Genomic DNA, 70,343 nt, shown 5'->3' with positions numbered 1-70,343 from the left:
CACAGTAATCTCGTGTGTGGGAAATTGATGTCTCCTACCCCAACCCTGCAGGAGACGGGACCTCCATTTATTGTCCCTATCCGAGAAGACTAGAAAGTCTAACCATTTGCAGATATTATTACAAAGGCAGCACTTTCTTCTCAGTTAATTATGTGGTAAATCATGACACAAATCCACAAAGTCTGAGTATGTGGATACCACCAAGAGATAAAACATATGCCTTGGGAGAAAAGGACATTTTGACACTGCCAAAGTAGGTTCACACTTAAGACCTGACATTACCAGGCACGCAGGCTTTCTGATGTAATTTGAGCATCATCCAACTTTCAGAAGAGATTAAGAAAACGAATCACTACTTAAGACTGCTCAGTATCAATAAATTGCTCTTTTCATGTCAAAGGTTTTATTCACAGATGACTTTTTTTTAATTGTAAATAATTACATTTCTATTGAAAACAGTTTTACTTCTGCTATAAATAGCTTCATTGCTATTGTCTGATAAACATTTCATTTCTTTCATATTATTTATTTATCTACTCATCCATTCATCTATTTTTGATTGTGGCAAGCCTGTGAGGTAGCTGGTGCAGTGTTTTAAACTGAACCAAATAGCCGCATAGTTCTACATTAAATAAACTATACGTTTGGTATTGTATTGTATTGGGCTGCATTATTTTGTATTGCTGACTTAGTGTGCTCGCCCACCATGTTTTTTCCATTATGCATTAGTAAGAGATTACTTAATAAAACCAGCTGCAGCTTGAAAGGTCAACCTTGTCTATATAAAAATTATTACAACTACGAGAAAGATCAAGTGCTATGTCCAGAATGTCTTCAAACTGACCCAAATAGTAGAGAGGCATATAAACAATGGAGTCATTTAAAACACACATTTGATAACTCAAGTATTTGCCTATTTTGTGTCTCCTACAATCTTCCTTTCCAATCTTAGTGGGATTTTATTGTTTAATTCTTTCCGAGTCTTTTTAATAACTCATGGCAACAATCAACGACCTAGCGTTCTATAATCTTGCTGAAGTCATTAGCAAAATTAGTGAAGTAAGTTGACCGCTGATTTGCTGACTTCAATAACCACAAAGAGTGAGGTGAACAATGGTTCGCTTCAAGAAATGCGACCAGTAAACTGCACAGACTTTTTCCAAAACTCAGGCTCTCAAATAAGCAACTAAACCATCATCTGAAAGTCTAATGTGATATCATCTGGTGAGTGTAGTCCTGAGAAAGACTGCTGTCAGTGGTGGTGACTGATGTTTCAACAACCTGTGCAGAAGTCATCACCAGAGTCAAGTGAATAGTTGTTCTCAGTAGAATGTTCTTAGCCCAGTTCACATAAAATGATTGGTCACTATGGCCGTGATGTTATTGGCTGTAAGACTCAAGTGGCGTAAGTCAGTCCTGATTGGTCTGTTTCGATCTGTCAGTAAAGTCAGGTCTTTCTGTGCGGTTCATTTGTAATGGTAACGTCGTGAATGAGTCATTTGTATGGAGCCAGTAGTAGTTGACACCTGTTTAGGGGAGTCTGTTCTAAGTTAATAAACCAGCTCTCTAGAGTCGTTGATAGTAGTTAGTGCCATAGGTAAAGCATTGCGCAGAGTCCCAGTCCATATTGTGGCTCGTCACTCAAATATTTTCAGCTATGTGATTGTTCACATCACCTTTCCTTGTCGCCCATCTGTGTTCGGTCCGTCTTGTTCCAAGGTCTCTGCAAGTCTCTCCAATGTAGGAGGCTTGGCAGTTGGAGCAATTGATCTTATAAACCGCACCCTGTCTGTTCCTCGGTTCATCCTTGTCTTTAACATTGGTTAGTAACTGACGTAGTGTGGTGATGGGTTTGTGGGGGATGCCGATATTGAAGGGTTGAAAGATGTGTGAGATGTTCTCAGACATGCCTTTTATGTATTACATAGTTGCTGTAGTCATAGGAGTGTTTGTGTCGTTTGTTTCGGTAGTAGTAGTGGGTTGGTGAGTGTTTTGTCGATTGAAGCGGTCATTGTAGTTGTTCTTTGAAAAAACATGGTAAAGGTATTTGTTCTTGTCAGACAAGCTGTCTGTAGTGTTGCATAGTAGTTGTGTACGTCATGTTAGAGTTCTGATAGTTGTGGCTTTGTGTGATGTAGGGTTGTAGGATGACTTGTCTAGTAATCTGTCGGTGTGTAAACTGTTGTCTGTAGTGAGTTGTCTTCACACCTTACCAGACAGTCTAGAAAAGGAAGTTAGCCGTTTTCTTCAACTTCTCTGGTAAACTGTATGTCAGTGTTTTGTCCGTTAAGGTGGTGGTGGAATGCATCGATTTCGTCGTGTTGTACGGCAGCGAAGGTGTCGTCAATGTAGCGTAAGCAAAGCATTATCGTTTGTGGGCAAGTCGAAAGGGCATGTTCCTCGATGTTCTGCATCACAATTTCTGTTTCAACAACAGAAACTTGAAACCCTATGGCTGTGCTGTGTAACTGTTTGTAGTGTTTACCGTTGTACTGAAGGTAAGTTGTCGCCAGGCAAAGGTTCATTAAGTCCATAATGTTGTCTGTCGGTAGCGGTAGTGGATTAGTAGATCGTCTGATTGCAGTCTCAGTGCATTGTAGCGCCAATTGAAGTGGAATACTTTTAAACAGTGATTCCACATCAAATGACACTAGTTTGTAGTTTCCAGGTATCTGTACAATCTTGGTAATGTTAATGAAGTCCTCAGTGGATTGTAGTTTTTGTCTGGATTTGTTGGTCAGTGGTTGTAGTATTGTCATCAGGTACTTGGATTGTTGGTATGTAGGAGAAACACAGAAAGAAACAATAGGTCACATTGGGAAACCAGGTTTCTGTAGTTTCGGCAAACCTTAGAGTTTTGGTTGTTGTGGTAGTGAGCACCTTAGTCAATAGTATTGTTGGGTGTCAGTGGTGTTCGCCTTCTCAAGTGTTAGTAGTTTGCTGTTGAGTTTGCATTGAAGTGCAGGAGTCAGGTCACGTTTGAGTTCCTTGTAGGCTTGCTTTTTGTTGACTAGTGCGTCCATTTTGTTGTGATAGTCAGTTTTGTCCATGACAACAGTAACTCGTCCTTTGTTGACTGGTAGAATGACTATGTTCTCGTCGTTTCTAAGCCATTACAGTGCATGTCGTTTCTCTTTAGTCAAGTTGCTATCATGTAGTGATGCTGATTGTGCAGTGGAGGCAATTCTGCTTCTGATGCTATCCTTGGTTGGCTCAGATAGCTGTTGTTGCAGAGACAGAGCCGCCTCAACACTAGATACAATACCCTCGGTAAGTACACATTTTAAGGTGTTACTGAGTGTTTTAGTCTGTATGACAGTACTCGAGTTTCAGTCTTGTCTAAGGGACGGGAAGAGATGTTACTTACCCAGTTACCCTCTGGTTTACTTCATTTCTGTTCTTTGTCGTGTAGCAGTCATGTCAGTTTCTGTTGAGGTCCAGTATGGTGGGCATGTTCAGATGTCTTGTTGGCTGGTTTGTCGGCAATTATCATAACAGCGTCAAGTAAGTCAGTTGGTACCAGTTGTTTCAGTTTCTCGTGAAGTTCTCGAAGTTTGTGTCTGAAGCATTTGAGTTTTCTGTGACAATAATTTATCTGCACTTTGCCCAGTTGTCTGTAGGTGGCTTTGACAATCTGGATGGCCTCCTTCCTGTGTGTTCAACAGGGACTCAAAGTGTAAGCCTGGCCGGAACGGCCGGCCTTGTTCTGGCCGGGCTTAAACTTAAGTCCTTGTTGAATACACATTGAACACGTTGCGTGTTCAACAGGGACTTAAGTTTAAGCCTGTCCAGAACAGCCGGCCTTGTTCCGGCCGGTCTTAAACTTAAGTCTCTGTTGAATACACATTGAACGCGTTGTGTATTCAAAGGGGACTTAAGTTTAAGCCTGGCCGGAACGGCCGGCCTTGTTCTGGCCGGGCTTAAACTTAAGTCCCCATTGAACATACAGGAGGCCATCCAGATCGTCACAGCCACCTGCAGACGACTGGTCAAAGCACAAATAAATGATCATCACAGAAGACTCAAATGCTACAGAAACGAACTACAACAACTACATGACAAACTGAAACAACTGATAGCAACTCACTTACTTGACACTGTTAAGACAATTGCCGACAAACGAGCCTACAAGACAATTGAACACGCCCATACTGGACATCAACAGAAACTGACATGACTGCTACACGACAAAGAACAAAAATGAAGTAAATCAGACGACAACTGGGTAAGTAACATATATTCTCGTCCCCTAGACAAGACTGAAACTCACGTACAATCATACGGACTAAAACACTCAGTAACACCTAAATGTATACTGAGAGGGGGTATTGTATCTAGTGTTGAGGCGGCTCTGTCTCTGCAACAACAGCTATCTGAGCCAACCAAGGATAGCATCAGAAGCAGAATTGCCTCCACTGCACAATCAGCATCACTACATGATAGCAACCTGACTAAAGAGAAACGACATGCACTGAAATGGCTTAGAAATGACGAGAACATAGTCATTCTACCAGTCAACAAAGGACGAGTTACTGTTGTCATGGACAAAACTGACTATCACAACAAAATGGACGCACTAGTCAACAAAAAGCAAGCCTACAAGGAACTCAAACGTGACCCGACTCCTGCACTTCAATGTAAACTCAACAGCAAACTACTGACACTCAGAAGACGAACGCCACCGACACCCAACAGTACTATCGACTAAGGTGCTCAGTACCACAACAACCAAAACTCTACGGTTTGCTGAAACTACACAAACCTGGCTTCCCAATGTGACCTATTGTTTCTTTCTGTGGTTCTCCTACATACCAACAATCCAAGTACGTGACGACAATACTACAAGAACGACGTATGGAAGAGAGGCACCTGTGTTGAGAAACTCTCCGACAGGTCCTATGTAGTGAAGACGGAGGCTAACAACCACCTGGTCCGTCGAAACCGTGCTTTCCTAAAACCAGCTGAGAAACCAGCTGCGCCGACTCCCTCATCTAAGATAGTTGATCTCAGCACAAGTCAGCCTTCAAAGCACAGCTCACCGCCAGCGATGGTCCCTGGACCCAAGCCAATATCACCAGCAGTCAAGAGAACAAGGACCAGAATAATAAAACCTCCCGCTAGGCTAAGTGACTACTCAACTTAGGTCTTTGGATCTTAAAGTGCAACTTAGGCTTAGGACTGTACAGAGACATTAGTTTCAGTGAACCTTTTGAATTTTTTTTACTTCGTTTCCTCGTTGTGTCGGGTTAAGTTCGTTTTGCATTTCTATTATTTATTTTTTGAAATTTAGTTTGTGGCCATGTTCAGCTTTGTTTGACAAAGAAAGGGAGATGTTACGATGTTGTGTGACACGCCATGTGCTACTTGCCGTATTTGGGCATTACCTTATTTGGTGATTAAAATAAATACACTTCTACACTCTCAATCGCTTCCTACATGTTGAAACACCATGCCAGTGGGGAAAGATTCAAATCCACAGAAAACAAAAGTTGATGACAGCAAAGAAGATTCGAAATTTTGGTGGAAAGCGTCTAGGTCTCCAACAAATAGTAGAAGCTCCATAAAGATGACAAGATTCAGCTTCCTAAGCAGGAAGTGCAGCAGTTGTAGAAGAACTTTGTATGTTTTCAAACAAAATTTGTTTAACCAAAGAAGAGGGTGGCTCGATCACACCTCAGTACCTCAGAAGAAGACAAAGATTAACAGCAGAATGAACAACTCCTGAACTAACCCTTTACTCTGGATGCTATTGTGAAAGCCTTTCCTGAAGAAGATTGGCTCCACCAGGGTGTTTCTGCTGACAAAGGGATGATTGCTTTCAAAAACAGCTTAGAGTGAAACAGTATTAAAGCCCATTAAAAGATGAATAAAGTGTGGGAATGCCCCAATTCTTGAGATGGTTACATGTGTAATCTACAATTTTAGACAGGAAGACAAGATGGCAGCATAAAATTCATACATTGCAAAACAGTATTATTTCCATTTCAAAGTTACATAGACAATACAGATGTCTAGTAATCTTTGATAAATTGCTGCTTCACTAAATCAGTGAGGTGCAGAATGTTACTATAAGAGAATTGATACGTAAAGATTAGGGGTGTAACGATTAATCGAATTCTCGATTAATCGCGATTATGACCGTTCGGTTCGATTCACGATTATTTGATTCCACGTTTCGATTTTGGTTCGATTTTTTGCATACCTTTCCAAAAGTGCCCTCAGTGAGTCATTATATTGTAAACTTAGAATCCAGATCTCAATAAGATGTTCGTTTTTCATTGACAATCGATCAAAGACGCTAATTTGCAGTTCTTGCGCCATGTTGCTTGGTAAAAATCCCGGGGTAAAAATGTTGCCCCTCTACCACCCCCTGAGAATTTCCAAATAAGGCAAACCATGTGCGTGCTCACAAACATGGCGGACAACACGGCGACGAATGGCCAAGCGATTGTGAATCCGCCTGCTTCTTTTCGATCCGCAGTGTGGAAATATTATGGTTTTCCGACTAAAGACGGAACAACAGACAAGTCTAAAACTATCTGCAAAATTTGCTTCGCAACTTTCAAGTATTGTGCCGGTTCGACTTCAAGCATGAGCGCTCACTTAAAAAGTCAACACAGTATTGATGAAAAGTCAGAAGTGTTGCAGTCAAAGACGGCAAAAACTTCACCGGGTACCAAAAACAATACTGGAACAGGACAGTCAAAAATTCAGGATGTTATGAAGAATAAGTTGCCGCGGTCGGGCAACAGAGCAACGGCAATAACGAAGTCTATTGGAGTTTTCATTGCAAAGGACATGAGGCCCTATTCAGTTGTGGAAAATAAAGGGTTTCAACACATGATCAACGTTCTGGAGCCAAGGTATGACTTACCAAGCAGAGTTCATTTTTCTGAGAAGGTGATACCTAAACTTTACGAAGAAGTCAAAGCAGAAGTCGAATCAGACCTTAAAAGTGCCGAGTTCGTGGCTTTAACAAGTGATGGATGGACATCTAGATCAACCGAAAGCTACATAACAGTTACCGCACATTTCATCCAAGAATGGAACATTAAAAACTATGTTTTGCAAACAAGAAGAATGGATGTGTCACATACATCGGAAAACTTATCAAATATACTGACTTCAGCTATATCTGAGTGGAATTTACAAAGATATGAACAGAATCCATCTCTGACATCTGACAATGCCAGCAATATAGTGAATGCTGCAAAGCAAGCTGAACTTTCACCACATGTTGGATGTGTGGCCCATACAATCAATCTGGCAACCCAAAAAGGACTTAAGGTATCTCAAATGGACAGGCTTCTTGGAAGGATAAGGCGCATAGCAAGCTTTTTCCATAGGAGCACAACAGCTATGGCAGTTTTGAAATCAAAACAAGCTTTATTGGAATTGCCACAACACAAGTTGATAAATGATGTACCAACTAGGTGGAACTCCTCATATGACATGGTGCAGCGGTTTTTAGAGCAACAGGCAGCAATTGAAGCTGTCCTCTTGACAAAGGATGTCAAGAAAAATGCCAAAGATGTTCATTTCCTGTCAGAAAATGATATCTCTGCAGCAGAGAGTGTCATCAATGTACTGGGACCAATCAAGACCATTACTACTATCCTTTGTGATGAGAAGACGCCTACAGTATCCATGATTCACCCTCTGAAGGAGATGCTGATTCAGCAGTTGAAAGTTTCAGATGATGACATTATGCTTGTTAAAGAAGTAAAAACAGCTATAGCAAAGGATTTGGATGCTAGGTTTGGAAACAACTGTTTGTCTAGTATGTCTACAGATTAAATAATAATTATTATATCCAAATTATAAAGAGTCTTCCCAATAAAGGTTTTTGTTAGAGCTTTCTGTCGCAAATAAACATGCTGCAGTGCTATTTGAGTTGCAAAATGTAGTTTACAAATTGTTCTCATATTCTAGATATACAGACCTTGACACATTGCAGTTTCTGAAGGAGAGTTCCTGTTTAGATCCAAGGTTTAGATCCATGCCATATCTTGATGAAACCGAGAAACTAGATGTCTACACTGCACTTACCTTGAAAGCAGTCTCACTGAATGAGCAACAACAAAATTCAGTTCAGGTTCGTAAAAATTGGAAATTTTTAACAGCCAACATTTACTGCTTGTACTGACGGTACTGAGTTGAGTTACAAACATATTAAATGATAATAGAGTGTTTTTCTGTTCATAGGTGAAGACTGAAGCAGACCAGCCTAGTGCGCAGGGACAGCCACAGCTGCCCAATTTGCCAAGTCTACCAACTCTGGAGGGTGAACATTCAAATTCCAGTGGAGACACAACTGTTGTCCTCACAAGTGATCCCCCACCAGAAAAGAAAAGGAAATCTGCCTTGGATGATCTTTTTGGAGATGTTTTTATAACTAAAGTTCATCCTGGGAAGTCAGTGTTTCAGTTAGTTGAGTCAGAGTTGGCTAATTACAAAGTTGAAGAAACCATGCCTTTGAACTCTAATCCATTGTTGTGGTGGGAAGCAAATGAGCTGAAATATCCCATTTTGTCAAAGTTGGCCAAAAAATATCTATGTGTCCCTGCCACATCAGTGGCCAGTGAGAGGGTTTTCTCTTCTGCAGGGGACATTGTGTCTGCTCAGAGGTCATGTTTGCATAGTGATCATGTAGACAAGTTACTTTTTTTACAGAAAAATATGAGAGTGCACTAGATCTAGATTCTAGAAAGAACTCAAAAAAGAACACTGACAAATTGCATGTTTTTTATTTGTTATTGCATCCTTGAAATAGATTAATAATGTTCCTGTTACTATTGTATCCTCACATTGAGAGTTTAGGGTTGTATGTTGTTACATTGTGTATCATCTTGCAAGAATTAAAAATCATTAATATTTTGCATAATCGAATCGAAATAATCGAAACCGAAAGGCAATAATCGAAATCGAATCGAATCGAAAGAAACATGAATCGTTACACCCCTAGTAAAGATGGAAGTGAATTGGCCAAATCACAGGCCATATCTCTTGTGTCAGTTACACATTTTAAACAATTCATCAAATTGTTAAAGTTCAGAAAATAAATACTTATCTAGATTGTATCTTCTGAAGATCCTCTTTGTTATTAATATGGTGAACCGCAGGGTCTTTGTCTTTTCTCATGAAGATTTTTCCATTTAAAGTCCAAATGAACTTGAACTCCATATCCTTCTTTACCTTCAAACAATCTTTGAATAACACTAGATTCCTTTCTGTCAGGCTCTCTGCAAGATAGATCTCGTTTTTCTCGAAATATCCAAGATCTCGCGTTGTTAAATCCTTGAGCTGCTTCCTTGCACGGTAGAAATTATCTCTGACATCACGCCTAGTAAATTTGACGATAATAGCTGGTGGTCCAGGCTTGCCTTTGTGTTTTTGACTTTGAGGCATTTGATGGTTTACTGAAATGTCATTTTGAGTAATATCCATTCCCAGTAGTTTACCAACATCCGTCACAACATTATTAGTTTGCTCTTCTGATGGAGTAGCAGCAACAGGGATTCCTCGGATTTCTGCACACTCTCTACGAGTGTACTGCTCCAGATCATTGTTTGCTCTCGTAATTGATTCCAGTGAACTTTCAATGCTGCGAATTGTTGCCTTCAAGATCTTATTCTCATCTTTCAAAGCCTTTCTTTCCTCCTTTGAGCTCTTCATCATCTCTAGCAATTCGTCATACTTCGCATTCACAAATTTGAGAAAACTCATCACCTCTTTAACTGATTTTTTTAACTCGGAGATTGTCGAGTTAAGTGGATTGAGTTTCTCATCTAAAATTTTGGTAAATTGGTCGCATTTAATAGCCGCCATACTGGTAGATACTCACAATATTAAACAGATACAATATATCACACTCTACAGAGCACTAGACTCAAATTGACTACAATTTCCTCAAGAGCAAAGAAACAAGCAGCCATCTTGTCCGCTAGGAAGGAATATATGATACAAATTGTGGTAAATCACAGCACAAATCCACAAAGTCTGAGTGAGAAGATTATTACCAAGAGAGACAAGACACGCCTTGAGAGGAAAGGAAATTTTAACAATGCCAAAGTAGCTTCAGACCTAAGAGGCTTCCTGATGTCATCTGAGCATCATCCAACTTTCAGAAGAGTTTAACAAATAGTATCAGCGCTTAAGACCACTTAGCATCCATGAATTGCTACTTTTCTGTCGAAGGTTTTATTCACAGATGAATTTATTTATTTTTTAATTGTAAATAGTTACATTTCTATTGTAAAAAGCTTTACTTCTATTATAAATAATTTCATTGCTATTGTCTGATAAAAATTTCATCTCTTTCAGCTTATTTATTTATCTACTTGTCCATTTATCTATTTTTCATTTGGCAAGCCTGTGAAGTAGCTGGTGCAGTCTTTTAAACTAAACAAAATAGCTGCATGGTACCACATTAAATAAACTATAATTATGTTTGGTATTGTATTGTGTTGGGCTGCAAGGTCAACCTTGTCAATATTATTACAACTAAGAGCTAGATAAAGTGTTACCTCCAGAATGTCTTGAAACTGACCCAAATAGTAGAGGGGTATAGAAACAATAGAGTCATTTAAAGCACACATTAATTTTTGATAACTCAAGGTGTTTGACTTCAGTGACTATAAAGAGTGAGGGGAATGATGGTTCCCTCTGAGAAACATGACCAGTAAACTGCAAAGACTTTTTGCAACACTAAGGCTCTCAAATAAGCAACTAAACCATCATCATCATCCACATTCTTCCATCCTCTTTAATACCAAGAGCAAATGCCAACTTTAAGAATTAAGACAAAACCAGTGCTCTACCACATAGCACTTATTCTCGACCCAAACCATAATAAAGCACTAAATAATAATACCCAAGGGTATGTCATTCAGTATTACTTTGGGTTTGCTTTTGAAACTATAACCCCATTCCCTTGGGATAAACCACATCTTCAATGTGGTTGTAAAGGTTATCATCTGAAATGATGAAATCATGTTATTCTGTTTATGTTTTACAATCTCACCTGGCCTATTGTTCGCTACATGTGCACATCTCATCATTATAACTTTTATTGAAGCTTGTGTTGATCTAAAATGCTTAATTTGATTTGTTTTTTGGTAATTTTGGACAGTTTCTCTCAGCCTATTTTAAACCACACTACCTCGCCACCATTGTTAATAAATGTTAATTACAATTGGAATTCTTGTATACAATAACTGTTGTTTACAATGCACACTAACAACTGTCCCATGCCATTGGGGAAAGATTCAAATGCACATGAAACAATCCCTCACAGAAATATGATGCCAAATTTTAAAATGTTGTGTTGTTTAGAAATTTTCCTCATAAAAGCATACCTATGAATAGACTGAATACAAAATCGCTGTCAGTAGGAAACAACTGGTATCTGCCCTAGAAATTTCAATGAGTTCTTGTTGGTTTTTTATCTTTTACCTTTAATATTCTGCATTCAAGCAGAGAACACTTTATGGTTTTCTGGATTTCAAAAGATTATTGTAGTGACAATCAGACATGAGAAACATTATTTAAGTTCCAATAGGCTTAATTTACATTGCTATTGTTGTTGTTAATGCGGGATACTGTTTGTCTTAATTTGCATTGCTATTGTTGACATTTATCCAGACTGGTCAGCAGACTTTTGTCGGGTCGCCATGTTCTAAAGGCACAAGGTTTTTGTAAAAAATGGATAAAGGTCTCAGGCCTGACAGATTCAGTGCCGATCCAAGTGCAGTTGGCGCTTCAAAATCATGGATCCACTGGCAATGAACCTTGTCATCTTGACAAAAGAAGATCTCGATAAATTTGGAGTTCTGACAAATTTCATCTCACCTACAGTATTGGAATATGTGGAAGAAAATGTGCCACCTACGAATCTGCAATCGAAATTCTTCAAAATATTTACATGAAGCCAACGAACAAAATCTACACAAGACACGTGCTCGCTACTAGACAACAACAGGCTGGCGAAACCCTAGACGAATATCTTCAAGCACTCAAAACTCTCAGCAAAGACTACAACTTTCAATCTGTCACTGCTGCCAAAATTAATATTGTGAAGAATATATTCAGGATGCTTTCATTACTGGTCTACACTCTACCCAAATACGTCAAAGGCTCCTAGAGAACAAAACACTAGACCTGAAAACGATGTTTGACCAAGCCAGAGCACTCGACTCCACCATGCGCAGTTCAGAAAGTTAGTCTGTCCCTAACCTGTCAACGCTGCAACCTCTGAACCAGAAAAGACCATTCAGAATTCACCCAAGTCAACTCTGCTCAGTCAGACTCCACACTTGTTGCAACTGATCCAAAGTGTTTCTTCTGTGGGAATTCTAGACACCCTCGTTCGAAGTGTCCAGCCAGAGATGCAATTTGCAATAAAATTAATGTCAGAAAAAGGGATACTTTGTGAAAGTCGGTCATGGCAAAGCCCCTAAACCCAGCGAAGTTTCAGCTGCTCTCTGGCCACCTACTCTTGCTACAGTAGGAACTCCTCAAGCTCTTTAAAGGTCAACTGCTACTGTTGTTGTCAACAAGGATTGGAGAGTATAAGCACTCTTCAACAGTGGAAGTAGTGAAAGCTACATACACCCAAGCCTAGTTGAAGTAGCTGCTATCTCTGTTAATCCTTCAGTCAGCCAGGTCTCGATGGCAATGTCATCGCTAAGCACAAAGACTGAGGGCTCCTGCTCTGTAACTATTAACTACCAAGGACAAACTTATAAGGACTTTCGTCCATCAGTTATGCCAGGGCTGTGCTCTGATCTGATTTTAGGACTCCATTTCCAGTCTCAACATGATAGTGTCACTTTCAAGTATCGCAGAACAAAACCGCCGCTGTCTGTATGCAGTCTCACTACTCTGAACATCAAGCCACCATCACCATTTTCAAACCTCACAGCTGACTGCCATCCTATTGCTACAAAGTCCAGATGCTACAGCAAGCAAGACTTGACCTTCATTGGCAATGAGGTAGAACGGTTACTTAAGGAAGGCATTATTGAGCCAAGCCGGTCCCCTCAAGTGGTTGTCACAAAGGATGAAAACCACAAGAAACGCCTAGCTGTTGCTTACTCTCAGACAATCAATCGATTCACTCAGCTAGATGCATTTCCTCTGCCAAGGATCAGTGATACAATCAACGAAATAGTGCAGTACAAGGTGTTCAGTACCCTCTACCTCCAAAGTGCATATCATCAAAAACCCTCAAAAGAAGATGACCAGCCTTACACTGCATTTGAAGCTAAAGGTGGGCTTTATCAGTTTACCAGGCTCCCGTTCGGTGTAACTAATGGTGTAGCCTGCTTTCAAAGAGAAGTGATGAAATTTGTTGAAGATAATCACCTGTAAGCTGTGTTTCCTTATATCGACAACATAACTGTCTGTGGAAAAGATCAAGCCGACCATGATGCTAACCTCAAATTATTCCAGGAAACTGCTCAAAAGGCAAATCTTAAGCTCAATGACAACAAAAGCGTCTTCTCTGCTCAACGACTCCCATTGCTGGGGTATGTCATTGAAAATGGTTGTATTAGTCCAGCTCCTGAAAGGTTAAGTCCAATAATTTTATTCCTAGTGAGCTTCCCCACGACGAAGGTCTTTATGTTGATAAAACTCCTGAGCCAACTAAAGAACCAGAGCCTATAGAATTGAGAAGATCACAGCAAGAACGTCGCCCTGTTGATAAGCTCGATTTATAGGAAGGGGTGAATGTAGTGACAATCAGACATGAGAAACATTATTTAAGTTCCATTAGGCTTAATTTACATTGCTATTGTTGTCGTTAATCCGAGATACTGTTAGTCTTAATTTGCATTGCTGTTGTTGACATTTATCCTTCACAAGGAAAGACGCAGTAGCTGCAGTTGCAGACCTCGAGTCAGATCTTCTACGAGTTGCTTCCCATTGCTGCACCAATGGGTTAATATCAATTCCAGTAATAACCAGTTCTGTTTCATTGGTTTTGCTAGGAAGCTTTCCAAGACACCAATCCTACTCTTAAGGTCCTTAGAAAAGATTTCACAGCTGAGGTCCAACCCTCAGCCAACACATTGACTCTCTAGCATCTCAGCTAATGAATAAACTTCTCCTGATAACGATAAAGCTTCTTTTTGATAAATCAACCTCATTTACCATAATTAACTCTATAGTCTTCAGAAAATTGTTCTATTGTTCTACAATATGGTCAGAAACAAGTAAACATAACATAGGTAAACAAGTGCAACAACTGCAAAACTTTGTGGGCCATAACTTATGCAGCAAAAGGAAGTTTGATCACATTAAAGGCTGATAGTTTCTAAAGAAACTGTTTGGGGCTGCGTCGGTGGGGGTAACGAAATAATTTGGATCTATCAACAAAGTTGAAATGGTAAATTGGCCACCGTAACGATTACAAAAGCTGACGTTTCGAGCGTTAGCCCTTCGTCGGAGCAACACTCTGAGCAGTAATCAACTTTTTCCTTTAAATAAGTTGTACTATTTTTCGTGTGAAGCCATTCCCTCAGACGTTTATCAAACTCGTTTCTGCTGATCATGATAGTGAAATAATTATCTAATACCTTTGCTTTCGCTTCGGGCTGACGGAGAGTTGATAGTATTCTTCATGTCATGTTAGGCATCCACCGAGCGCAACTTTAATATCCTTCTTTTCGAACGAACTTCGTGACCATTTTCAGGGTTTTGCATCAATAACTGGACTTCTTTGTACAAACGGTTCATAAATCCCAGACGCCTGCATGACTCCTCTTGAGGGAAAGCATCTTTTCGCGACCAACACCTTCGATGTCGAGTACTGTTGGCATGTTCAAATTCGCCGGTCTAAGAAAGACTCTGAGAAAACTGACTAATTTGGCGCGAAGACTTCAAACTGGCGAACTCCGCGCCGAGATTGGAACTATAGTTGTAAAAACCGCTGTACGAAGTCGTAGCAGTTACTAGAAGGTATAATTAATGAGCCTGGGATGGTCCCTGGGGTGTAGCTTTGACTGCTGGCGGCCGGCATGTACTAGAAGAATAAAGGTCTGTGAGTCCAAATTGATATTTTAAGTATTTTTTCCTGTTTTTGAATATTGAATAATTTTCAGATTTATGCAGTCTTTCTCTAACAAAATGAAATGAAGCAAGCGTGGGTAAACCTCTTAGTAAGAAATGATCGGAGGTTTTATAAAAATTGTTTCCAGCAAAGGCCACTGCGTATCAGACTCGATTAATTAATATTTTTTTTAATTCTTTTACTACCGGATGGTACGTCGTGACAAAAGGCTCTAAACTTTCGTGCCTTTATGCATGTATAAGCAAATTATTTTGAATTTTCTTTTTTCGTGTCAAACTTAGCATTATTATTTTAAGTACAGTTTCCGAGAATAATTTTGGTAAAAATAATATTGAAACGCATGGGAGTTATTTACATAAACGTATTTTCGAAATGATTTCTTTAGCCCTCCAAAGTGTCACTAGCTAATCATAACATTTCAAATGTTAAAAACCACTAGGAGGCTTGGTTACTAATTTCAGCTTCCAAGCTCGTCAAGAGAAGAAATTGATCCAAAAAAGTGATCCAAAAAATGTTTAGGCTACCACAGAGCATGATATTATTATTATATTATTAGTCTGATCGGTGTGATTTAATTCTTTGCTCTGGAAGGCACTTTTTAGGTCCATTTTCGGCAAGAGTACCAGATGGAGAAAGATAGAAAGAGGTCTCGTGATTACTTTGAAAAAGAAAAGTCGTCTACCGGGGAAAGGAAGAGATGCACTGTCTGGGAAGATCTTCGCTCCACTTTGGACGATCTTTTCTTCCGCGACTGTGATCTGATCAAACGGTTTGTCTATGTTCATACACTGTAAGATGAATTTGATACAATCCCTTTTCCAGTATATGCATTTTTTTTCTGAATAGTCTATCTTATGTTTATCAGTGGATCTCAAGGCTATAAGGACTTCTGGTTATTTCTGGAACGGTATGAAGCCTTCCACAGTAAGAGACAAAAAGAAAAGCATACGAAAGGTGAGATATTGTTAACTGCGTCGAGTTTCCCATTTTTACCTTCCTTATGCAATTGTGTCTTCTGGTCTAGATTGTTTGCTTTGTTTATTTATTTCTCTGTAGCAGAAGAGCAATTTATGGAAACTATTATATTGATTTAATTAGCGTCGTTATCATCATTATTATTGCTATTAGCGAAAAGTGGTGTTCACTTTGTAACTGGGAGATATACCATCATTTTAAGCTCAGCTTAATGTGATTCACAATTTACTTTCATTAGCACATCATCACTTTGGATACCCTTTTTTGTTTTCTTAATAGAAAAGGACACTAAAGATTGGAGATCTCCCAAACTAGGGCTTCCTTTATTGTACGACAGAAGGTATAAGATAAATGTTGCCCTGTTGTCAAAGGATATTTCTGATGTAACTGGATACAGCATTACTGGGAAAAAGAAAGGTAGTTTTGGCTGCTGATGTTGAATCATCATTGATGCAAATACTTGTTGGCTGATAAACTTTGAATTAAACCAGTTTGATTTTTATGCAATTTTTTTTCTGTTAATGAAGACCAGACAACAAGTAAAATTAAACAGGTCTGAATAGACCGTGTCGTTGACAGACGACAATTAAACTTGGCTGGTTCGTTTTAGACAACAATTTACTTTATTCGCAGGTTTTACACTCACAACAACACTACTTTCACCACTCACATTATTACAAACTCAACTTATCTCATCTCACTCGCACACACACATGGCCCTTAGCAATGACTTGGCCTATCATTCATAACATGGCAATGCGGCTAGAAATGAAAGTAGAAGAAGTGGGAGGGACACAGCAGGAGGAAATTTTCACAACTAATAACACATTTATTCTTTAAATGTATAACAATTACTTAAGATATATTAATTTTTTTTTGGTACATTTTCACAGTTTACACCTCTTTGGACAAGAAAAATAAGCCACAGTCGAGAGAGCTACCAAGAGAAGAGTTTTTGGAATTTAAATCCATCTTGTTGTTTTATATTGATTTTTGTCAGAAGCAAAAGGTAAAAAATAATAATAATAATAATAAGGACAATAATAATAATAGTGGTAATAATAATAATAGTAATGTGAAAGTGTAATAATAGTATAAGGATAGCTTGAGTATGAGCATCCCTCAGCATTATTAAAAGGCATTTAAGGTGAATCCCTAGTATTGAAATGTGCATCCTGTACTGTGGGTAACATCATGTAATCAGGCCCATAACCATCTTTACTTTATATGAAAATATCACATAATTTAAGAATAACTTTATTCACAAGGCTAATACTCAAAGCTCCATAAAAGTTGTAAGTTATCCACTCTTAACAAGCAGAACAAGTCTCATATTCCATTTTAACCAACATCTTTTTTATTTTGTACCTAATAAATTTTGAATATTGGAGATTAATTCCACAATCTAGCTGAACCTATGAGGCCACATTTAATACAACAGCATACACATAATTGCAAAAAATAAAAGGTTTTTTTCCACTGCCTTTTGTAGTTTTCCAAATTAGTGAAGTTAAAGAAAGACCAGGAAAGCCTTCCCATAAGCAATTTTAAAGAGCAGATTGTTAATGCATTGGGATGCAATCAGGTGGTTATTATTGCTGGAGATACGGGCTGTGGAAAGTCTACACAGGTAATAATTTTATAGTAAGAGTACTGTACCATCATGTGATTGGAAATAACCATCTTTGCATACTTCTATCATATTCTATGGCTGGGACATTGGTGAGAACTTGAATTCAGGAATAGAGAGGTGTATGATAAGAAATTTGAAACCAGAATCACAACATCTCTTAGCCTTAAATTGAAAATTGTGCCCAACTGGTGTTACTGGTGAGGATGTTTCAGACACACTTAAGTTGTTAAGACAGTCAGGTTATTTGGACCTCTGAACTACTGGCTAAGGAGTCAACCAGTTAAATATATGGAAGGCTTTCCAATGAGAAATGTAGTAGCAACTGAAATTAATGTAAAGTAATCCAGGAAGATTCCTTCCAATCTGAATGAAAAAAATAGCTAAGGCCATTGAAATGTAGCTGAAGAACTGGGTGTTGTAACCAGAGAATTCTCCTACCTCCTACCTGCACACTGCATTGTAATGCAAAATATATAATTTATTTAATGAAAGATATGACAACCATTTCTTTGTTTGGATTTCTTTTGTTTTTTAAGGTTCCTCAGTATCTTTTGCATGCGGGCTACACACAGATTGCATGCACTCAACCACGACGGATTGCTTGCATTTCATTGGCTAAAAGAGTGGGGTATGAAACTCTGAATGAATATGGATCCCAAGTAGCTTATCAGGTAAAATTCATGCTTCCTTTTGATTCTTGAGAAAAACAAATAATCACTCTAGATCATGCTAGCCACATTAGCATGTCAATTTCAGAAGCTCTGCATTTTGGATGCTTTTCTAAGCCTAGCTACTATTATAGTAGTTTTCCAATCAGGGAACCAATTTACTGCTGAGCTCTGGTGCTCAGCCAGTATGCTTCAAGTTATCATACCCTGTTAATTGCCAAAGTTTTGTCATTTTTAAGAAAATGCCCTTTGTCACAGCCAGTCAGTGTCTAGTAATTTTGCCTTTTATGTTATAAAGTACAGGTATGAAATCTTTGTTTGATTCATGTGTACAGATATGTACTGTATCTATAGACTATTATAATTATATCTCGCAGTTGGTACATGCACTACAATTGGTCAGTTTAGCCAGCCATATTTCATTGTATATCCTGCCAGATTCAAAAGTTTGTTTGAAATATAAAATTTTATTTTTCCAATCTATTTGAACCCAGAGATGTATAAGTATCTTACTAAATCTCGTTTTCTGGGTCTGTACTGTATGCTATGGAATCTTGCTCTTTCCTCACGGGTTCATGACCCACATACTTGGTGCTTAAGCCGTAAATTCAAGTGGAAAAAAACCTTGGTCCATAACTTACAGTAAAGACCTCACACTCTGTTAGTAGGAGGTATTTACACACTAAACATACTATTATACTATTTTTATTGGTACATACTATTGCATTTTAAGGCATACATATCCAATTCATTCATCACTTGTTACTTTGTTGAAAACCTCACTTAAGTTAAATGAATTGATCATAATGTGATAACAATAAATTTTTGAAATGGTTATCACTGCAGATTCGTTTTGAAAGCAGCAAGACTCTAGGCACCAGAATTTTGTTCCTGACTGAAGGTTTGTGAAAAAGTTTCTTTGTCTTTAGTAACCACTTGTATCCTAAATCATAGCTACATTCTAGTTCAGAAAAGGTAGATTTCTTTATGTAGATTGAGAATTATAAACCTTTCAAATTAGATTTGGTGAATTTTTCAAATTATTTTTGTGAACAGTTGATTTAAAACTTTTTTTTTTTGTACTGTGATTGAAATTAATATGCTTTGCATGTTGTGCCTGAAAATTGTGGCCCATTTCCTCTGTGGCTTCACCTTTTTGATCTTTCCATCAATGTTGACATGGGGAAGTGTTTTGTTGGGAGGGGAGGGTAACGCCATAAATGCAGTAATTGTTAAAATTACATTCACTTTGATTTACACCTGTAGGCTTACTGTTACGTCAATTATCTACCGACCCCACCCTCAGTCAGTACAGTGTTATCGTGGTGGATGAGGTACACGAGAGACATATTCACGGAGACTTTTTACTTGGTGTCTTACGTGGATTGCTGCATGCCCGTGCTGATCTTAAACTGGTTCTAATGTCTGCTACCATAAATATCAGGTCAGAGGGAGAGACCCGGGGCTGGATGGGGCAATGTTTAACGTGATGTGTGATGGAAAGGATTTGAAATATTTCTATTTCTCTTCTTCTTTAGCCTGTTCTCTGGCTATTTTACAGGAGCGCCAGTAATTCAGGTTTGTGGCTCTTATTTGACAGCCAGAGCATTCATATTAACCGTGTAAAATGAACGAATGAACCTTTATTTAAATGTCATAAAAATTCTAGTACAGGACAGTACTAACTGGGGACACTAACAAAACAAAGCTAGTTAAAATAAAGTAAAGTTGTCATAATTAACACGTAAGAATGTAAAATGTAAAATTTCTAAAATCATATAAATTTACATATCATATTCGATATTACATAAATAGCAAGAGGCACAACTGCTGTTGTCCAATGCGGAGATATCTTTACAGTTTATTCATTCGTTTAGTAAAAGTTTTAGTTTGATCGTCATTTTACTGCTCTGCCAGTAAAATGCCTCTGCCTCTGTCCAGGTTTAATGTGTGTTGCCAGCTCACATTCCAAAATATGGCAAAATAAAGTAGTGGTTGAAAATTAAATTATTATGAAACTGCCTTTTTTCAGATTCCAGGTCGTTTGTATCCCATTGAAGTTCGGTACCGGCCTCCAAAAGTCGAGGTTAGTGGTATGTTGGGAAGCTTGCTTTTCCTAATCTTCTTTTATCTCCTTACTGCCCCATTGCATAGTATTTGGGATGACATGAGAGAGGCAAAATGTCTTTGAATAAGTTATGTCATCTGATTGACCTTGGCACCAGAGGTTTTCGTCTCCTACGTGATGAAATACATGTACGTGTTTTGTTGACTTACGTTGGTCGGAAAACGGCTAAGTTAATGCAATGCGGGTAAAACCTACCTTGTGGTACTCGTGCCGTACTGTACCAGTGAAAGTGATCTTGCAGGCAAGTTAAGGGACCAAAACGGCTGGGGCTTACTGCGCTTTTGTTTGCATTAAGCGACTTTCCCCCGCGAAAGGAGTCTTCTCCAGCGTTTGTTACCTCGAGCTCTTCATCAGGTTTGTCTCGCAGATTCAACTCGACTCTTCGATCCGGAGGCAAGCACGCAATGCAGTGTGTCTCTGCTCCTCCCCTTGGTAATTGGAGTTAGCTGTTGTGCACCATTTCTTCTTTTAGTCAGTTTTGAAGTTTAAGGTCAGGCTCTATTCAGTTAGATCGTTACAACATTTTGTAATCATTATTTGTTATTAAAGGCAGCTGTCTCTCAACAGTTCTCAAGCAGCTCTAAACGATGGGAGAGACTGGACCCCGCCCCTTACGTCAGAATCATGCAGCTTATTGATCATAAGGTTTATTGAAATTTGTTTATGTTTGATCGTTAACTCGATGTTGGTTGAATTCAACAGATGAATATCGTCAAAAGAACACTGCATTCGCTTGAGTGTTTTTGTTTCTGTTGCTATTTTGTTTACAGTTTATTTTTTACCTGTTAACCGAAACAAACCCGAGAAATGATGACTCGAAAGTGTCCATGAATTTTTGGAATACCCTACAGTTAGCCAATTTAAAGCCTCACCCTGCTGTCATAGTAGCACTTGAATTTTACCAGAAAGCTTATGAAGAGTAAATCCGATTAGAATCAAAACGTAGAACTTAATTCTCTCCAGGAAATCTCGAACACGGAGCGCGTTGCGCTAAAAATAAAACTTGTAAGATGAGAGTTAACAAGACAGCAAACAAACAAAATGATGAAGTGGCATCAAAAGAAAAAAAATTTCCTTCGAGCCGGATTTGAACCAGCGACCTAAGGATCTCATCTTTGACTCTACAGTCCTCCGCTCTACCAACTGAGCTATCGAAGGAAGGCTGACAATATTTGCTCATCATTTTGTTCTTCACGCTATCACAACTTAGTGCAGCTCAACCTATAGCCTAACCGTGGTTCCGACGCCGACGCACAATTTTTCTTTTATGGCCCACATGTTTACAGATTACATTTCAAAGCTGTGAAAATTACCTTCAAGAAGGCTGATTGTCCATCAGAATATCCGAATCCCTTTGCGGAATTCTCTTTGATTATGTTAGCTGCTCACCAGTATCTGTTATCACCAACCTGATGTGTTTTTTTTTCTTAAATGTAGTACCCGTCAACAGAACGAGGAGATGTTCTCATGTTTCTTAGTGGCATGGCCGAAATTACAGTGGTTGTTGCCGCTGCTAAGGAGTATGCGCAGCAGTCACGCCTGTGGATTATACTCCCGCTTCACAGCTCACTGTCTGTAGAGGAGCAAGATAAGGTGGATATTAAAAAGGACTTGTTTTGTTTTATTCTAATTTCAGGTCTTTAATTTTACTAAGACCATCAATTATCGAATAGGTAAACCACTTAAGAAATTGATCATGATGCAAACTTTTTCTTCTACTCTTGAATTGACAGCACAATTCTTTCGGACTTTGTCAACGGTAGCGTTACATTGTTTGCCATAAAATTTGAGAGTTGAAATCTCTATTGTATCAATCAAATTCATTCTTTCAGAGATAAAAGACAGCCTGCATAGTTTGGTTTTCTTGTTCCCGCTTTATAAAAACGCGGCACAGCCATTAGGAATGGGCGTCGGCAGGGCTGCGACCGTTAGAGAAAGGCCAGCAAACTGCCTCCATACTCCCCTTGCGTTTTATTCCCAAAAGAGTCACACAACTCCCCAAATCTACGTAGACTAGCTAAAATGTCCATTCAGTATTCTTAGTACCTAAAGTGATGGAGGATATTTGTGGGCGAAGCTATAAGCTGGTGGTCAATATGTTGGACTTTCATGAAGAGGCCTTGATTCGAGGGTTAGGAATAGAAATGGGTACTGAATGGCGAGAGAGTGGGAGATACAACGAGTTTGAAGGGCGTTTTGTTTTCTCCAGGTTTTTGATGTGCCTCCTGAGGGTGTTCGCAAATGTGTTGTGTCCACAAACATCGCTGAGACTTCAATTACAATCGATGGCATTCGGTTCATTGTGGACTCTGGAAAGGTAGCTTTACTTTTGTTATCTTTCATTTTCATTTGGAATGCTAGTGGGCCTTTATTCTACAGATCACGACATGCTCCTGTCTTTGATTCTACTTAAATGTTGTTTAATCTGTTTACTTCCTGTGTGCCAAATTTGACGTCAAACTAAAGTAACGCAATTTTTTAATAAATTTTCTCCGCGTATGGGTCAGAAATGACCCCATAGGAATAGGATCGGCTGTAGATCGATCGATTTTAGACACGTTTGGGGTGAAAAAAATTCGTCGTGAACGCTGAATTAAAGCAATTTCCCTAAAATTCGGCCAGTAATTGGCAAAACCTGTTTACTTCCTGTGTGCCAAATTTCGCGACAAACTAAAGTAACGCAATTTTTTGGTAATTTTATACTCTTATGGGGTCAGAAATGATCCCATAGGAATAGGATCGGATGGAGAAGAGTTAACTGTGAAATGTGCTTGAAACTATATACACCCACCTGATAAAATAACAGTTAATATAATAGATACTTATTCCTTGCCTTTCGGTACATAATTACATTGTGACAAGTTCCCCTCGCTCACCGGGGTTTTATTTAACTAAGGCGATTCTTGAAAGGATTTGCGTAGATTTTACACCCCCTGAATGCAGAATTTACGAAAAACCATGGTTTTTAATCAGACTTGACCAGTTAACTTTACCAAGCCTGTTTTTGCTTTGGACTCAGCCAGATATATTATACTTGAGAATAATTGTTGAACGAATACATCCGCTTTTGATTATTCACAGGTAAAGGAGATGAGCTATGATACGGAAACTAAAATGCAGCGACTGCGTGAATTTTGGATAAGTCAAGCGAGTGCGGAGCAGCGCAAAGGAAGGGCTGGTAAATCTAGTTATCTTCTGACTCATGCGTTCGAAGTTTCATTCGATTGGAAAGGGGTGTGGTCCGCAATTGTTACCATCAGTTGAAATAAGGTTAATTTTTTCAGATTGTTCTCGTCTCACGGGAAGGATGGAAGTAAAGGAAGCGAAGGAAAGTTGGAGCTTGACGTTGCAACTTGTAGATAGGGGCGTAGATAGATGGTTGTGATGGTCCTGTCGTAAGTCAAAGGGGTGTAAAACTGTGGTGCTGCGTCTTGAGTGAGGGAGAGTGGGGGATACTACACGATAATTTGGTTTATCAACTGAGTCGATAATAAAAATTGGCCAACGAAAAGAAGTTCTTAAGTTGAGGCCTCGAGCGTTAGACCTTCGTCAGAGCGAAGGGCTAACGCTTGTTCTGTCCCATGTCAGTCTCTTCTGTGTTTACTCTTGGTTGTATCATTTCAGGTCGCACGGGCCCTGGTGTGTGTTTTCGTTTGTATTCCGAGAGTGATTATCAAGCGTTTTCGCAGTACACCACTCCTGAGATTCAGTTAGTACCTTTAGACTCCATCATTCTGCAGATGGTCTCCCTTGGTATTAATCGCATCCGCGAGTTCCCCTTCATAGAACCACCACCAGCATCCAACATCGAAAACTCAATTTACACTCTGAAGCAACAAGGTGCCGTAACAGATGATGAAGCCTTGACACCTATTGGACAAATGTTGGCTCAGTTGCCTGTTGATGTCGTTATTGGAAAGATGCTTCTAATTGGCTCGGTGTTCCACGTGATTGAACCAGTTATGATCATAGCTGCGGCTCTCAGTGTTCAGTCTCCTTTCACACAGAAGATGGGATATGACTCTGTCGTGTCGTCGCTAAGGCAGCCTCTAGAGTCTGACCATGGCGACCTGTTTACGCTGCTAAATGCCTACGATGAGTGGTTACAGGTTGTTCATGACTATATGTTTGCTTCTAGATAGCTATATTAGGTTATGGAATGCAGTTATTAGGGGACAGATTACAAGTTACGAACGAACCTACCACAACTCCTACAAGGTACCGCATGGTTAAAAACTTAGACTAATACCTCGCGAAACCCTTTGAACCCCTCTTGGATCATGCTGATTGAACCGAATGGACAAATTATATATGAGAGCGCAAAGAAGCTTCTTGTAATACGCATGCTTTGGAACAGAAACCTCGTGAAGTAAACCTTAACGTCAGTAGCAAATTGGTTGTCGAGTTAAATTTGATAAATACATTTTTTGAAATAAACTTTTGCAACGTGATTGTGTCGGTCAATGAAAAAGAAATAGTTTTCTTTTCTCTCGTGTTTGGCTGTTAGGTGAAGAGTCATGGAAGCTCTTCTCGGAAGTGGTGCAAGCGCAGAGGTCTGGAAGAACAGCGTTTCTATGAAATGTCCAAACTTAAACGTCAGTTCGAATCGCTCTTGCGGGATCATCACTTGATGGATCTCGAGGAACATGATGAGGATGCGGAAGACCGGGATCGAGAAGAAGATAAGAGGCGGGAATTGAAGAAACTGAAACGAAAACATCGCAAAGAAACACGGAAAACAAAAATGCTAAAACTGGACGAGGACGAGGATAGCGGAGACGAAAGAGATGAAGAGGAGAGTGGAACTGACATCCGGGACTTGGAATTTAAGCTTACACACGACTTAGACAAGCTTGAGGCAGGAAGTACAGCGAGGCGCAGCTTCACATTGCGAGACATAAATTTGCTCAAGATTATTCTCTGCAGTGGACTGTACCCTAACTTGGCTTTGCCAGATGAGAACAACACTAACAAAAGGGACTCGGAGCAGTTGTTTCATAGCAAGTCGAAGCAGTTCCTTCAGGTTCTTCCCACTAGTGTGTTTGCCAGTCGACCTCAACTATTACAACTCACTGAGTCCCCAGTGAACTACCAGCTGCTCACGTATGTATCTCTTTTGGAGACCAGCAAACCGTATTTAGTACAGGCCATGCGAGTGCCAGCGTTACAAACTCTTATGTTGTTTGCGCAAAGCTTGGACACTAACGCAGCTTTAACACGCTTTGTTGTAGACGGCTGGCTTGAAATCTCTCTTCCAGACAACAACACCGGGCAGGAGGTAATGTTTTCTGTCCAACGGCTACGCTCCACCTGGGCACGCCTGTTAAAGCTTCGATTTGATGAGATTAAAGACAGGCAGGATCGTAGTGCAACACGACGAAACAGAGAACTGGACTTGGAAAGTCATTTGGCCAAAAAGTTGACCGAATTCTTGGATAGTAATGTCCCTTACTCACTTCGACGGCTTCTGCCGTCTGAAAGCCGATACTTGTATCTTGGTCCTCTCGGTCAAAGTCAGAAGGATGACGGGTTGGGGGATGCCTCTGATTTGCCTTTCACGGGCATTCTGGAACCACACCCAACCAAGGGGGGCTTCCGCGTGAATGAATATCTGACTTACAGCTGCCTACAAGACTCTGTCATGGCTGAGGCTGCCTCTGCCGCTGCTCAATACATTGCTAAGCATTGGCGATGCGAGAAATGCGGCCAGAAAATGTTAGTGACTGTTTTGGAAAGGTTGAAACATGAAGAGGAATGCCACAATGAACAGCCTAATGACTCTAACGACCCAGCGGTTGAGTCTCATACAGACAAAGTAGTCCTTGATCCTTCAATCGAGAGGTTAAGAAAGCCATATCATTGTAACACCTGTCAATCACAGTTTTCATTTACGAGTACTGAAATTTTAAAGCATAAGAAGTCCCATACGTCATCTACATAATCAGAAAGGATTAATGCAAATATTGCTTTTTTCTATACTGTTTTCATTAGTACAATATGCATGGTATATTTGTACATCTTCAGAAACATTTTACCTTACTTTTTTCCTCTTTCCGTAGTGCGTTGAAGCTGATAATAAATAAAATGCAAGTTATATGGTGAGAGATTTTTTGAAAATCATTTGAGATTTCTTTTGTCACTCTTATTTCAAAAGAAAGTTTATTCGTTAAGCTTACTGCGGAAAAGACCTGTGACGAATCCGCGCCACAAAGGTGGGTGCCCCCTAACACAAACAAAACACAGCACATAAACGAGTCCGAGAACACACGCCACAATACAACTAAACGTAGGCCTAGGGATATTTATTATGCTAATTAAAACAATAAAGCGACTAACAATAACGATAATACAATGATCTAATTAATTTACAGGAATACGCTAACTTAAACTACAGTACACTAAAACTATTTACAAGATTATTACTATTAAGATAAAAAAAAGGTTTTTTTTTTTTAGTTCAGTTCGGTTGGGCTTCACCTTACGCCCGCGTCCGTGTTCTTCTCTTGTCCACAAATCACCACGCTCCACCAACAAACAGTGCCCTGCCAAACCAAACTCCCGTTTCTCCAACCAGGTTCCTGTCTCACCAGTTCTCAACTTTGCTCGTTTCCTTCGTTTCAACTTTGCTTCGTCTTCTGACAACTTTGCAGTTTTCAACTTTTTACTTCTCGTAACTTGACTCGCTCAGACTTGTTATTGAGTTAGTTACTATCTCTTCTTCCTTTAGCTCACAGTCTGGCAGATTCTTTGCACACCCGTTCCCCCGCAAATGGTTTTCTACCGTGAAATGGAACGACTGTTCTGAATGAATTTCTCAGAAATGATACTGTGCCGAGTCTCCGTCGACTCAAATTTTTTCCACGCTCTTCGCTCGTAACTCACAAACCTTCACCTCACTTCTTCAAAAAAAAAACCACCGTACCAAACCACCCAAATCCTTAAATACACATGGACGCAAGGTGCCCGAAAAGAATGAAGAAAACTATTTGATATACACAATAAAGGTTAATTACACAACAGTTTACACAAGTGAAGAATAAAAATTACGTAACAGATACAAATAATCACGAACTACACTGATCCTAAGAGAATAAAAAAAAATAATTTACATTAAATAAATAAATTCCTAACACTTCCATGACACCTCCCCCCTTAAATAGCTATTTTTTGGGGACATGGAAACACAAAAATAGTGCTTAATTAAAGATTACATTAATATACTGTAGAGCAATATGAGGTATTTACGCCCTACTAAGGGCATCTACGTTACAATTTTGCTTACCACTCTTATGTTCTATTTTTATGTCGTACTCCTGTAAGGTAATGCTCCACCTTAATAGTTTCCTACTCTTGTCGCGAACCTGATTTAACCACACAAGGGGATTGTGATCCGTTTGCAGCTTAAAAGTGCGGCCATATAAATAATAGCGAAATAGCTCTACAGCCCAAACAATTCCTAAACATTCTTTTTCTGTGGTAGACAACTTTTCCTCTCTAGGCTGTAACTTTCTACTAGCATATGCTATGGGGTGTTCCTCCCCGTCCTGATCTTTCTGACTTAAGATGGCCCCAAGACCTCTATTTGACGCATCTACTTGCAAAATGAACTCGTCATTCCAGTGTGGTGGCCTCAAAACAGGGGGAGTCTGCATTGCAACTTTCAAATCCTGAAAAGCTGATTCATGATTAGTACTCCATTGAACCTTAGAGGGATTTTTACCCTTAGTGAGGTCGGTAAGGACAGCAGCCCGTTCCGAAAAATTTGGGACAAATTTCCTATAATACCCGATTAAGCCAAGAAAAGATCTTACCTGCTTCTTAGTTTCTGGTCTGGGATATTCTTTAATGGCTTGAACCAAAGCTGTGCGGGGCTGAATTCTATCACCTCCAACTCTGTGACCAACAAAATCGACCGTTGACATCGCGATCTTACATTTGGACGGCCTAGCATTCAGTTTGCACTCTCGTAAACGTTGTAAAACCTGTTGGAGCTCAAAAAGGTGTTGGGGAAAAGATGTTGACGTGTCAACCTCGACATCATCAATGTAGGCATCTGCAAAATCTAACCCCTGCAAGACTTTCTCAGACATCATCCTCTGAAAGGATGCTGGAGCTGTTTTCATACCAAATGGCATAACTAAGAACTCATACAAGCCTTTGGTAGTAATAAATGCGGACTTTTCGATGGTAGAGGTCTCCAAGGGAATCTGCCAGTAACCTTTTGTGAGATCAATTGTACTAATGTACTTAGCAGAGGCAATCTTCTCAATCATACGTTCCATGGAGGGAATAGGATAAGCATCCATCTTTGTGACAGAATTCATTTTTCTGTAATCAACACACAGTCGTATTGTACCATCTGGTTTGGGAACAATGACAACAGGGGCCGCCCATGGACTAGTAGAATGGCGTATTATGCCCATTTCCAGCATATTTTCAATCTCTTTGTTAACCTCCTCCTCAAGTTTTTGAGGGACCTTATAAGGGGCGCACCTAATGGGTGGGGAATCACCCGTGTCGATTTTATGCACCGCTACATTGGTTAAATTTGGTTTTCCTGAAAATACATCAGAATACTCATGTAGCAAGTTTTTTACCTGTCGTCTTTGATCTTCCGTCAAATTATCAGAGATCACTACATCTTTACAAGTCTCATCGTGACCAAATGGGAAAACGTTGCTTTCGTGCGGCAGTGGCATCTCTGGGGACTCCGCCATTACTAAAGCAGCCATTTCATCACGGCTCTGCCATTTGCTAAGCAAATTAATGTGATAAGTGCGATGCTGTTTGTACATCTTGCCTGTATCAAGCTCATAATTCAATCCGTCCTCTAGTGCTCTAGTGACTTTGAAGGGTCCTTGCCATCTCATTTCTAATTTACTCCCAGGGGTGGGAAGCAAAACTAAGGCTTTGTCTCCAACTTCTAAGTGTCGTTTTGAACTATGAATATCATACAACCGTTTCTGCTTACCTTGGGCTTGCTTCAAGTTTTCTTGAACAATTTGTTGCATCGTTGCAAGTCTTCTTCGGATCTCAAGGACATGAGTTATCAGATTGTCTTCTAAAGATGATCCTTCCGACCAAGTCTCCTTGATAACGGCGAGGGGTCCTCTCACCGTATGTCCATAAAGTAATTCAAAGGGCGAGTAACCAGTGGACTCACAAGGAATCTCTCTATAAGCAAAGAGTAAGTATGGGAGATACTTGTCCCAGGTTTGAACCCGCTCTCGAACAAACTTCCTCAGCATACTCTTTAAAGTGCCGTTGAAACGCTCCACTAACCCATTTGCCTGGGGGTGGTACACTGATGTCTTAATCTTAGTTATGCCTAATTGCTCATACAGCTGGGCCATAAGCTTACTCATGAAATTGGAGCCCTGGTCAGACACTATCTTATCGGGGATACCCACCCTAGAGAAATACTGAATCAATGCATCTGCGACCGCTTTTGAGCTCGTTGACCGTAAAGGAATGGCCTCTGGGTACCGTGTAGCATAATCTACGATTGTTAAAATGTACCTGTAACCCGTTGTTGTCCTGGGTAATTCTCCTACAATGTCGATGGCAATTTTCTTAAAGGGTTCAGTAACAATATCTACAGGCCTCAAGGGTGCCCTTTTTGACTTCAGCTTCCTGGCTACCACCTGACATTGCGGGCAAGTTGCGCAATATTTGCAAACATCAAAGCTTAGACCAGGCCAGAAAAAATGTGCGGTTATGCGTTCAACTGTCTTCTTGCTACCCATATGACCTGACAAGGGGATTGTGTGACCAACACGCAGGATTTCATTCCTATAGGATTCTGGTACTACAATTCGATCAACAAACCTTGTTCCATTATGTTCTTCGGGAAGATATTTACGGTGCATCAGGAGGTCGTTAGTGAAGAAGTACCCATCCGATTCTTGTGGTGCCATTTTGGATGATTCCTTGCGTACTTTCTCGAGAGTCACGTCTGACTTCTGATCCGCTATCAGCTGGTTTCTGTCTCTATCTAGGATGTTTACTGGAGGTTTAACTTTACTAGGTTCTATTATCAAAGTATCACTCTCAGGATTCTTCTTACTTGTCTCTTCCTGTACCATGCCCTCAAATAACCTTTGCAAATCTCCTTCCTCTGGAGCTTCAGGCTTTATTTCTTTCTTCGCTAAACTCTTGACGGCGAGTGAATTTTCCCTGTCAATTAGCTCGTCTGCTTTCAATTGGGCTTCTTGTAATGCTTTCTGTCTCCTAGTCATCACGAAGGCCTCATCTCCACCAATGTCATCAGCTAGAACATTTCTCTCCCATTGGTCCAAAACATTTTGTCTAGACAGTGTTCTTCCAAAAGACGACCTGCCAAGTAAGCAATCTACGGGTAGCCTCTCCAACACTCCTACTAATTCTACGTGTTTACCTTCTTTGCTGTCAAATTCGACGTTTGCAAGTGGGACTGTAAGACGTTCTCCCGCAGCTGTTAATACTGTGATATTCTCCCCTGTGAAGGCTGTATTGTTTACATATCTTTTCTGGACTAGAGTCCTAGTACAACCAGAATCAATGACCATTTCTGCAATTTTCCCGTTTATTTTACCTCTAACATTGCAAGGAGGGAACTGAGATTGTTCTGACGTTAGGGGTGTCATACACAGGAGGTATCCCTGTGAAGGCTTCCCACGGCCCTTTCCACAGTTGAACGACATGTGACCTGGTTTACCACATCTGTAACATTTAATTTCAGGCCTCGTGGTTCTACGGGCTGGAGGGGAGGATGGTTTGGAGGGTCTTACATGGTATTGGTCTTGTTTCTGTTCAGACAATAAGTTATCCGCCTTAACATCTGGCCTCTTCTTTTTCCCAAATTTCTCATAACTAGCGGTTGACATATACTTACCATCAACAAGTGGCCCTTTCCTAGATTGAACATGTAAATTAGCAAGGTTGCCAAGTTCTTCAGCAGTTTTGGGCTTTTGCTCCTTTAACCAAGCTCTAAGCTCAGGACTTACCGCATCAAGAAGTCGCTCCATCAATACCTGTTCAATTATCTTATCCGCATCACCAGTAGCCTCGGCAACAGCTATCCAGCGGCTGAGATACCTTCGGGTTCTGTTTCCCCACTGGACGAAGTCCTCGTCGGGCTTTTTCTCTGAGGTTCGAAACCTATATCTATAGTGATCTGCGGTTAACTGGTAGGCTTTAATAATGCTTGCCTTACTCTCGTGGTAATCCTGGCATGCAGGGTCTGGGATTTCTAAATAAATAGACTTAGCCTTTTCAGTGAGCTTGGGTACTAAATTACCAACCCATTCCCCCTCGGGTAAGGATTGCGCCCTTGCAGTCATTTCAAAAATCCGGAAAAAATCATCTATATCTTCACTCTCCCTCATTTCCCTGATTTTGATAAACTTGGGCCTTTTAACCTCATTGTCACTTACCTGTTTCCTTTCAAACTCCCTTACAGCAAATTCTTCCTTTTCAGCTCTAAGGTTTCTGAGTCTCTCCTCCTCTCGTACCAAACGCCTTTCTTCTTCTTGGGCTTTTTGAGTTTCAAACTCCCTTCTCTCCCTCTCTAATTCCCTTTCAGCCTGACGCCTTTCTCTCTCCACCTCCCTTTCTAACTCCCTCATTTCTCTGTGTTCCTGACTAATTCTCTTCCGCAGTTCTAACATCTGCAGCTCACGCTCTTGTAACTGTAATCTCTGCTCAAAACTAAGACCAGTCTCCAAAGTTTCCTCCGCAAGGTTTTCTTCTGGGGCATCGAAACTCTGACCTATGCGATCTGAAGTTCTGAGTTTGCTCGCTAAAGTCTTAACACCATCCATAGGAGAAAAATGAATACCTCGTTTGATAGCCTCAGCTCTAAGATCTTTAAGGACCCAGGAATCATAGCCGATCGCTGCAGTAGCCATATTAAATAATCGTATACTATTACCTTGCGTGTCTCCTGTTGAGCTGTTTATGCAAACTGTTAAGGAGCAATCCCACTCCTGACACCAAAATATGTGACGAATCCGCGCCACAAAGGTGGGTGCCCCCTAACACAAACAAAACACAGAACATAAACGAGTCCGAGAACACACGCCACAATACAACTAAACGTAGGCCTAGAGATATTTATTATGCTAATTAAAACAATAAAGCGACTAACAATAACGATAATACAATGATCTAATTAATTTACAGGAATACGCTAACTTAAACTACAGTACACTGAAACTATTTACAAGATTATTACTATTAAGATAAAAAAAAGGTTTTTTTTTTTTAGTTCAGTTCGGTTGGGTTTCACCTTACGCCCGCGTCCGTGTTCTTCTCTTGTCCACAAATCACCACGCTCCACCAACAAACAGTGCCCTGCCAAACCAAACTCCCGTTTCTCCAACCAGGTTCCTGTCTCACCAGTTCTCAACTTTGCTCGTTTCCTTCGTTTCAACTTTGCTTCGTCTTCTGACAACTTTGCAGTTTTCAACTTTTTACTTCTCGTAACTTGACTCGCTCAGACTTGTTATTGAGTTAGTTACTATCTCTTCTTCCTTTAGCTCACAGTCTGGCAGATTCTTTGCACACCCGTTCCCCCGCAAATGGTTTTCTACCGTGAAATGGAACGACTGTTCTGAATGAATTTCTCAGAAATGATACTGTGCCGAGTCTCCGTCGACTCAAATTTTTTCCACGCTCTTCGCTCGTAACTCACAAACCTTCACCTCACTTCTTCAAAAAAAAAAACCACCGTACCAAACCACCCAAATCCTTAAATACACATGGACGCAAGGTGCCCGAAAAGAATGAAGAAAACTATTTGATATACACAATAAAGGTTAATTACACAACAGTTTACACAAGTGAAGAATAAAAATTACGTAACAGATACAAATAATCACGAACTACACTGATCCTAAGAGAATAAAAAAAAATAATTTACATTAAATAAATAAATTCCTAACACTTCCATGACAAGACCATAGTGAAGTGAAAAAAAAGAAGAAAACTAGAAATTGGAGAAAAGAATGCCACTACTATGGAAAGCCATGACTAAAATTTTTCTCCCAGCCCGAGACTGCCTCATGCTAGAAAAGTTTGACGAGAAAAATACGATTACGGATCCTATGAAGAGCTACCTGTCACTTCAAAGTAGTAAATTAATGTTAACCCGTCTAGGCGAGTGTGATCATGGCGTCATGAACTTACGCACGTAACTTACGTACTTGCATAAGTCCATCTCACTGCATGTTGAGTCTGTGCACTCACCTTTCTTGGTGTGGACTAACCGCTTCGTTGATCAAACTTATTTAAGTCAGGTGTAAAGTAGGACACTAAGACAATAAGAGAAAGCAAGGCTTATGTGTTTCGTCTGCCCTGATTTAATCTACTAGTTTATAAGTCAGTATATATATATCATTGTTGCAAGCGAAATAGACCTGTGCTGAAATCTCGGCTTTGTAGTGTTATGAAGTGTAATCAATCACCTCACAGCGCGGTTGTTGAAGTCCTAAATGTAATAACTTTCCAAATGTAATAAAGTCCTAAATGTAATAACATTTGCTCCAAAATGTAATAAGCCTCCAGTGCAATCGTTTGACTGCGCTAGTGCATTGTTGTTATAGCGGACATCCATATCGAGGTGTTAAAGTGACAGCTGTTGCACTATAAAATCCTCTGACCAGTATTTGTCACATTTATGCGGGCACGCTGATATCAATCAGCATCCTTTTACTTGCTAGACGCAAGTCGAGTAACATTGGCAGCAGACCGTCATACTGACGACATCAAATGACAGCAGACAAAACAATGAGTACGCTGACCAGTACCCCCACATATCACTGGCTCAACTCTTAAGTGTCCCTGACTGAGAAAGTGTTCCAGGGGCCAGAAGTGGTGGTCATCCGATTCGGCGGAAACTTGGCACAAAAGGGAAGTATGATAAGACATTTCAAAAGCCACTTTAGCTCACTTCTCTGACTGTTTGTTCAGGAGTTTCAGGGGGGTCCTATTTGTAGCCTGTGGAGCACCAAAAATTCATCCTTCTAGTTGGCATTTTGAAAGTGCTATAAAACTTTACTGGTAAATTGGGCTGCCAAACGAATTTGACCTTAAACTCTGCTATAGTGGACCTTTTACTTTATAAGTATAACTCCGTTCTCAAGCGGTTAGACAGAGAGGCGCCTGGGGCTCAAATTTGAGGTCAAAATCATTACCCAAAATTGCGATTTTTCAAAAAACCATTACACTAACCTGCCTCCTTGCATAACTTTCATACGAAATCCAGTATGTACTTTAGTGACCCATTTATCAAAATCAGTTGAGAAAAATTTGGCTTATTAAGATTTGTTAGGTTTTTGGCACAAACCCTCCATGCCCCTCTAAGGCCAAGCAAAATGGAGTTTTGGGCATAAGAAGAATTTGCTACCTTTCTATAACATCAAGAAATGGTTAGATATTCTAGTCTTCTCGGATAGGGACGAATAAATGGAGGTCCCGTCTCCCGCAGGGTTGGGGTAGGAGACGTTAATTTTCCACACACGAGATCACTGTGTGATGAATGTCTTCCCCCCGGGGGTGGGATGGATGGGATATTGGGCGCACTTAATTTGGAGCCTCGTTCTGTTGTGCGACCCTCACCACACCCTGAGAAAGTGATTAAATACATAATTCATGCTATTGACAGACCAAATTCTTGACGTAAGGCCTTAATTTTGTATTTGGTGAGTGAAAATGAAACACCAAAGCCAAATCAGTGTCATTATCTAGAAATACCTCGACTTATAGCTTACAAATGCACTAAGAAGGCCTCTGATTAGCACTACAAACGCCTAGCGGTTTAGCAAAATAAAGTAAAGTAATAAATGAAAACCTTGTACCCATCATAGAGCACAAATGATGATGTTCTGACCTAGATATGACAATATTTTTTAAAGATGCTTGAATTTTCTCTGATCTATGTTTGTTAGGTCATATTCCATACGTATCATACTCCAAGCATGCAAAGTCTCTATATTTTGTCAGGCCGTTTTTTACTTGAAAATAAAGTGACCTTAACCCGGCCTTAACCATTAAGCTAAGAATAAAACGATCGTTAAAAGATGATTCACGACTAACCTTTGAATAGGCTGAATAGCTCTCGCAAATGCTCATCACTACGCGAGCACTAACCGCCTCCCGGTTAGCTCAATGGATAGAGCGCTGGACTGATTTGCGGGAGGTCGAGGGTTCGAGGAGCCCCGGCCCGACCAACACTCAAGGTCTTAAAATAATTGAGAAGAATATGCTGCCTTTCTATAACATCAAGAAATGGTTTAGATATTCTAGTCTTCGCGGATAGGGACGAATAAATGGAGGTCCCGTCTCCTGCAGGGTTAGGGGTAGGAGACGTTAATTTCCCACGCACGAGATTACTGTGTGATGGATGTCCTCCCCTGGGGTGGGATGGGCGAGTTGTTTTCTTGCGTTTCATACATGAGCCTCTGGCTCGGGTAATATGGGTAACCATACCCCACGTAAAGACATTAAACTTTGATTACTATTACTATTACTATGACCATGCATACATAAGCTTACGTGCCGCAGTGAGCACCGTCCAGGTGACTCGTGATCCACCAGAGATCTTAAGTACTTTAGAACTGAATAAATGGAACTATCCAACAAAGAGGGAATCCACAGTCAGAAGAGGTGGATGGCAAAAAATCATTGTTGTTGTTTAAATGAAATATTCCACACGAGACATGAGATGATGCCAATAGAGCCCGCCACTTTGGACTTGAGAGTATAAGGACTGGACCGAGTTTTCATCTCTCCCCCTATTCAAGCGTAAATGTTTGTGTCCTTATCAGTTATTAAAAGTGTAGCGATGAGAAGTTTCAAGATAATTTTACGATGGCGCTTTGTTCCTTTGGAGTTTGGAGGGGTAAATGATCAGTACGGTGCCTTGCCATGGGCTCTGCACGAAACAAGAATGACTCCTTTGTTGTCTCGCGATAATGACATGACTGCTTGGTTAAAACACAAGTACAAAGAGTCAGGTGCGTCCGGGCGAGAGGAAGACCGGGTGTTTCTGACATTAGCCAGAAGGCTCATTTTTGGATTGATTATTGATTAGTTCACTAATTTCAGAATGATCTTAGATAGCCACATAGTTACAATGCTTATCTGTTTTTCTGTGTTTCTATTGGTTTTGTAATCGGACCTTTCAGCGTCACCACGCGCATATAAAAGGCAAATTCAGCGTCCCTTTAATCAGTTCTTCGTAAGGTTTGAATAGCCTTGGTAAACTTTCGCCCTTTCGTTTTCTCAACCTCTGGCACAAGCGGGACCGATATGTGAGTACCTTTGAAACTTTGTTTTTTCCTTTCCAGTCTTTTCAGTGTTGGGCGACAATATACAAACAAATATTGCAATGATCTGTATAGATTTAAGATTTAAAAGGCCAAATTCGTGCCAATTTGCGAGTCAGTGAACGCCCATCATTTAGATAGAACAATGGGCTGTTTATCAGTCATCAAAACTCTTTTAATTTGTTTCCAAACTTTTGTTCGGTTTTACTTGTATTGTTAATCTCGTTAGAGACTTTAGAGCCCAGTATTTGACACGCGATTCTTTGATCATATATTCCGCGGCTTTTCGTTAGATCGATCGTTCGATAGATTGATTGACTGTGAGAATAATCGTTATTTTCGTCGTTGATTGTGGTTCGTGGTCGATTGCCTTTCAAGAATAAAGATTCGTGCAAACAGTCAACTTTGGTTCGTCATTTCGATCAGTAAAATAGTCCCAAACACCTCGTTAACCGCGTTTTGGAGCGACACGCCCTTGAACTTGAGAATTTAGATTTTGGTCGCCGTAAACGCTACACCGGGTAATACCAAAGCTACAAGTACAGGTAATTCAAAATATAAGAAAGGGCTCATACACGCGCATAAATGTAGCAGATGGCTTTTCAAATGCCACTCTCGCTAAGAGCGGTCCTCTCAACTTCCCGTCCTAAAAAAATTTTCCTTAAATTTTTTTCCCTATGAAGAGGGTTTAGGACACATGTTTAAAAAATAGTTTGGTTGTTTTCCAATTCTCTTTTGTATGAAGATTTCAACTTTCGCGAACTCTCTGCCAAGGGAAGACTAGTCAAGGTGTTGCAAAAGCAAAAACTCAGTCAACTACTGTCATCGTGCGAGTTTTTCGGCGTTGAAATTATAGGTAGTGCTAATCCTAAGCCTTCGTATTATGAACCTCTTCTACGGTTAGCAAATTCCTGTGATTACCGCAAGTGAAGGTCGACAAACCCGCGTTACTCAAAACTCAGTGAAGGTTGCGTGACTCCTCGACTTGGTCCAGTCCTCTTACTCTCACGTCCAATATGGTGGGCTAGTCGTTATAATATGTAACAATCGCATCTCGAGGTGTTGAGTGGCATGTTTCACATTAACTGCAACAAAAAATATTTGTTCTCCAGCTCTTCTAACTGTGGATTTCTTATTTACTGTCGGATGATTTGATTTATTAAGCTCTAACGTACCAGGGAAATCGGATGGAGCACAAGTGGCCTGGACGCTACTCACTACAACTTGTATGTATCGTCCTGCTCTTTTACTGATGCAATCATGCGTATTTACTAGAGCTAGCAAGGCTATCAAAAGTATAGTATGTATGAAAATATGACCTGAAGAGTATAAATCAGAGGAAATGTCAGCATGTATGTAATTCCTTTCATGGAATATGCACATTGAAAAAATAGCCAAGAAAATCGCATCGGGCATTGGAGCAATTAAACGTTGTAGGCCTTTTGTTAATCGAACCACGCTTGAGTCCGTTTTCAATGTCTTAGTTCAACCGTACTTTAATTACTGCAGCGAGGTCTGGGGGCATTGTAACAAGGGTCTTTCGAATAAGCTCCAAAAGTTGCAAAACCGGGCTGCCCGTATTCTGACCTTCTCCAGTTATGACACAAGCGCTGATCCTCTTTTTGTGCAACTTAACTGGAGACGGTTAGATACTCAGCGACAAATACAAGTGGCCACCATGGTCTATAAATCTATACATGGTCTTGCGCCCGACTATCTTGGTTCTCTTTTCACTAAATATGATCCTCCATATAATCTAAGGAACTCTGAAAACAAACTAGCTGTTCCATTGCCCCACACCAATTTCCTGAAAAATAGCTTTAGCTATAACGGTGCGGTTATCTGGAATAGCTTGTCCCCTGAATTGCGGCAAGCAAAATCACTTCAATCCTTCCGAAATGGTTGTCGCAATTTCTTCGTCTGAATCGACAAAACACACACGGCATCTATGTAAAGCAGAATTTCTTTATTTTTTTCTATTTCACTTTTAAATTTTAGATCATGTTTATATAGATTAAAATAGATTGTAACTGTAATAATAGATTGTAATAATATTATTTTATCTGATAGATTTACCGTGTCTAAATAAAAATAAAGTTCAAGTTCAAGTTCAAATGCTAATCAGAGGCCTTCATAAAGCATTTGTAAGCTATAAGTCGAGGTATTTCTAGATAATGACACTGGATTGGCTTTAGTGTTTTATTTTCACTCACCAAATACAAAATCGAGGCCCCATGTCAAGAATTTGGTCTGTTTATAGCATGAATTATGCTCAAAACTCCATTTTGCTTGGCCTTACAGGGGCATGAAGAGTTTATGCCAAAAACCTAACAAATCTTAATAAGCCAGATTTTTCCCAACTGATTTTAAAAAATGGGTCACTAAAGTACATACTACATTTGGTATGAAAGTTATGCAAGAAGGCAGGTGAGTGTAATGGTTTTTTTGAAAAATGGCAATTTTGGGTAATGATTTTGACCTCAAATTTGACCTAACTTTAGCCCCAGGCCCCTCTCTGTCTAATCACTTGAGAACAAAGTTATATTTATGAAGTAAAAGGTCCACTATAGTAGAGTTCATGGTCAAATTCTTTTGGCAGCACAATGTACCAATGGAGTTTTATAGCACTTTCAAAATGCCAGCTAGAAGGATGAATTTTTGGTGCTCCACAGGCCACAAATGGGAACCCCTTGAAACTCCAGAACAAACAGTCAAAGAAGTGAGCCAAAGAGGCTTTCGAAATATCTTATCACATGCAACTTTTGTGCCAAGTTTCAGCCGAATTGGTTGCCCACCACTTCTGGTCCCTGGAGCACTTTCTCAGACAGAGACACTTCAGTTCAAGGTTTGGAAAAATGTGATAACGTTATACTTGTATGAACGGCGATGAAGGTACAAGTCATAAACCAAATTACAAACTTGGACGAGGGAGTCTACAGACTTATAGTTCGGATAATTTGCAGGCTCTGATATACATTTTTTGTCTTTCCTTTCTTGACCAGACTTTGTTAGCATACACATTTTGTTTCCCAATTCGGACCTTGTGGCAGCTCTCTAAAGAGTTATTGCTTTCAAATTCTCGAGACAAGATAATTTTCCCCCCAATAGAACATAACTGGGGACAAGTATGTCCTCTTGATCTTGAAGTTCATGCAACAAACAAACAAACAAACGAAAAAGTCGGGTACGGCATGGATCTGCATCAAATTTTATACTCAGTAACCTACATTTAACAGGTGTAGATGAAAAGGAGCAGCTTACCAACACATTAAAAATGGTTATTTATGTTAAAGGCTGTAAATGATGTCCCGGTCCCCAGAAACTCAGGCAAGAATTTGTGCTCTTGCTTTCTCTGAGATGTGAGTAAAACTAATCGTGTAAGCCGTTTTTTAATGGTCTACTAATTGATTCAAAGGAAAAAAAAAGGAAACTCAGAAACAACCTTTTTGGGAGTGAGTCGAGCTAAAACCACGAGGAAGGAAATTGTAGCGTACTTAGAAAGTAATCTGTGCGATAGCGATGGGTTCGCTCTTTTGGGGCATTTGGCAGATGATGAGTTCGCTCGCTAGGACGACTATTTCACTCATGTGGCGCAAGATGGGACCTATGAGGATCAGATAACAATGTATGCAGCAGCAAACTTGTACGACATCGACATCTAAATAATCTCTTCTCCAGGAGTTGGTGGGCAGCATGTGTTCAGTCCGTAAGCAAGTGAGACAGCAGCTACGGTGTACCTTGGACATTTTGCTAAGAACCGCGGCGAACACTATGTGAGCTTGGAACAAGTTACGGATCACAACGACGGTGGTGAGGAAGACTACGAAGCAAATGACCAAGGAGAAGAAGAAATTTCCGAGGATTATGCAAATAAAATGCATCTAAAGCAGGATTTTGAAATGAATGATACTGTTGATTACCAGGGTGACACCGACGCAAAAAGTGGACCTGATGGCATCGTCGACTCTGGTGGCGAAACTGATATGACTGTAGATAAGGGATTACAAGGGATTACAAGGGATTGCACATGGGATTACACATGGTAGCCAAACGAACGAAACGGAGCTTGCATTGCAAAATAAAGTCGACAAAGGCATAGTCAATGATGGTGATAAGCTAATAGATGATCAGTTTGTTTCAGACATAGAGGTGGTTCTGTAAAAGAAAAGCGGCAAGGAAAACGATGCTACAGAATAGGAAATCAACCAGGCGAACGACTCAGAATCCGGTAAAGCGTTCATGTTAGGTCCGTATCACGTCCATTCATTAATACTAAGTAATATAACCTTCATGTATGTTCCATGATATGTCCTAGCTAACCTTTTTCTATCAGTTATCTTCATCTTCTTTGAGTTACCCTTGTTCTACCTCATTTACTCCCATCTATCCTAAGTTACCCGTGTTTTACCGCGTTGACTCTCATCTACCCAAAGTTGCCCATGTTCTACCACGTTCACCCTCATCTACCCTAAGTAACTCATGTTCTACCACGTTAACCCCCATCTACCCTAGGTTACCCATGTTACACCTCGTTTACCCCCATCTACCCTGGGTTAGCCATGTTCTACCACGTTTACCCCCATCTACCCTAGGTTAACCATGATCTACCCCGTTAACCCTCATCTACCCTAACTAACCCATGTTCTACCACGTTTATCCCCATCTACCCTAGATTAACAATGTTCTACACCGTTAACCCTCATCTACCCTAGGTAACCCATGTTCTACCACGTTTAACCCCATCTACCCTAGATGAACCATGTTATACCACGTTAACCCTCAGCTACCCTAGCTTACCCATGTTCTACCACGTTAACCCCAATCTACCCCAGGTTAGCCATGTTACACCTCGTTTACACTCATCTACCCTAGGTAACCCATGTTTTTCCACGTTTACCCCCATCTACCCTAGGTTAACCATATTCTACCATGTTAACCCTCATCTACCCTAGGTAACCCATGTTGTACCACGGATCTGGAACTCTGCTTGTAGGCTTGGCTAAATCTATATATTAATGATACTGATTAATCATTTGAAACCTAGTTTCAACTCTTCCCATAGGGAATTACCCAAGGATATAAAATATATAATTTAGCGGACGGTGCTTATTTACCCTAATGATGACCTAGTGTCGAAAACGTTTCGTTTTTACTTTTTTAATACAATTTTGGTTTGTAAATAGCTCATTTTTAAACCTATGCTATTAGAGTATCCGGTGGGAATGAATGAGTTGCCAGTAACCAGATCCCAAAGGGTTCAGGGATCGCCACGGAGCAAACATTACAAGTTTCTACAAAGAAATATAAGGCGGAAAGTTGTTTTGACGTACAAAAAACGATTCTGGAAAGAATTCAGCGCATTTTTACAGCCGTTTTATCAGGAAAGGATAAGCAATGTTGATTTGGGGGAAGCGTAAGTTTTTGATCGTGTACCGTATTTACGCACTTTTTCTACAAAAATAACCATCAAAATCGCGGTGCGTATTATACACGGTTCCATTGTTTGTCACGCACGTCCTAATTTGCATGCGTCAAAAATGCAACAAAAAAAGTAAAAAAAATTATAGGTGCATAATAGGTTTTTACCCTAAAATCAGGAGGAAAGACAAAAATATTTTCGCAAGTGTGCAAACAGGCACGTACCATGAAATATGTGATAAATGTACCAATTAAGTTCTCTCCTTGTGTAAGGTTTATTGTGAAATCGATATCTCGTAATGGTCTCGAAATATCCCAAAGAAAGGTATAACTCAGAAGAAATTACTCAATAAAGAAATTTCAGTGGTAGAAAAAGAAATTTCCCTTTCTAAGGCACATCACGCCACATTTTCTCTTTCTTAAGGACAATAGAAGGACTCGGTCGGAGCGTAACTTCAGTCGCCTTGCTAACACTGAGAGCAAGTTTCAGGATGAATTTCGTGATATAATTGTGCATTTCTGATGTATAAATCATCACGCTAATCAGCCTCATTGTGTGCCGTCAAGAAACTTGAATTTCAAGTTAGGTATATATATCTTATTAACCAAGCGCGAGGGCCGTACTGGGAGAATATCGGCCCGAGGTCTTGACAGTACGGACCGAGCGTAGCGAGGTCCGTACAAAAAAGACCGAGGGCCGATATTATTCTTCCAGTACGGTCCCGAGCAAGCTTGGTTAATAAGAGATTTATTACACGACTGAAGTTCAAAGGGACACAAGTGCGGTATCATTCGGGACCATTCGGGACAGTGCCCGGTCCAATACTGAGAGAATATTGCCCGGCAATAGAGCATTTTGATTGGTTGATTTTAGTTATTGGCCCTCTGACTTCCCGAGTCGTGTAATAAATAACAAGACTAACCACCACATAGATGAATGTCTGATAAATGTTCGCTGGGCCAACTGCATATTTCTTAACACGACAAGAAAGATCGCTACATGTTGTCACTTTCTGATCGATGTCCCTTGTGAGTCAGAAGGACCTGAGATATTTTATGTGCTTTTTAAAACAGTCACAACAGAAAAGAGAAAGAAAATATCTTAATCAAATACCGAGACAATCGCTCATCGCGGACAACAAAAGCGTTTTCTAACCTTTTCGAAGACCATTTGATGATTTTTAAGACTAAGGAAGGTGCATGTACTGCGGGAATTTTCAAAAGCCTTCAGCTGCCAATATTCCTGCGTCATCACTTTCGACTTCTTCCAACATGATGTCCACCACAGCTTGTGGTATATTTTGGAAGACGCTAAGGAGAACTTAAAATACAATGTCCTCTATTGAGAAGAAAATGCAAAGAATACGCCTTTATCTGCTGTCAATAAACGAGTTTTGTCCCTAAATATAGGCAATGTTAAGGTTTATGTAAATTCTGTTTGGTATGGATGGGCCGATACCGATACCAAATATTCGATACCAACGATACCGTGGTCAGATTGGAACATATCGATACTTGCGAAAAGCATCAGTGGTTTCGATACTGCACGTGACCTGCCCGCACTTTGTCTCAGACCTGAGACCAACCGCTGACAGGGAGTCGAATAGACTTCGGGCGCGAGATTGGGCAATGAGCACCACAGTGTATCAGTCTAAGTAGTGGCGTCTGAGTGCTGCAAGAGTGAAATCACTGACGACCATGAGTTTCGGCTAAAGCACGTCCTTAATCCGGTTTTAGATGCTTGACTGCCTCATTGACGCTTGTATAGCATGTTCTATAAATATTATTACTGAACAATGCAAAACTTTAACAGTGCAAGACAACCCTATATTTCGTCGATCAAATCACGTGACTTACCATTTACCTCAAAGACGACACAGTAGCGGTATCGATATCGAAGAAAAACGCCAGTATCGTGCTGGGTATCGTATCGATTCGAAAAAACCGTATCGGTCCATGCTTACTGTTTGGAAACAGTTTCCGCTTCTGTTCTTTCGTAAGTCATAGATTGTTCCCAGTCTGAACGGGTAAACAGCACTAGAGGTGATATCAAATAAACTAAATCGTTCGTTTACAAGTGCTACAATGCTTCCGAAAATTCGGATTTGTCTTTTCATAAATTCTTTTAGGATCCCAAGAGTGTTTAGTTTTCATGCTATGATTCTTCAACAATTAGTCGTCGGTTTTTGTGTTTTAAATCTGCATGAGCAAATGGTCAGACAAATAATTTCGTCTCGTGCATCTCGTCTCCATTTCAAAATGTAAGACTTGAAAGCCACTGAGCATGAATATCGAGAATCGAGGGGCCATAAGGGGGGTTTTCTGTGAAACGTGCTGTGCTGTTTTTATCGTGATAAAAAACGTGATCGGTCGGGACTCATGATTGTAAAGAGTTAAAAGCCTTGAACTGTGAACGATATGCTAGTTGTGATACGTGAAACAAAGTAAATATTTTCCGTTATTCGTGATAACTGAAAAGAAAACGCATTTTTTTCCGTGAAAAATTACTTGCCGAAAATATAAAATCTCTTGACCAAGCCTGTTCGGTCAAGATGACCGGGTTTGTCAGCGTTCTATTGTTTTGAGATCTGTCAAATTGATGCCAAAAGCACATCAGTATGAAAGTTTGTAGCCAATGCTTCTCGGCCTACGTCTCGAGCGAAAAAAAAGACGCTGATTAAATCAACGAGCGAGCCCGTAATACGCTATGAATGTTATTACATTTAGGAAAGTTTGGACCAAATGTTATTACACTTCAACAGCAGTCACTTCTAGTGTGAGCCAGCGGTTATACTTTAGGACAAGTCTATACACCACGATAAACAATCGTATTATAAAGCCAATATCATACAAGGAAAGTGTTAAAGAAAAATAACCTCAGTCTGTTTCCATTTGTTATTGAACTAAACTGATTTAGAGTGATCACTTCAATGTAAGTGAAAACGGCGAATTTACCTCCGATTTCGTTGAATTTTCTTGTAATCATTGCTTACATCAAATGCAAACACCCTAATGTTATCGCACAAACGGCTGAAATTCTGTGAAAGCATAGAAATCTTCAATTATTTCCGTTTGCTTCTGGCGTTAGTACTGTTTTAAACCTGTCGGTGTCCCAACTTAATTCCTTTTTATCCATCACTGTGATCCTGCGTAACTGAAAAGCAGAGGTCGATACTCTTTGCTTTTGTGGGATTTCCTGAAATGCTGAGTGCAGAAATCTGTTCGTATCGTTAACTGTCTCCCGAGAAAACAAACTCTTCAAGTCTTTCCTAAAACTGCGACTTAATGTTGTATACAGAATGGGATTAAGACAGCTATTTGCAGTGGTAAGAAGTCTGGCAAACTCGTACAGCTGCCTTGTGGCATGCGAGTTCAACAGCGATGGATTTCCTATAATACTTAAAATGATCACTTTGTCTGGTAAGATGCAGGCCGCATAAACCAACACTAAACCCGTCAACAACTTCGTGGTCTTTCGGTTTTGCTTCTGCCGTTTTTCAGCAACATGTACGCTTCTGTAAATGCCTCGTCTATTGTTCTGCTTGTGAGCCTTTCGTAAATGGCTGACAATTCCAACATAAAAGAAAACGAGGCAGAATGCAGGAATTACGAACTGCGGAATAACCAACGCCATGATGTAAGTAAGGTTGAACGAAAGCTGGCTTGGCCACCACTGTATGTCAATGAGACACCTTCCGTTTGGCTCCAAGGTTAAGGCGAACACGAATGGTAGTTGCAGTAAGCACGAGTAGACCCAACTGAATGCCACCATAACTACAGCTTTTGTTTTGCTAAATGGACTCTTCAGCGTCTTCACAATTGCAAGGTATCGCTCATAGCCAATGCAAATCAACATTGATCCCGACACCGTGACGGAAACAGCGCTCAAAATGTTAATTAGCTTGCAAAGAGCAAAACCAAACGGCCATACGGAGTGGTTCTCAAGATAGGCCAGGTCGAATGGAAGATATAAAAACAGAACCATCAGGTCAGACAGGGCAAGGTTTAATATAAAGTATCCTTTGGAGGAACCCAAGTTTTTTTTCTTTGTTCCCAGGATAACAGCACAGACTAATAAATTTCCAAGTACGCCAATCATGAAAACCACTGGGTACAACATCAGGCGTACAACACGGACCGCGAGGTGATCGTCAAAGGCATAACTTTCGTTGGCTGTTGTATTGTTCATGGTGTTCTGTAAATTCTTCGTTTATGAGAATGTAATTCCTGAAACGAAGAGAGAGAAAAATCCAATCGTTAGCGTTGAGGTGTTTGTTTTCCAATTTATTCAGTACCCATTGCAGTAGGAACGCATGGGGAGCTTTCCCGTGTTAATTGCAGAAAACGTTGAACATATGCACAGAGACCTCTCCAGTGTGTTTACTTCTCCATAAGCTATCGAATGTCAATGAGGTGAAATTTTTTTTCGCACCTCAAGCGAGAAAGGGCAATTTGGAAACTTATCGAAATTTAACAACTTTTCCCGACAACCTGACTAAGGAGTTTGTTCGTAGTCAATTTTAACACTTAGACGGTGTGCAGGCGACTTAACAAGTTATCTATAAAATGAAAAAAATCATGAATTTCGCTTGAACAGAGTGAGAAGCGAGCATACTATTCTTCTGGCTTTGTTCACAATTACGTTCATGCGATAATGCGTAAAAACACAGGAATATTAAGGAGTAAAACTCACGACCCTTAAATGACCTTCGCTAACTTAGTTATGAGGTCGCCTGAATTAAGAATTCTTTAAAGAAACAAAGTGTTACCATAAAAACATAGCAATGTGAACAGTTGCCTTTACTGTGAAAGTCATACTAAAAGTACGGGACTGTTTTCTTACTATTAGAATAAAGAAAATGCCCCAGTACAATGCTGTAACAGTATTTCAAATATTTAGCTTTATACAAATATTATTCGTACCTGGCTGCTTTAAGGAAATATCGGTGAACTGTTCGAGCAATATTATATAAAGTGTCAAACATAAATATAGATGAGCTGTTTCAGTCTTACCTTAAAGCTTCACCAAGATGAATGAAATTACGCACAAATTTCTTTTAAGATCAACTTGGCCGGTAGACTTTGCAGAGAACAATGGGGGTGAGGATTTAACAAGGTCTTTCCCTGTAATGAAACAATCGACAACTTTATTTCGTAAGTTGCAATGGCGACAAAAAAAAGAAAGATTTATAAGGGTGACGTTTACATTGGTTTATCTGAGAGAGTAAATCGAAGCTCGTGAAAGCGAAGATTTGATTGGGAAAAGCAGTATGTGCAGAATTTTTTAAAATCAATCGGGAACTGAAATATCAAAAGTGAACGGTAGTTTATATTGTGAACAGGAATTGTGAGAACACACGCTCAAAAGTTGATGTACTATCTATTATATATATCAGTTAATTAATAGGCTGACAGTATGGACCACTTAACCATGTCGCTGAAGTGTACCTCCCCATACACATACCTCTACTTCCTGCCAGGATCTTCCCCATGCCAAAGCTTGCCAAATTACTTTCGAGTCTGTTTTTTTCTTTCTTTCTTTTTGAAGACCTGCGAATGCATAGATTTGCTTCACAATGTTACTGAAGTTTGTTACAGCATCAACCTCATATCAAACTCAAACAACCGCGTGAAGAGTCTCTCTCTTCTGAGTTTCCCCTCAGTTTTATTCATATTCTGGTAATCAGCATTAAAACTCTATTTCGAACAAATCCCAAAGGAGACCTTGGTTGTTATAGGGTTCGATCCTAACCTAGAATTTCCGCCTACTGTAATAGTAATGATATCAAGTCTGAGAAGCTTGCCCAATCTTTGATGCGGAGAACTTCAATCACATTCTTTCAATTTAATTATGCTATGGTGAATTTCAAAATGGTTGATTTTAAAATTCAATGATCGTATAGGTCCTATAGGTCTAGGTATAGGTATAGGTATAGGTATAGGTCCTATAGGTATAGGTCAATGATCCTAAAAGTGTGTGTTATCCTGCGCTCAAAAATACAGATACTTCACGGTCGGAGGAAACTTCGGCTTTTACACTTAAAGATACGTTGCACCCGGCCATAAATGATGTATTTAACATTTTGACAACGCTGGTGATGGAAGATACGAACCTAGTTTAGTTTAATTTAGAGGGAATGAAGTGTTTTTCGTCTGTTGCGACTATCACGATTCTACCTTTACAATTATTCGCTCCGCTACTAACCAATGATTAACTGCCATAGCTACTCGATTTATATACTGCTAAAGAAAATTTGCAAATCATGCTATCTTTATCCGAGAATTAGACTGATCTTGAAGGTTACTCATTTGATGAGCGACGTTCGACAAGAGATATTTTTCCTTACGCACCTTTTGTGGAAGATGAATAGAGGACTAAATTGTCTACACGATGGTTTTCCTGGTTCAAAATATCCTCTGCCTCGATATTGAAATATGAGTTATATGTTTCACGGTAGAAGAATCCTTCATTCGATGAAAAAAAATTTGTAGTTCACAAGCAGCTGTTAAGTAAATCGAAATATAATCAGGAAAAATTTTCAGCGTGTTATTGGTTCCTTTTCTCGATGCGTCAACTGCAACGAATTTCGTCGTTAATGGCCGGTTTGTCAAAATTAACATTGCAAGAAATGAAGAGTTTGTCACTGCTATTATATTTCAACGTATCAACGTTTCTTTAATGCTGGGACATGTCATCCGCGGTGCCTTACACGCAGACCGTGGTACGTGCTAATTGTAACGAGGAATTGCGTTATCCAAAGTGAATAGAATCCTTCTCCATTAACTGAAAAACATTGGTGGATTATTTTTCCTTCTCCAATTAATTTATTGTACAAGAGACAGTTAAAAACTTAATTTGCAGCCCTTGTTCTGAGATAATGGAAATTAACAACCAACGTAAGTAAACCGTGTAAAGCAGCAAGATAAATCTGTGGAGGTTAAACAGACACCTTGAGATAGTGATGTTTATAGGAGCTCGTACCACTGGCTAAAGCTAACAACAGATTGATGTACGTCACTGATAAACCGCTTCCTAAAATGATTAGTGAGTTGCATCTTAATTGTGCCATAAAGTATTAGTGAATGAAAATGAAACGAATATTTCACAGCTCTATTATTGGAAAAGAACCACTCAATTCAACATATTTATGTGATTAAGTTTAGCACGTCCTAGAGAGATTTCAAACAAGGCGTTTTTCGTGTGATGCTAAACAACAGAAGTTTCCCCTTTTCCTAGTGAACAATTATTTATTGTTTCCCTTTCCAATGTAAGCATTTATTTTTTACTCCGCTGTCGATGCCGCTTTTGAAAAAAACTCGCCAATATCTTTCCTTCTTTCGTGGTACAGCGCATTCGCCGTTGAAAACTAAATAAAATGTTTAATGTACCATGAGTGGCTTTCTTTAGCTTGGTGTTTTCATATTTGCATGTTTTCAAAGTAATTCGTCGTTTTTAAGTGTGATAAATTGAGCAGCTGGACTATCAAAAATATATTATGAAAAATTTCTATCATAATGAGAAGTGGTTCTAGAGCCATTATAAATCAGTATTGACTCGGATAATTGATAAGAAAAATAGCTTGGGTATTACGTGACTGTTAACTGGGAATGTTTTCAGTATTTCTTTCTATCAAGAATTGCACATGAAATAACCATCTCTGACATGAACTTCATTTCCTTAAGGTTTCTTTCGATTTCCACTAAAACAGGTCAACTGTTAGTGCGAATACATATTCTTTTGAAATTGAGCGTAAACATTCTGATTCTCGCCATTTTTCTCAGATTACCTACTTTTTTCCAATTATTATCTGCTACGTCTGCTTACATATATAGGACTCTTATCAAACTTTCTTGACTGCACAAGTATTTTGATAAGTAATATCGTGTTTTCCGCCGGAAATATTTCCATCCACTGCCGGGGTCCTGCAGCACAGTAGAAGCTAGTGTAAAAATAGAGCAGGTTTTTCGCTTGTGAGCATTTCTGACCCTCCCTGAGCCTCTCCTAAAGACAGTTTTTTTCCAAGTGCGTTCTGAAATAAATTGGCTAGGGGAAGATACTAAGTTTTCTGCGTCTGTAGCGGGATTAGGATGTGGTGTTCAGGTCAACTGACTCGTTCTGTCTCTCTTTACCGAATCATGCAGATGAGGTTTAAAGTCACGTTTGAACCTTTATCTTATTTTATCAGCCTTTTCACCTTATCTTTCATTCCACGTTTTCATCTAAGGATTTTTCTCGACCTGCTAATTATTTTTCACGAACCGCCGGTCACGCAAATATTGGCACAAAAAATCACCTTCAGTGTACTGTACTTGAGGATGGCTGGTTTGAAATTCTACGTGGTATCGCGTTCTGCTCTAAAAATTGCTTGCTCAGGAAATTCGTTGACCTTATATGTTCTTAAGAGTAACCTTACTGTATCCCGAATTTGACGTGCAAATTATTGTTTGTACGACTAAAAATTGCACTTTATTTGCATTAGATTTAACTGTGGCTTGTAGAAGAACGTGACTGAGTTTTAGAAGGTGGCCCTTTTTCGTTTCTGCTCGATCAATCACCCAGTCTTTCACAAAGCAGTGTCAACTTTCCGTATCAAGCAAGGTTCTTAACTCCGTCCCAGTAAAGAGTGTGATTCATTAGCAGAGCAGAAATAATTGCATCAGGTGACAACTAACCGAGTTTTCATCTGCTAAAGCAGGAAGCAGAAAAATCCGTCCAAAAAAGTCTGTGAAGATTTGAGATTGACACTGTGTACTGAGGGTCCCTTCAACCCCTCTGCTAATTGCCTTCAAGCAGAAATATTGGGGTTTTTGACGCTTTATGCATAAATTTATAAAACTGCATCACGTTCAAATTCTCGGATGAATTGTTTCCTATCGACTGACCTGTTTACGCTGTCGAGGCCTCAATCTTGTAACATCGATACCACCAGGTCTGTGAGGCCTTAGATTTTATTATCTGCAGACACAGTCAGTGAAATGTTAGGGTTTGGGCAGTACCCGAAATCACCTCCGCTCATGACATACGCCAGAGTCAGCTTCATTCAACGAGGACAACTCGAGTGAGCTAAAAAGGATAGTCGAGAATACAAGTGAGCACGTGGTCCTGTCCAAAATGATATCATAACAGGTCAAATGTACCAGAAGAAAGCTTATCAACTCATTAGTTTGACTCATAAGTTTATCAACTCACTAGTTTGAAATCTTTTATCGATTTAAATTTTCCGTAAAGTGGAATCGAAGATAAAACATCTTGACTCACCTCGTTTGCATTTTGGCGGCATTAAAGCCTTTCGCATAAACTGTGACTGACCGCTCATGGACCTGATTGCCTTTGTGAAGAGTTGAAGAGATTGTAGGACGTGACCACTGTCAAGTCTGGTCGGGGAATGACAGGTGTTAGAGGTCAATCTAGAATACTTTTCACTGGTAGATGCCGACACGAAAGACTGAAAATCACGACGCAAAAGATAACAGTAGTTTCGGATCTCAACCTGAGCAGAAGTCAAGCTTTCATTGTCTGTTAAACAACATCGCACAACAAAATTTTGCTCAGACATCAGCAAATTGTGCGAGCGATTTAAATCTCGCAAAACATCATAGTTCGCAAATCACGTTTTAATAAAAACTTCGTTCACATGCTTTCAACGCTTTTAAGTGCACTCAGAATAAAAAGGGGCAATCACGAATCGCGAGTAAATATCCACGAGAGAATAATAGCACCAATTGCGTTTCGCGAAAAAAAAAGCTGAAAAAAGATAGCTGGAACTAGAAGTTCATGCGACTTTGCGCTTCAAAACAATTGCCTTAACACGATTAGTCGATCACTGATCCTACTACAGTGAGCCATGACCGAAGAACAAAACGTTATTTAAATACGTAGAAGGGGCATCTGGCATTCAAGAAACAACGAGGAACCTTATTCAATCATTATTTCAGATGTAATTCGGCTACACTGACCGATATCGAAAGTCATCTCGTGTGGAAAGTTGATTTAACTAACAAAGGAAAAGCGAAAATCACAGTTCAGTCTTCCTTTACTTCAACAATGACCAGCACACAGCACTGATAAACGGAGCAAGGTTTTTACACCATTTGAGCGCAGGTGAGTGGAATTCGGTAAACCGGTAGAAGGCAGTGGCTTCCAAAAGCTTTCATCCAATACTTCCATAAAACTTGGTCATTCCACTGAATTCATATAACTCATATGCATGGAGAGAAACACCCGCAGTGAAAATGTTTAAATAGAGTAAATTTAGGGCGATTGTGGAACCATGGGGAGCCAAGATCGGCAGATTTGAGAGATGAATAAATTATGTTCGCTCCTGTATTTCTATATCTGCTGTTGTGCATCAAAGCGTTTTAAGTTATTTGTTCCCAGGGAATGCTTGGTAAGTAGGTATTCTTTATTTAGTAGGTATTCCAGGTTTCATTTTAGTGCATGAATATGATAGTTTTTCATTAACATGTTTTCATACGAACTTTTACCATTTTCTTAAGGAGACAAAGTCTTAATTCTTTCTTGCGAGAGTGAGCTACACTGATTTGATGATACTTCAGGGGTTATTGAATCCTTAATATTTACTCCAAAGCGAACAACTTTAAATGATGAAAAAAACGACTACTTCGACCCACTATGACTTGGAATGTATTAATGATTATTTGCTTCGTTGGAAAAGTTCTTTTTTCCTTTTCCTTTAACTAAAAACATTTTTATTCATAGTAAAAATTATGAGACATTATCTTTCATTTTCTGAAATTGCAAGTCCAATTTATAATGGGCTTTTACTTTGGATTCTTGCTTATCTGATGGCTGTTCGGTTTTTATCACTGATGGCTCTCGGCTTTCCTAAAAACATTGTCTTTAGTCATTGAAACCTTCACATAAAGGTGTCACTTCTAATGAATTGGCCATCAACGGAAAAATGTTATATCTTCAGTTAGACTTAAAAGAAGAAAGATCAACACTGGCATGGAATAACCCGTTAAAACGCATAAAATTAAGATTCGACAAGCTGGCTGTGAGACGCTTGGGTCAAAGGGAGTGCCGAAAACGCATTTCAGCCGAGTGTCAAAGAATTTAAAAGGAAAAAACCTAGGAGGGCAGATTTTATGAGAAGTGAGCTCTTTATTCGGTGTGCGTCATTTGAAAGCCGTTGTTGATACCCTGAGAGGTTAAATGTTTCCTATTCCCTGCATTGAAAATTTTTCATGCCTTTTTCTTGCACGAATTTCTTTTTTCAATAAAATCCCTGAGATAAGCCAACCTTAAGTAATCGAATAATGCATGAAAATGTAAGGATCCAATCCTAACGCGGAGAGAAATTTTAACGCTGCTGGGAGAAATTCATCGCGATTTGTTTTGTGATGTCCTCGTGGCTGTAACCACTTATCAACACTTTCTTTCCCATGATTGACTGAGATAGAATTTCTCCTTACGACTTCAATAGGATACCGAGCAGGCAAGTGATGAGAATTAAGAAAAATATCAATTAGGGGACGCTTAGTAGATCCAATACCAAATTCTCCAAACTAACAATTGTATTGTAGGCAGTCAGAAGAATTACTACTGAAATTTTGGAAGTGAAAGGGTTAAAACACCTGCCAATCTAACTGTTTTGAGAAAGGCATCATGATGCTCTTAGTAAAGACTCTGAAAGTCTTTTTTAATTTGTATTTGGCTCCAATCTGTCTTGCAATCAGATCTGACGACGCAAATAAGTGACATATTCGCCAAGCGCCGTTAATCCATCTTGAGAAATTAACAACTTAATTTATCTATGGGTCAAATAAAAAGCTGCCTATAGTCCAATTTAAATGACGACAAAGTATACAGACAATTCATAAATAGGTGGAATTGTTGGCTTATTTTGAAAGAAAATTTTATTGAAGGACACCTGCTGTTGAATGATTAAGAATTCTATATTGCTTTACGGTTTAATTTTCTTGAGACGAATGTCCAGTTCTTGGAAAACGGAAGACATCTATAACTCCTCTGTCTGCGGCGTTAAATACATAGGATTGCTTAAAAGCAATATCCAGAAGTTGAACGTTGATGGAGAACCACACAGTTAATGTAATAATACAATTCCAGGTAAATAACTCAGTGTTTTAATTACAGAAGTGTTCAGCTGATTCGATAACAGTGACTCAAAAACGAAAATGTCTTTATTAAAAGAGATATAAGAAATGAAAACTTATTTTTCTGAATTCAGTGTAAATTTGGGTAAGTACGAGAGGAAAAATAACGAATTCTACTTTTAAAAGGAGCTGAATATTTCACTGTCACATCTGGTCATTGTTTTTAGATATCTTCGTCACGAAAATATTGAGCAGTTATTTCAAAACTGCATGAAAAAGGAAATTGGGAAACTTATTACTTCAAGCATTCCAAAAATGATGTTTTGGCCAAAGTTACTTTGTTCAATAAAGAACTGTATATTGCTGGATTTATCATGATTTTCTCAGAAGCGCTCAGTAAGTTTTCAGCCATTGTCGTTTAATTGTTTGTATTGATAGCAAAAAAGAACATATCAACCTATTGCAAATTCCCTTCTGCTGCGAAAAAACTTCAAATACACTTATTACACACATCACTAGTGATTTTTAACGATGCTTGTCCATTACTTCAACTTTCCGCGCGGGCATCATAACAAATTTTGAGAGGTTGGGCGAATTCACGTTGGTAGAGAATGTCAGAGACATTGATCTTTCCTCAAAAATAAAAATATATTACTTTTTCAGACAAAACTGACTTGAAATTATTGTTTATGAAAGTGTAAAAATGATGGAAATTGAGAGGTCTGTATGATAATGTTATGCTCACTAATAATTTTATTTTGTTCTTGAGCGATTTTCAGTTTTAACAGGAGCCCATTACCCGGAACTTCCATCTCAGTTGTACCCTTGAGTCAACCCTGTCCCGTATCTTTTTATTTTAAAAACTGAGATATCTGCGGGGGTTCTTTAATCTTTCCGCGCTTTCCGCCATTATTGAAATAATTTCGTGCGGCCTGCAAGTGACACAATAGAGACATAACACAATAGAGACGACAGCTCTCTTATGATTGGCTATTATAAAAACACCCGCGAAAGCCGCGGTGGGAGGTGCTTCTAAAAATAGAAGATACGGGACAAGGTTGGCTCAGAGGGTCAGTGTGGAAGATGGAAGCTCCGGGTAATGGGCTCCTGGTTTTAATCGTTTAATGAAGAAATTTAGCGACACCACAGGGTCATAAAAATGCTATTAACCTTCGCCTTTGAGTTCATTGAAAAGTTAATTGAGACCATAGCGCTAATATTTGGTAGTTGTTGTTCTAAACCAAATCAAAGTTTACCTAAGAATCCTGGCATCTTTTCAGTTATAAATGTAAATAAGTCATGGGCATCCCTCTTGTTACCAAGTATTAATTCACAGAAGACCGGCCCACAACGGATGAAGAACGTGACAATAAATTTCCAGTGTAGCTACAAGGAAGGGGTGATCAACCTTTCCAGAGAAATGTTGAAATATTCTATTCTTTTTCCTTATCATACAACTTATTCTATCTTCTATAATAGTTAATACGTGTTTGTGAGTTAACCTTTGAAATAAATAATCATTTGTTTAATAATCCAAAAGTCTTCCTCCCCGAAAACTGCAAACTGCCGCTAACTGGCAACAGATTATACAACCACCGAATGTTTCCCAGCGTCCGAAGCTTATCGGATTGAATGGCAACTTACAGCAACACCGATACATTCTAAAAAAAGATGCATTTGTTTCTCTTTGCTATTATATATATATATATATATATATATATATCGTATGTGATAAATATACAGTCCCTATCGAAACTGTAAATATCTGATGCATTAACAGGTGAACCTTTCACAGCCAGACTGGCAAGCATATTCCCATGTGTCAAGTTACCCTTCAGTCTCCTTTATCACGAATGTTCTTCCTTTATTTCTTTACGTAAATTCTGTCCAATTGATCTATCCTTAGAATTAACGCTAATAAGATTTAAAAAATATAGAGAATTATTATGATTTGAATGAGACGAACTGAAAAGGTCATAAATATGCCTCAATGTTAAGTGAACTCTTTTTCAGAAAGCTCTTAGCTAAGTGGAAGCCTTTTTTTCCCGCCTGAAGGTTAGGAAGTTTTAATTATTTCTTGAGCTGTCATTCAGAGCACTTAAGAGCCACCTGCATTAAAGATAGGAGTGGTATTATTTCTCATATTTTATGCAGAGAAACAGGAATGGCTAATTGCTTCAAATTGGTTTATTCGCATCGAGAACTGAAGAGCGAGACACACGCAATAGAAGAAGAAAAAATGAAGAACGTAAGTAATCTGCCCTTTCTTTCCCTGTTTTATTAAGTTTCCAACGGAATCAATTACTGACGCCACCATTTTTCTTACAAATAAAGACCCTTATGTAAAGAAACTACTTATTTGCATGCTCACCTTGTCTACAAAAACATTGCATATTGTCCGGCTTCGTACTCAGAGATTCTCTAAATTATGAAGCATGGAGGCGATAGTTAGCCTTGCCAACATCAAAATTGGTGTCTTCTCGGATTGTAGATTTGTTTAATGTGTTAAGTCTTGCAACCAGCCATATCTTATTCAGAGGCACTTAAGATATAAATCCCAGGACCAGGATTTATTTTGACAGCATTTTGTTCAGGACACTCTTACAGCATATAGACAAACTCCTGACCTTTTCTTCATATTTCTATCTATTTTTAAAAACTTCCTGAATCAATCCCTAAAACTAATCCAGAGTGTGCATACGAAGTAGAATCGAAATTAGAGAACTCGCTAAGAAGGGTCGTAATGGGATACATAAATGCGTGTAAAGATTTGTGTAACTCCATGGACTATTGACCATAGTAATTTTAACGAGAACCACTTCAAATTCTACTTTTAAAACTTCCACCATGGCGACTTAGATCGATTTTTAAATTGCGTATGAAACGTCAGGGCGGTTTTTGCAAGAAGAAGCTGTCTTAAACAAAAAGAAAAAAAAATAGAAAAAGCTGCAGCTGTGAAATCAAGAGTAGAAATAATTTCTTTGGCAGGCTTAAGAGTGTGCTCGTTCAAATAATGAAAACCGTGACATTACAATATGTGCAATATTGATCCTTGAGGAGTTTATGACGAGCTGTGAGTTTAAATACCAGTTTAAGACATGACTGAAATTGTTATTGGACCCTGAGTAGAGGTTTGAAATTACAACTAGACTAAGTAAATCGTGCAACGGCAGCGAGTGAATTTTTTTTTTTCACATACACGCAAATTTGAGCTCAAGTGATATCAGCTTATGAATTTCAATTCTGCTCTGTATTACAAAGTTCAACTTGTTATCAGAAAAAATGGGGGAAAGCGAAATCACGACTTGACCAGGCTGAATTATGTCCTTAATTGATAGAAAGTGAAGAACCTTTTACTAAAAGTCGGCTGTTTTTTCTCTAGCTGTCTAGAAATACGTGGTCTTACCTAATGATCATTAACATTGTAAGGGCTACTCTGCTTTACTTAGAACTCGGTCGTTCGATGGTGCTTCAGCCTGTCTGACGAATTGATGGATTTTATTCATCACAGAAGGATTTATTTGTGAAACATCGCTTTAATTTGACTGAAACAAAATAGCCTTGGAAGAAGCTTTTAGCTTAAGCGTAAAGGCCGAATATCCTCACCGCAATAATCATCTGAATGATGAAGCCATTCTTTAATGAATAATTGTAAAAATTTGACTCATTTCCTTAATGAGGGTAGTTTGGCTTTCAACGATTAGATTTAAAAGGAATAGATACCAACGGCAGAGAAAAAGTCGATAATTTTAAAGGTTAGCTTTGTTTTTCTTTTTCCTTTTTTTTTGGGAGGGGGGGGGGTATTGTTGAAATTGTTGAACAATCACCAACGCAGTTACAATAACCAATGGCGTAGTTGTAAAGCAAAAGGACAATTAATATATTTTTATTTGCAAAGAATTGTCGGCAATCCACGTTATGACAATCATTTTAGCTTGAACAAAATTGCAATCACTTGACTTGGCATGTAGTAAGATCCATTGCCTAGCTGACGAATAATTGAGCCCTTAGTTTCAAACCATATGCGTTCGACATGCACGGAATTTGGAGCTGACTTTCTGAACAGGAGATGGAACCAGTTACGTGGAAACAAATGAGGTAAATTAACATTTGGAAGCGTTACAACAACAGTGTATAACGACTGCGGAATATGTTCGAATTGTTTTGTAAATATACTTTGCTCCGAAGACCGTTAGCACGGCTTTGTGTAAAATAGAAGCCAAATGAGTCTCTGCATGCGTGATACAAGACTCTCAGTCTTCCAATCTGTTTTGCCAAAAGTGTAATTTACAAATCATAACTGTTGCAATCGTCTTTTATAGCAAACTTGTCGTTCCGGATCTAGTACAAGTTGAACGACAATAATTTAATTTAACGTCTAGCTTTGACAATTTAGCAAAAACAAACAAAGTAAAACTCATAGGACGTAAACATCAAATGATGTAAATACGAATATTGTAAATGCAACTTATTGCGGATGGAGAATGACATCTGCTAACAGGCTTAATAATTATATTTGAAAGTTAGTTGCCTTGTCGTGAGGATAACCTTAAGTAAAAGTATAATTTCTTCACAATTTGGTGAAAATTTATGACAGTTTACATTTGAAATAGAACAAATGTCCAGAGTTACTAAATAAAACAAATCTTTTCTCCTGGAACTCATCGAAAAATGTCTCCTGTTTGATCAGGATCATATGGCTCGAAAACCATGAAACATAAAGGAAAAAACTGACTCTATTGAAAGCGTCTCTACAGAAATCTAGTTGTGTGGATCCAGTTTCATGGAAAGTAAAATTTTTTTCCATTAAACAATAGAGCTTCCTCTGCTTTTCACTGAGGCAAAAAGAGACTTTTGAAAAATAAAGAACGACAGATCTCATCGATAGCTACACCTTTGCGTTCTCTCTACTAGGCGGCGTTCGGGCGTGTGAGGCCTTAGCAAGCTTTAAAATTTTACGCGAAGTCCACAATAAGGACAATTTATTTTTGGCGAAAGGTTATGATTTCGACTTGTCATCTTAGACCATAAAAGAAGAGCATGTCCTAATGCGAAGAGGTGTCAGTGTCTTTCCTTCCAGATTGTCGGTAGGAAATTAGCAGAAAACTTTGTTCAAAATGAAAGCTTAAAATACGTAAAACCTGCGAACAGTGTAACGTAAGACACAACAATTCCACTAATGGATTTAAGGAATCACTAATTGTTGTAACTGTAAAGTTCACCAAATGTTGCTTAATTACCGAATGCAGACAAAGAGAAGTGACGTTTTGGTTGCCATAGAAACTCGATCACAAGAAAAACACACCGGATTCATTTATTGTAAGCAACCATGAACGCCTATGATTTTCTCACACACTTAATTATGTTCAAACGAAGCGTTCGTACTCCTTATTACCGTACGTGAATGCTTGAAATCAACGTCAACGAAACACGAACCCAACGTGAAAGCTGGAGAGCACTGATTTTTTTGCTTGACGCCGCTGATCAGGACTCCTAGTAAGCCATTACTTTTTTTTTAATTAGAAGACACGGAAAGATATCATTTTTGAAGTGCGATTCTTTAAGACAATCGCACTGGATTATTGAATTGAAATTTTATTTTCTGCTGAATAGATGCGATTTCAAAATCCAAACACTTACCGCTGCGAACCTTTTGTTATTAAGCTATCGTAGCTTGATCAGCTCTAAAAACTGAGTAGACAGCGGTTTATGTGAAGTTGTTATTTCGAATATTATTAATGTTAGGCGTTCCCAAAAAGAACTATTAAAATCTTATGTGACCTGAGTCCGAGACTAAAGAAGAACGATCTTAACAATAAATCAATATTGACGATACAACGAATTGATAAATGATCAGTTTCGCAGTGCTGGCAATAAAAGCAGATTTCATGGTCCTGGAACTAATCAAAGTACTTCTTTATATTTTCAATGATAATCGGTCACGGTTTTTCCTTCTGACACCGAAGCGTCCTCAAAATGAAAGACACCCAAAAAGACAACTGAGGAACGCTAAACCTCAGACGTTAGTGACTGTTAGCATTAACGTGAAATTTCGAAGTATAATATTCAGAGTAACTCCTTCACCACTCCGTTATCAAGACAGATTATAATTTATCCTTCAAATCCTGCAATGTTCATATAAACAAAACTTTCTTTAAAATTTGATATAAAGAAAATATAACCAAAAATTTAACAATAAGTAAAATATCTCGCACTAAGGTAATCGTAAAAGCTGATTACTCAAAACGCTGCTCTCTCATCTCACCAAAACGTATGCAGTAAATACAGCCGCAGAGCACGTCCTGAAATTCAAAGGTTATTGCTGCCTCATTAACCGAACAGGTGAAACAAAAACAATATGGTGTGTATTTTTTGTAGCCTTCATTGTGAAGCAGATAGTTGTAGCTATTGGAAATGGTTTAATTAAACCTTCGCGGTGGGTATTCTTCAAAACAAAGTCATTGTGAAATGAGAGTCGAGAAAATTTGATATTAGAAAATTTGATATTAGAAAACCCTTTCTGAAAGGTCAAGCTCTATCCCAGCGTGTACTCCATCGAGGCAAGCAATTTCAGTTATTTTTATGACATAAATCATCTCTTCGCTCCACAGAGTAGTGGCTATTTCAATAGACGAAATCAGCGGAAATGAGAAATGTCGGAAGCTTCTTACAGTTCAGCTCAACACAAGGTATCTCCATGGTTTGGTTCGAAATTGTTTTTGAGCGGCGGAGATATTGACGTCAACGGGTAGTGGTTGTTTCGGTTTTCCGTATGCTTTCTTTTTGAGCGTGTTAATCAACAAAACATATCTTAAAATTATCTCAGAAAATACGTAAATAAGTGTTTACCGAGCTGTTCTCTAGCATATGGTGAAGTTCGCAAGTTAGGTTTCACTTTGTGGAATGTATTTTTCGTCGTATTTCTGTTGTTGTGCAAATTGTTTCAGGACTGATTATGTGCAGTCGTCACTGAGTTCATGTTATTCGATCAGACTGCATCAAGAGATATAATTAGGCAACCGGCATCTCCCGGTGTTACTTAGTGAGCAAATTCAAGTCAGATACAAATGGCAGAGCTCTTGTTTTCTAAATGAGAGGAGTCTGTTAGGTGTTATGATGTAAACTGCATACACAGTGTTTTCAAAGGGGAAAAGCATGGATGACACTTAAAACATTATCATTATGATGAACTGAAGGAGATGACTTAAAACTGAAAGCATGTGTTTTCCATTACCAGAAAGTTGATCCTGGAAATGTCGCTCGGTTCGCAAAGTAACTGGAAACGAGAATCAGTGCAATTCTAGTATTTTCCCATAGTTCTCAGCAACATTCAGCCATTTGTTTAGTGCTTTATATCATCGTTGTCTTTGCAAATGTAAATTTTTTCTTTTCAATACTGAGTCCATCTGCATAACTTATATCTAGAGAACTTGAATATTCAAAGGAGTTCAAATAATCGATTATTGATATAGAAACAACTTCGAAGAGAAAATCTTGCTTTAGCGTTGATGAATCGCGAACAGCTTTTGAGCTTTCGAAAACATTTTTTACGGACGACTTGTGGGAGGGATCAGGCCTGGGGAGGGATGAAACCAAAAGCATGGAGTGGGACTGACAGGGTGCGAGGGTGTGGGAGAGGAGGGGAAAGACGCATCGGAAGGGGTCTAGTGGTGGCTCATGGTTTTCTATATGGCATAAAGTTCTGAGTTACTGACAAAACATTTCATACGTAGGAACTTCTGTGGAAATGATTTCATACTTTAAATTTGCTGTGGAAATAATTTAATACTTTAACGTTGTAAGCCTTCATCAAAACATATGTGTTTCTATTTCTCGCAGAGCGATGACCGATAGATTCAAAATACTGAGTTGATATATCATGGCCGACAACAGCACTACGTCACCTAACCCTCCCCAGGCTCCTGCTCTGACAGCCAGCAATCTTGGTCTCATTTTATATCTGTCTTTCTTGGTCGTGACTGCTTTGTTTGGAAATGGCTTGTTGTTAACGGTAATTGTCAAGAGGCAACTTCTACAAAACGTTCATTACTATTTCATACTAAGTTTAGCTGCGTCAGATTTCCTGAACGCTTTGCTAAAGATTCCCACTACTATTCTTGGAAGATTTGACCGCAGCTGGTACCCAAGCTACATCGTCTGCTACTTCACTACTCCTCTAGGGGTACTTTTCGGTGCAGCGTCCGTTTTTAGTTTGTCAGCGGTAGCCGTCAATAGATACTTTGTGATTTCGTCACCGCTGAATTACTCGGACAGAATGCCACCTGTACTAGCCAAGATCATTCTGGCCGTGATTTGGCTCAGCAGTTTCTGTCTGGCGACTCCGCCTGTTTTGTGGAGGGAAAAAGAAGCAATATGCCGAAGTGGGAACATCTCTAAGGAACATTACATTTCCGAAGTGTTGTATTTCTTTCTAGCTTTATGGCTTTTCGTGATCGTGATTCCAAGCGTAGTTATGAGCGTATCGTACGTGAAAATTTATTTGATCGCCCGTTATCATGCGCTACAAATAGACTCACAAAACCAGGCCAGTTCATTGCAACAACAGACAAAGAAGAGACGAAAGGATTTCAAAGCTGCTGGGGTGTTAGCTGTGATTGGTGGAATTTTCATTCTTTGCTGGTTTCCTTTCTTCGTTGTGCAGACGGTTCACAAGTTTGGTAAAAGGAAAATCAGTCCGATATATTTTAACGTTTTCTTATGTGTCATGTACACAAACTCGGCATTAGACCCTATTCTGTTGTTTCTATTTAACGCCGAAATACGGAGAGCATTGATAAAAATGCTCTGCAGAGCGCTCTTCAAACCCAAGGCACTCTCTTCTCAATCAGAACTGTCTTCGTTCCTCAATCAAGGAACATGACGAAAGAAAAAGAAAGACTAAGAAGTAATCAAGAAATATGAAAAAAAGAACACTTCTAATTGGATCTTTCTATTTCAGCTCGTCAACCTAAAAAGAGGACAGACTAACTAATAGAATGATTTAACCGAGACTCTCATGTAGGACACATCCATACATACGTACAAGTAAGGGCTGTTACACTTCACAAGAAGAAAATGGAAGTTATACTAGTACGTTCTATTCTATACATAGTTTCTGAAAGCTACATTTTAGTAACTTAAAAGTTTAATTCCAATTCGCCCCACTGCTGAGATGATTATACGTATCACTGAAAATGGAGCATAGAAAAACAACTGAACCATGACTGATTTCTGAGATGGGGATTAAGATGAGCAGCATCGATAAACACTCGGGAAATGCTAACTCAGTATTCACAAAATACGAACAAATGGCTTTAAAGCGACGAGGAAATTTGAAGTTTACAACATCGTTATTCCAGATATAGGCTTTACTATATAGAACTTCAAGAGGATAAATGTTGTAGCTTGGTAAAAAGAATTATATTTATGCTGCTCTTAAGTTTGTATGAATGTTAAGTCAGTTCTTTCTTTTCCAAGATGTCGAAGACATGGCTGAATCTTTCGGTCACATTTGCTTCTCCAGTTTACTGAAATGTTACACAAATGAACTGATTCAGTCAAAGGCTTTTTTTACCATAGGCTTTCGAAAGCAAATAAAAGTCAGACCCTGCATGTTACCATTTATTTTTTAAAAAATAATTGAACACGAATAAAGACTGTCATGTTGACTCACCTAGTTGAAGCAGAGTCCCCATTTCTTGTCCCTGCTGTAATCATCGGTTGTTGAGCACCATTTCTTTTTTAATTTGTGCCCATCAGTTGTGCAAGAATGGTACAGTTTACCTTTGTAACGGAAAGGAAACGCGCAGCATTTTCCCCGTGAATTCCCAGCATACGTGTCAACGCCACTTTCGCAAGTTTCTGAAAAAAAGATTCCAGTTCTAATGTTTGATTCAGTTCTAAAAGTGTGGTTCAAGATCCCTTAAGACATTGTGATGGTGCGTACTTAGCTCCTTATGTCTTTCCCGGGTTGAGCGTGAAAACTAAATTTGCCGTGCCAAACTTTGTACCAGGACGCTTCGGTTAATGTTAGCACTAAAAAATCCGGTTTGAAATCACATGACAAAGTTTCCTTTAAAGTGAGTATATTGAATTCGCTATTAAGTCAAAACTGTCAAAGTTACCTCTAGCAACATTACTGTGATGCTTTGATACCCAATTACTTTGTTCTCACTGTATGAACTCCCCCGCAATAATGTACGGTATTATTGTAACAATAACAGCTATCATTATCATTACTACTATTAAAAAAAGTGTACTCCAACACTTTCTTGTGCCTACATTCTACAGCATGCGTTTTCTATTCAATTGTGACTGAATTCAGATCATAAAACTTACCTATCCAGCACTTGTGAGCGATAAAAAAGCTCCCATAATCATAAACCGAGCACTTTGCAACATTGTTCTTGAAGTCTGACTCAGCCACCTGGTTTCCAGGATTGAGTTGGATACGAAGAAAAAAAGCACCGCTATAAATGCCGGTGTAGTCGATCCACTGACAGTCAATCTTATGACTATAAATATCAAAACATCCCGGAGACAAGCCTTGGTCACCCCCTCTGGTGCAATTCCATTTCTTCTCGAAGCCCGGATCACATTCTGTGTCTTCTAAACAAAAACTGGCCTTATGCCCGTCAGCGGCTCTCCTCCAATTACCCTGACCTTTAAAAGTAAAAAAGTGATTGTTGTTATAGAGACAAACGAATGATGTGGCCAAATTGTGGGACAGTGAGAATATTTCGTCCCACCTCTTTTACAAAAGAATCGAAAAGAAACTCGGGAGGCAAATTAAAATAAATTGTTATGCTTTGAGTTGCTTCCTACTGAAATATTTTGACAACCCAGTTTCTAGAGATATAGGTATTTTTAACTTCTACCTCCAAGGCAAAAACTCGTTGTGGAAATGTACTGATTGATGGCGCTGTGGCCTGTCCTTTGATGTCCTGGTTCAACTCTGGTTCAACTGAGTTAAAATTAGATATCTAATCATGAAATATACTCTTAAATTTCTTTAGATGAGAAATTTCGAAAAATCAAACATCAGCCGATCAGATCGAAAGAAGCAACAAGCTGGAACAAAACTGTTGTTCGTGCGACAAGCGCGGCAAGCGCAGGAAAAGTGTACATCTGACTGGCTGAGAATTTTAGTATGGCTCTAGTTTCAAGGAGTTAGTACAGAGTAGTTAGACATCATTTCAATTAACGGTAGACACTCATTTGGAAATCTCTTTCTCCAATAAAGCCAGTTGACAAGGAGAATGTTGGCTCGTACTTACGTAGCAGAGCATAGGTAGCAAATGTCTCCATAGAGTGATGGTGTCCATGACACTGGTGGTATTGCCAGGCTGATCTGGGCGAGTTCGGCCGGAAATGATCCCAACCTCTGTTTTCAATCTTTGTTGTAAACCGTAACAGTTTTCGTATCCGGTTTTGCCTAGCCCACCGGTTACCACTTGACCTGGGTGAAAAACATAATAAGGATAAGTTAAGTTGTACAACTATTGACAAAAGGTGAGCTGTTGATAATTGACTTGATAACAATTTGTTACGCAAGCATTCAATTTCTCTAAGTTTAGCCTGTAGGCTTACGTCTCGTATTTTTTTTGCATCACGAGGAAAATAACGGGGCAAAGCACATTGCGGACACATGCCATGCAGGTCACAAACCTGAGCCCACAGACAGGTTCGAGCAGACTACTGTTCTGTTCATTTAATCGTTTATGTTGCATTCTTAGACTGTTACCTCGGACTGTGTGAGAATCACTTCGAACTTCGACTCTCTCTTTCCTTGGCTGAAATAGTTGGAAAGCCTATGGGCCCACGCGAAGATAAGAAAAATCTCTATTTGACTCTTGTGGGGGAGAGAATTTAGTGTAAAACGTCAATTTAGAAGGGAGTTTCTCCTCCCAGAAAACTTTGCCCCTTGAGCAAGCAATAAACATTCTTACGACAGTGATCCATCTTTTGAACTTGCATCATGATTGACAATTGACACAGCATCCGTACCCTTGAACGTCTTGATATGACGAATAAGAAATACGGGGTTTTGGCCTTGCCATGCATTTGTTAACACGGAACGATTTTCTACATACTTTCTTCCTTAGAAATCACTTAAAAATTTTAAGACCCAAAGTGGCAGATTTTCTTTCCCTTTTAATGTAAAGACCTCCAGCTTCAAAAATGGTCCTCAAGTCGGTTGAAGCAGCCTCATATAAATGGTGAAAGTGATTTCCTTTTGATTTGATTCTCATCGCAAACTAGATTTCAAATGCTGCAACCTTGATCTAATTCCAAACACAAATTTTAAAAGGGCTAAAGGAAATTATATTAATAGTTGTTAGTTGTGGAGAACTGGCATCGGAGCTGCCATGAAATTATTTACACAACTTACTTCCTCATAACATTCCTGAATCGATCGTGTAAAAGAGGGCTTAATTCTAAACAAAGTCAAATTTCATAATCAAGTAAGTCCAGGAAATAAAAAATCATAGTCAGTTTTGGAGTTTAAGTGTCACTACATTCCTTGTTTGAAAAACACTGACTCAAAATTTTTTCCTCAGACTTTCCAAAATGTCACAAAATGCAGGCAAAATAATATTCGTTGGTTAACATCTTACCGTCCGAGGGTAACATACCTAAAGAGAACATCTGCACTTTTTGCTAAACAGTTTTCCTCATAAGCACATTGCAGATGGTCAACGTGGAGGGACTGCGTACGCATCTCGCTTTTCAGAGCTTCAGTATCGATGACGAGATCGGGTAACTCTGTTAACCGAAGGACAGTACACTGATTAGTCTAAGCTATTATCATGCATTTTTTCTTTCTCTCCTATTCAACTACTCAGCCCTTAAAAAGTCAAGAGGGGAATGGGACGAATGGTCATTCACATAAACTTGCTTAGATTGGATCGTCATCTTGGATTTATTATTAATAGGTTTCGTCCGGAGCTGAATAGTTCCCCCGAGTTCTTAGGATACTCGTTATCGCTCCATAGATTTCCTCAATTTCAAAAAGATTCATCCCTTTATTTTAATGTTAAGCAGGCCCTTTTCTTCTCTATAAGAAAGTTCCTGATTACTGTCAGAATACTCGAGCTTGATCTTGTTCGTTTCCACTTGCATAGTCGACATTTCATTACTTTAAAGGAAGACAGCTCTCCTCTTGGGTATTGAACAACTCGTATTACTCGGAAACCACAGTGAATGGACTTAAAATGATCAATGGATGATGTTGATGACCAAGGGGCATACCTTCTACGGAAACTTATAACATCATTGTTTGCTAATACACCAAATAAAACAAAGTTCGCCCGCGCCCAGAGATACAAGTTCTAAAGCAAAACCTGAACGGAGAAGCTATCGCTTAAGTTATTGAATCCTACCATCTACGCAAATGACTCCTGCTAATTTGTTTTTGTTGCTGCAAGTTGTATCGTTCCACTGATGATGCTGACAGTTGTAAATGGAGATCTCGTCCACTCGACATATTACTCCAGACATGATGACTTTGAGATTTGTGGCGCCAAAATAGTTATGCGTGGCTGCTTGACTAGCGTATCCAAGATTCAACTGTCGGCACACCACCATTGCTTCTTCTATTCGCCAGTTATCTGCACAAACAGTTCCCCATCGTCCGCCATGAAAAACCTCCACTCGACCTTCGAAAGAATTTGCACCGCCTGCGAGCCTAATCTAGGAGACAAGAGCAGAGCTTGCATTTCACGACTCGAGACTCAATTTCCAGTTAACTTACTTCAGTGCATACAATTGCATAGTGGAAAGGAGATTTTTTTTAAACCCACCCTTGTTCTGCATATTCACATCATGAAGTTAGCTGGTCATTCTGGTTTCCATTGTGTAAGCGACTGGGGAGTACTACTAATCCTGTTCAAAAGATCCTAGGCCACGGTAGGTAACATCCCCTTTTTCAGTTTAAATCATTTCAACCAAAGGTTTGTTGTTCTTCGTTTGTTTTGTAATTCTCGCTTCTTTATGGTGTTTTTATCGCTTATTCAACTACTTTATCACCAATAACTTTGTATAACTTGAGACAAATTTGTAAAGAATTACAGTTCCCTTCAACATAATTTATAAATTAGAACCCCTCTGCATGTGAAAAAAAAAGTTTAACATTTGTTACCTCAAACAAAACAACAGATTGTTAAGAAATTCAGATTATAACCTCATGACCTTGAAGTTGTGGAGAATGACATTTGACGCTAGCATCTTCATAATGATTACATTCTGTTCTGCGCCATCCGTGATGTTCACATTGGCCGATGTCTCTCTCATCGCCTTGACAGCGTAAATTATGCAGCATCTCCTAAAAAAAGTACACAGATACGTCAAATCATTTCTAGAAGCACTCAATTGTTATACTTCGATGTGTGACAAAAACTGTGAAACGTTTTGATGGTTTGATGATAATGTTATGAAAAAAATGAACTGAAAATGAACTCCCTCCCTCCCATCCCTCTCTCTCTTCCCCGACCAGAATTTCTCTGGATAACGTTCACCTTAAGAATCATCAGGACAACAAACTTACAAACTAACGAACAACAAACTCAGGGTTGTCACTAGAAAATGTAATAGGTGTCTGATCTGAACTGAGTAGGTGGCTGCACAACACGCCCCTCAAGGGGGGTCTGGGGGTGTGTTCCCCTGGAAATTTGAAATTTGAAACTCTCTGAGATGCATTTTCCAGCATTCTGGGGCATGTTTGAGCAGCATTTTTTTTAGCCAGACATTGATGTTAAATTCAATTTCCCTGTTTATCACTATAAAAACCCTCTGGACACAAGCTTCACGTTTTTATTTAAAATAAGGGTATGTTTCATTCATCAAAGTATTTCCTCTCATCTCTAAACATAACAACTGATAAATATCTGGAAATCACTCACCAAATGCTGCAAGGTTTGCAAAATCACGGAACATTCACCTTAGTTTATTTTTTAATTAGGATTGTCTGAGGGGTTTAATGACAAGTATTCCAAAAGGTCCATATTTGGTGAGCATTCTAACATTGCAAAATCCTTAAAAAAAAACCAACAATCTAGCAGCAACTTTGACGGCCACGTGTATGGTTGGAATGACATTTTAAATCGCAGAACTTAATGTTCACGTATCTCTGTCGAAGTCATAAACAAAAGAACAAAATTTTCCTTCAAAATTGTTGTCATGTCTCTGTCGGATAACGTAAATTATATGTTCTATTCTGCGATTCTACAAAAGCAGTTAAAGTCTCTCTGTCCCGAACCAGAAAGAACATATTCCAATGAGAAGTTAAATTATTTAACGGTACATGTTTACAACAAAGGAAAATCTTCCTGCCTTTGAAATCTTAGGAGTGGAATGGACACAACAGTTTCAGCAAGGTGAAAAAGATCTTTATAGACACTTCCTTCTCCAACCCTCTGAAAGCTCTTTTGAAAGTATGTAGTGGATCAGCGATAATTTGCCACTGTATTTTACCAAATGGGGCCAGTTTATCTTGGTATTAAATGCTTCAGGAGCTTCACAATTATAATATTTGACAGCGATCGAAACTACCTCTTATCTTGGTGGCTCTCTTTTTTTGCTAGATTTTGTCTTCTTCGATTGACTTGACAAGTAATCGCGAAGAGATCGCTTTCTTCGCTGGCCATCATTTTCGATTTTTGAAGCATCAACGTACATGTGAATTGCGATGGTTTCGTGCTTTATGACGGTGACGCATTTATATTACTCAAGTAAACTGTCAACACCACTGATAGTTTTTGCACAATAGTTCCTGTACAAGTTTTCAGTTTTTTCCTTCTTCCATAACATCAGATATATACAAGAGAATGATCACTAAAGTAAGTCTCAGATTTACAAAAAAGATTTCTTGGGAAGACAAATCTCACTATTACAAAATTTCTGGTCATAAAGTAGGCGGCGTAAAATGGCCTGACAGCCGGCGGGTTTCCGCCGCCTACCGGCTCCTAATGACAACACTGCAAACTAACAAAAGCCAGTTTGGGATCCGATGAATCAAGAGATTATAAAATCGAAATTGATGTTATGTATTTAAAACAAGTCATTT

At 39.2% G+C, this 70,343-nt stretch overlaps 6 protein-coding genes, 1 non-coding gene and 1 pseudogene across 10 annotated transcripts in view; 3 read left to right on the top strand and 5 right to left on the bottom strand.

Annotated features, from left to right (window-relative positions):
* The window catches only part of LOC148742153 (uncharacterized), a 7,334-nt pseudogene extending 4,512 nt beyond the window's left edge, over positions 1–2,822 (bottom strand).
* Positions 2,823–6,078: 3,256 nt separating this feature from the next.
* Positions 6,079–8,884, top strand: LOC111326056 (E3 SUMO-protein ligase ZBED1-like). Its single transcript, XM_022929986.2, has 3 exons — positions 6,079–7,757; positions 7,933–8,095; positions 8,206–8,884. Exons 1-3 carry the CDS (start codon positions 6,397–6,399, stop codon positions 8,692–8,694), a joined length of 2,013 nt encoding a protein of 670 aa, XP_022785721.2. The 5' UTR covers positions 6,079–6,396; the 3' UTR covers positions 8,695–8,884.
* Positions 8,885–15,528: 6,644 nt separating this feature from the next.
* On the top strand, positions 15,529–26,579 carry LOC111324434 (putative ATP-dependent RNA helicase DHX34). Its single transcript, XM_022927990.2, has 16 exons — positions 15,529–15,842; positions 15,939–16,027; positions 16,328–16,465; positions 16,942–17,057; positions 17,541–17,678; positions 18,218–18,352; positions 19,196–19,250; positions 19,616–19,793; positions 19,888–19,927; positions 20,382–20,435; positions 21,045–21,122; positions 21,915–22,070; positions 22,687–22,794; positions 23,559–23,655; positions 24,102–24,586; positions 24,985–26,579. The coding sequence occupies exons 1-16, from the start codon at positions 15,700–15,702 to the stop codon at positions 26,416–26,418; spliced, it is 3,444 nt and encodes a 1,147-aa protein (XP_022783725.2). The 5' UTR covers positions 15,529–15,699; the 3' UTR covers positions 26,419–26,579.
* Trnay-gua (transfer RNA tyrosine (anticodon GUA)) lies at positions 21,550–21,635 on the bottom strand. Its single transcript is given in 2 exon segments — positions 21,550–21,585; positions 21,599–21,635. It is a non-coding gene; the product is annotated as a tRNA-Tyr (tRNA).
* Positions 26,580–26,772: 193 nt separating the features above from the next.
* LOC148742152 (uncharacterized) lies at positions 26,773–32,411 on the bottom strand. Of its 2 annotated transcripts, XM_088752391.1 has the most exons (3): positions 30,306–32,411; positions 28,289–29,651; positions 26,773–28,144 (listed from the first exon to the last, which is right to left on the bottom strand). In XM_088752391.1, exons 1-3 carry the CDS (start codon positions 32,363–32,365, stop codon positions 27,719–27,721), a joined length of 3,849 nt encoding a protein of 1,282 aa, XP_088608517.1. In that variant the 5' UTR covers positions 32,366–32,411; the 3' UTR covers positions 26,773–27,718. The 2 variants fall into 2 exon arrangements, with proteins under 2 accessions (XP_088608517.1, XP_088608513.1); XM_088752387.1 differs by having other exon boundaries at positions 28,289–32,411.
* Positions 32,412–44,884: 12,473 nt separating this feature from the next.
* LOC111324441 (somatostatin receptor type 5-like) lies at positions 44,885–51,694 on the bottom strand. 2 transcript variants are annotated; one of them, XM_088752371.1, is made up of 5 exons: positions 51,462–51,694; positions 51,086–51,266; positions 47,667–47,752; positions 47,216–47,326; positions 44,885–46,429 (listed from the first exon to the last, which is right to left on the bottom strand). In XM_088752371.1, the coding sequence occupies exon 5, from the start codon at positions 46,389–46,391 to the stop codon at positions 45,261–45,263; it is 1,131 nt and encodes a 376-aa protein (XP_088608497.1). In that variant the 5' UTR covers positions 46,392–46,429; positions 47,216–47,326; positions 47,667–47,752; positions 51,086–51,266; positions 51,462–51,694; the 3' UTR covers positions 44,885–45,260. The 2 variants fall into 2 exon arrangements, with proteins under 2 accessions (XP_088608497.1, XP_088608503.1); XM_088752377.1 differs by lacking the exons at positions 51,086–51,266; positions 51,462–51,694 and adding an exon at positions 48,554–51,058.
* Positions 51,695–62,017: 10,323 nt separating this feature from the next.
* LOC148742151 (lysyl oxidase homolog 3A-like) overlaps positions 62,018–70,343 on the bottom strand; it is an 11,860-nt gene continuing 3,534 nt past the window's right edge. The window contains exons 5-11 of one of the 2 annotated variants that reach the window (XM_088752366.1): positions 68,463–68,603; positions 67,663–67,972; positions 66,916–67,045; positions 65,557–65,738; positions 64,619–64,942; positions 63,954–64,141; positions 62,018–62,625 (exon numbers count right to left, since the gene is read on the bottom strand). In XM_088752366.1, the coding sequence (XP_088608492.1) occupies positions 63,954–64,141; positions 64,619–64,942; positions 65,557–65,738; positions 66,916–67,045; positions 67,663–67,972; positions 68,463–68,603 (1,275 nt within the window). In that variant the 3' untranslated portion in view covers positions 62,018–62,625. Of the gene's footprint in view, positions 62,626–63,197; positions 63,808–63,953; positions 64,142–64,618; positions 64,943–65,556; positions 65,739–66,915; positions 67,046–67,662; positions 67,973–68,462; positions 68,604–70,343 lie in introns of those variants that run through there. The other variant, XM_088752368.1, reaches the window with a different exon arrangement.
* On the top strand, positions 62,160–63,952 carry LOC111324378 (5-hydroxytryptamine receptor 4-like). The gene has a single exon (XM_022927928.2). The coding sequence runs from the start codon at positions 62,160–62,162 to the stop codon at positions 63,159–63,161; it is 1,002 nt and encodes a 333-aa protein (XP_022783663.1). The 3' UTR covers positions 63,162–63,952.

The sequence above is a fragment of the Stylophora pistillata genome, chromosome 1 (assembly GCF_964205215.1).
Source record: "Stylophora pistillata chromosome 1, jaStyPist1.2, whole genome shotgun sequence".
NCBI classification, from domain to species: Eukaryota; Metazoa; Cnidaria; class Anthozoa; order Scleractinia; family Pocilloporidae; genus Stylophora; species Stylophora pistillata.
The sequence above is the reverse complement of the archived record's forward strand: the minus strand, read 5'-3'. Positions and strand labels throughout refer to the sequence as shown.

What these genes read in the sequence shown, in the direction of transcription:
- LOC111326056 (XM_022929986.2), top strand. Translation starts at nt 6,397, where the DNA reads ATGTGCGTGCTCACAAACATGGCGGACAACACGGCGACGAATGGCCAA. An exon ending in GCAAAGGATTTGGATGCTAG is followed by an intron (nt 7,758 to 7,932) that starts GTTTGGAAACAA and finishes CTCATATTCTAG; the next exon opens with ATATACAGACCTTGACACAT. An exon ending in AACAACAAAATTCAGTTCAG is followed by an intron (nt 8,096 to 8,205) that starts GTTCGTAAAAAT and finishes TTCTGTTCATAG; the next exon opens with GTGAAGACTGAAGCAGACCA.
- LOC111324434 (XM_022927990.2), top strand. Translation starts at nt 15,700, where the DNA reads ATGGAGAAAGATAGAAAGAGGTCTCGTGATTACTTTGAAAAAGAAAAG. An exon ending in CATTACTGGGAAAAAGAAAG is followed by an intron (nt 16,466 to 16,941) that starts GTAGTTTTGGCT and finishes ACATTTTCACAG; the next exon opens with TTTACACCTCTTTGGACAAG. An exon ending in CAGGAGCGCCAGTAATTCAG is followed by an intron (nt 19,928 to 20,381) that starts GTTTGTGGCTCT and finishes GCCTTTTTTCAG; the next exon opens with ATTCCAGGTCGTTTGTATCC.
- LOC148742152 (XM_088752387.1), bottom strand. Translation starts at nt 32,365, where the DNA reads ATGGCTACTGCAGCGATCGGCTATGATTCCTGGGTCCTTAAAGATCTT. An exon ending in GACCAGAAACTAAGAAGCAG is followed by an intron (nt 28,145 to 28,288) that starts GTAAGATCTTTT and finishes TCAGCTTTTCAG; the next exon opens with GATTTGAAAGTTGCAATGCA.
- LOC111324441 (XM_088752371.1), bottom strand. Translation starts at nt 46,391, where the DNA reads ATGAACAATACAACAGCCAACGAAAGTTATGCCTTTGACGATCACCTC.
- LOC111324378 (XM_022927928.2), top strand. Translation starts at nt 62,160, where the DNA reads ATGGCCGACAACAGCACTACGTCACCTAACCCTCCCCAGGCTCCTGCT.